At 40.3% G+C, this 70,112-nt stretch overlaps 6 protein-coding genes across 7 annotated transcripts in view; 4 read left to right on the forward strand and 2 right to left on the reverse strand.

The window, feature by feature from the left end:
* Positions 1-520: 520 nt before the first annotated feature.
* si:dkey-71d15.2 (SH3 domain-containing kinase-binding protein 1) lies at positions 521-5,589 on the forward strand. Its single transcript, XM_037748567.1, has 7 exons — positions 521-700; positions 1,143-1,165; positions 1,391-1,491; positions 2,491-2,601; positions 2,672-2,871; positions 3,032-3,095; positions 4,778-5,589. Exons 1-7 carry the CDS (start codon positions 639-641, stop codon positions 4,814-4,816), a joined length of 600 nt encoding a protein of 199 aa, XP_037604495.1. The 5' UTR covers positions 521-638; the 3' UTR covers positions 4,817-5,589.
* Positions 5,590-5,770: 181 nt separating this feature from the next.
* lipia (lipase, member Ia) lies at positions 5,771-14,448 on the reverse strand. Its single transcript, XM_037748562.1, has 11 exons — positions 14,293-14,448; positions 13,691-13,774; positions 11,976-12,346; positions 11,782-11,890; positions 9,213-9,314; positions 9,024-9,113; positions 8,767-8,934; positions 8,566-8,655; positions 6,892-7,000; positions 6,619-6,792; positions 5,771-6,481 (listed from the first exon to the last, which is right to left on the reverse strand). Exons 2-11 carry the CDS (start codon positions 13,746-13,748, stop codon positions 6,397-6,399), a joined length of 1,356 nt encoding a protein of 451 aa, XP_037604490.1. The 5' UTR covers positions 13,749-13,774; positions 14,293-14,448; the 3' UTR covers positions 5,771-6,396.
* Positions 8,053-21,984, forward strand: LOC119475665 (choline-phosphate cytidylyltransferase B-like). 2 transcript variants are annotated; one of them, XM_037748563.1, is made up of 10 exons: positions 8,053-8,193; positions 9,232-9,335; positions 17,732-17,941; positions 19,061-19,160; positions 19,390-19,506; positions 19,653-19,804; positions 19,912-19,990; positions 20,085-20,227; positions 20,349-20,537; positions 21,630-21,984. In XM_037748563.1, exons 3-10 carry the CDS (start codon positions 17,861-17,863, stop codon positions 21,864-21,866), a joined length of 1,098 nt encoding a protein of 365 aa, XP_037604491.1. In that variant the 5' UTR covers positions 8,053-8,193; positions 9,232-9,335; positions 17,732-17,860; the 3' UTR covers positions 21,867-21,984. The 2 variants fall into 2 exon arrangements, with proteins under 2 accessions (XP_037604491.1, XP_037604492.1); XM_037748564.1 differs by having other exon boundaries at positions 17,742-17,941.
* A 1,300-nt stretch (positions 21,985-23,284) lies between these two features.
* On the forward strand, positions 23,285-32,787 carry LOC119475666 (palmitoyltransferase ZDHHC20-A-like). Its single transcript, XM_037748566.1, has 13 exons — positions 23,285-23,445; positions 24,991-25,017; positions 25,118-25,212; positions 25,726-25,846; positions 26,510-26,579; positions 27,558-27,590; positions 27,743-27,863; positions 28,384-28,516; positions 28,604-28,730; positions 30,082-30,168; positions 30,254-30,333; positions 31,098-31,144; positions 31,232-32,787. Exons 1-12 carry the CDS (start codon positions 23,328-23,330, stop codon positions 31,139-31,141), a joined length of 1,056 nt encoding a protein of 351 aa, XP_037604494.1. The 5' UTR covers positions 23,285-23,327; the 3' UTR covers positions 31,142-31,144; positions 31,232-32,787.
* Positions 32,788-35,266: 2,479 nt separating this feature from the next.
* Positions 35,267-41,587, forward strand: LOC119475874 (organic solute transporter subunit alpha-like). Its single transcript, XM_037748955.1, has 8 exons — positions 35,267-35,676; positions 37,513-37,664; positions 37,823-37,896; positions 38,833-38,991; positions 39,139-39,250; positions 39,345-39,491; positions 40,700-40,805; positions 40,896-41,587. Exons 1-8 carry the CDS (start codon positions 35,601-35,603, stop codon positions 41,054-41,056), a joined length of 987 nt encoding a protein of 328 aa, XP_037604883.1. The 5' UTR covers positions 35,267-35,600; the 3' UTR covers positions 41,057-41,587.
* Positions 41,588-52,329: 10,742 nt separating this feature from the next.
* The window catches only part of phldb2a (pleckstrin homology-like domain, family B, member 2a), a 19,973-nt gene continuing 2,190 nt past the window's right edge, over positions 52,330-70,112 (reverse strand). The window contains 24 exon segments of the mRNA XM_037749786.1: positions 52,330-53,098; positions 53,308-53,393; positions 53,523-53,742; positions 53,847-53,993; positions 54,088-54,178; positions 55,370-55,559; positions 56,170-56,269; positions 57,909-58,040; positions 58,177-58,266; positions 58,348-58,458; positions 60,510-60,656; positions 61,658-61,795; positions 61,982-62,116; positions 66,825-67,028; positions 67,030-67,146; positions 67,148-67,159; positions 67,265-67,294; positions 67,296-67,336; positions 67,339-67,733; positions 67,735-67,760; positions 67,762-68,093; positions 68,096-68,143; positions 68,146-68,232; positions 69,735-69,861. Coding sequence (XP_037605714.1) covers positions 52,958-53,098; positions 53,308-53,393; positions 53,523-53,742; positions 53,847-53,993; positions 54,088-54,178; positions 55,370-55,559; positions 56,170-56,269; positions 57,909-58,040; positions 58,177-58,266; positions 58,348-58,458; positions 60,510-60,656; positions 61,658-61,795; positions 61,982-62,116; positions 66,825-67,028; positions 67,030-67,146; positions 67,148-67,159; positions 67,265-67,294; positions 67,296-67,336; positions 67,339-67,733; positions 67,735-67,760; positions 67,762-68,093; positions 68,096-68,143; positions 68,146-68,232; positions 69,735-69,789 — 3,075 coding nt within the window. The 5' untranslated portion in view covers positions 69,790-69,861 and the 3' untranslated portion in view covers positions 52,330-52,957.

Here is a 70,112-nt window from a genome sequence, read left to right on the forward strand (position 1 = left end):
ATCTGTGGACATGTTGCTACGGGGTTTGTATGCGCAAAATACCGGAGTAACTGGTATTGCTAACAATGGCTAACGTGGCTGGAGCAAACCCCATTAAGTTTTCCGACTTGTACTGGAACGCGGTCAACTCGGGTTGATGTCAATCCCAGCTCCAACTCCGACGGTAAATGAAATTTCAAACTTCACACCTCCAGTTTGTAACTCAGGCTTTCTGTCAACCTTGAGTCCAAGCTGAGTTTAACCCTGATGACATTTAAAAAAAAAAAATTTAAAAAATCCTTTGCAATCTCCCTCCAGAGCCCGGAATAAATTATACAACTGACTTCACAGGCTGAATCACACTCTCTGTGATGAGCAAACTGGACTTCATGTATAAAATCAGTGGAGTTTCCCTTTAAGTACTGTTTGGGAAGCACCAAGAAAATCACCCTTTCTGCTTTCTTTCTCTCTTTCTCCTTAACATCACTTCTTGTATAACTTCACTCCTGTTAAACACACACCCCTCCATGCCCTTCAGCCCTGTGACGCCCTTCGCTCTGCCCCGGTGATATTTGTGAGCAGAGTAGAGCTAAAGTTAGACCTGACAGTAGCCTACCACTCCTCATCACAACATACTCAGCAGACCACAGTGGGTTACAATGGACGGTGTCACCTTACCACAGATGCTGCTGTATCTCACCAGTGTGGCCGGCCAAACAAGGTGAGTGTGTGCCCCAGATCCTTGCCTGTAACTGACAATAATCTGGTAATTTGTTTACCATGTTTACTAATGATTGTACAGTATAATCTGTCACTGTGCTCCTTTCTGTCTCAGCATGTGTTGCACATTTGTTCCCTGCTGTGGCATGAGAGAGAAACAGCTGCCTCTAGTGTGCCACCCACATTTAGTTCCTCCCAACTTTCATGAAGGTTAATGTATAAGCTGAAGTTGCTGTTATGTCATGAAGAGCACATGTAATATTTAAACAAATATGACTTGTCTTTACAATTCATTTCAATTTCTTAAAGGTGTAGCACGTTGTGAGACCGCACTGTTGATTTCTGCTCCACTGACTGACTTGCCCCAATCTGTTGTTTGTAGATGTAGACTTAAAGACTCTTTCACTCTCTACACTTGTATTCCTCTCTCTCATGATGGGCAGCTATAGCTCAGCCCTCATTCCTGGTAAGCCTTGCAACTATTATTGTTACAACTATCTGTTGCAACATATTTTGAAACGCTGCCGTGCTTGAATGCTGCATGTTACAAAAGGCTGAATGTTAATGCAGGCTTTGTAATCACAAAGATGTAGGTTTATTACTGTGAAAATGGCCCACATTATGTATAGTGATGGGATTAAATTAGTTCTGCAGGGTATGTTTTAACATTTACTCTCCGTTTCCCTCAAAGACACTGAAGACTTTAATTCAGTTGTGTCGATGGCAGAGAAGTTGAATGAGCAGGTAGCTCATGCTGCAGATGAGAGGTTACAGTCAGACCTTCAGACTCTGGGAAGTATACACTTTTAATAATACCCTTACAAACAAGAAGTATATTTCAAATTTATTTTATGAAGTAAACTTAAGTATAGTTCAAGTATAATTTCAAGTATACTTTATGCAATAAGTATTCTAATATCAATGTTCTAATAGTATACTTGTAAGTGTACTACTTCAATACTTCTGAGGACTAAATTGGCTCACTTTTTAGTTTATAAAAGTATACTTTTAAGTATACTTTAAATGTAAGCGTTAACTTTGAGTACACAACTAGTTTACATCCAAGTTGTATTTTATACTGCAACTATAATATGAACTATACAAGTGAACTTATAGGTATACTGTTAGTTTACTAATTATATACTTGTAGCCAACTTTTTAGTTTATAAAAGTACACTTTAAAGTATACTCTCAGTAAACTACTAGTTAAATAGTTTGCACTGCAAGTATACTTGTAAGTTTTCTTTAAGTGAACTTATAGTACTTAGTCAAATATACTTTTCTGTATACTTTTCAGTATAAGCCAAGTATACTTGGACTTTTCTGTATATTTGCCAAGTGCACTTAGACTTTTCTGTATACTTGTTGGTATACGCTATGTATACTTGAGTATAATTTTGTTAAGTATATCTCTAATAAGTACATAAAAAGTAAACTGAAAGCTTACTCTTTTATTTTAAGTTTAAAAGAAGTATACCAATAGCACACTTGAATAAACTTATTTTTTTGTAAGGGGAGTTACCTAGAATTGTTACATTATCCAGTTAAACACTACTATTATGACTTGGCTAACTGTTTGAAAGAGTATGCTCTGGTGTGCTCGTGTCCCATTTGTCCTTGGGATAAATTTAACTTCTCTGAGCTGCCTCGTACAGCAGCGAAAGATATCTCCTTTAACTCCTTACTCAAAACAAGGTACTTGCTCTGTAATGTACTGTATATTGCATTGGGTGAAGTACCCTTTAAATGTCTTTTACTTATCAGATGTCTCAAACTAGACTTAACTTACAGGTAACACTCATGATGGAGAAGGAAACTAAAGGAAACCAGAGTGAAGAGCCGGATTCTTCAACACTTCCAGAAAACTCTCAGGAAACGAGCCAAAATGAGTCTGCCCCGTCTGTAAGTGTAAGAGGAAAAAGTTAAGGCTTTGTTGTGTTGTCAGCCAGTAATGTTGGGTTATTATCCACAGGCAGCAGCACCCAAAAGTGAGCCCACACAGTCCTTCACCTCCCTGTTACCAAAGGCTCTGTCTGCTGTACTACATCTGACGCCGCCCCCAGGCCTGACCTCCGACCCCCAGCCGAGCAGAGATCCACCGAACCTGGAACAACTGCAGACGGAGCTGAGAGACCTGAGGGACCAGTTTCATCTGATGAAGAGTCAGCACAAGTATGTTTTTTTTTTTTTTAATGTAATCTGTTTTCGTTGTTTTTTTTACCTGCCCAGCCTCAGCCTGGTGGGTGTGTGACATTTGCATCACTGCCTTTGTTATAGTTTTTTTTTGTTGCTTTTTATTGCTCCACTAATCTGACAACATCTTGTGTTCCAGCAAAGAAATTAAACTGCTGATGAATGAGCTCGATGAGGAGAAAAGGATTCGCTTGACCTTACAGGTGCGGTATCAGGGGCGATTCTAGGATCAGACCTTTAGGGGGGCTCAGCCCCTAATGAGAAGGTGATGTGTATAGTCAAGGGCGTAGGTTTTGTTTCAACAATGGGGGGGTAAGGGGCGGGGGGACACATATTACGTGGGGGGTCTAGGGATCCACCCTCAGGACATTTTGAGCAACAAACATTAATTCAAACTTAATTTCCTGCATTCTGGTGAATTTTTATGCACCAATTTCTGCATTAAGTTATGGTAGAAATGCCTTTATTTATGTAAAGGAAAACATAAAATTCAGGCACCAGGTGACAATTCAATTTATTGGATCCACAAGAGTCTCAGATTTACAGTGATAGTTTATGCGATTCCAAGACTGTTTAGGGACCCCAGCATGCAGAAATATTCAAATACACAATTTTTAGAGTAGGTGAAAATAACACATTTATACTTAATACAAAAACTGCATGTTTTTTTTCCCACAACTGCATGTGATAAGAATAAAGTAGGCATGTCTGTAAAGGGGAGACTCGTGGTTACCCATAGAACCCATTTTCATTCACATATCTTGAGGTCAGAGGTCAAGGGACCCTTTTGAAAATGTCCATGCTAGTTTTTCCTCTACAAAATTTAGCCTAACTTTAGAGCATTATGTAGCCTCCTTCCCAGCAAGCTAACATGACATGGTTGATACCAATATCTTCACTTTAAGACTGACCCGCTACAGCCTTTTAAAGACAGTAATGTCCTGGGGTCTCAGAGGGATTGATCATTATTTTTTAAGGGTGCTGAGATGAAATTTAGGTGTGCTTGAACACCCCTATAAAGAGTCTAAAATCACCACTGTGCGGCATGAAGAAACAACGGAATTCATACGATGTGACTGCAAGAAAAATAATATTATTTTGTTATTTTGTTCTTTTTAATTATAATAAATATATGTGTGTGTATATATATATATACAGTATATATATATATATATATATACTATATATATATACAGTATATACACACTGATCAGCCATAACATTAGGACAGCATGAGCAGCATGAGCACCCTGACCGGTCTGCGGCTACGCAACAAACTGCTCCTCACTGTGTGTTCTGACACCTGTCTATCGGAACCAGCATTAACTTTTTCAGCAATTGGAGCTCCAGTAGCTCTTCTATTGGATCGGACAACACAGGCCAGCCTTCACTCCCCACGTGCATCAATGAGCCTTGGGTCTGACCCTGTCACAGGTTCACCAGTTTTCCTTCCTTGGACCACTTTTGGTAGGTCCTGACCACTGCAGACCAGGAACATCCCACAAGAGCTGCAGTTTTGGAGATGCTCTGACCCAGTCGTCTAGCCATCACAATTTGGCCCTTGTCAAAGTCGCTCACATCCTTACGCTTGGCCATTTTTTCTGCTTCCAACACGAGGTTCAAAGTTCAAAATGTTCACTTGCTGTCTAATATATCCCACCCACTGCCAGGTGCCATTGTAACGAGATAACCAATGTTATTCACTTCACCTGTCAGTGGTCTTAATGTTATGGCTGATCAGTGTACATACATATATATATATATATATATATATATATATATATATATATGTTTAAAATAAACATTGCAGAATGACTTTAAGGTGACAATATTAGATTTTTTTCTTGCAACTGCACTTATGGTTTGATGTTTTGTTTTGTTTTAGATGGAGATTCAACGTATGAAGAAGCACATGTCTAAATGAGTGGAGTGGAGAACTTCACCATCATCAAAGACACATTTGAAAGGTCCTGTTGTACACTTCTCTGATAAATGATATTTTTCTAATTTTAAAAAAACATCCTTGCTCCTTTTTGATGAATAAGTATCATATTTTTTAGAAAAAACATTGATCTTGGGTGGTAATTTTCTTAACTTTTTTGTTGGACTGGCGAATGGGCCAGCCAAAAGAACTGAATGTTTTTACTGAGTCATTACTGAAAGTGCAGAGATGAGGCACAGTGGGAGAAGACGTGAGGTGAGAGGAGTATCTATTGACCGTTCTCTCTGGAAATGAGCAGTGCACCAGACCTTGTTTTACTTTCAATTTGTTTTATATATTTCTGTAAATGGACTCCTAATGAACATGGACTAATTTGTCTTGAGGTTTCCATGAAGAGAAAATGTATTTCCTGTTTCCCAAGACTGTTGGCCTGAATATGTAGTGGAGATCATAACTGTTGAACTGGTTTTCAATCATATTTCCTTTATCCATCCATGTAGAAAACATTTGACAGTTATCAGGCAGAGTGGAGGACATGAAATGAGAGCCAGCAGTTAATCAGCTCATCATTAGTTTAAAATAATGTGATGTGGAGGCACAAACATGAAGCTTCTGTCATATTTTAGGTGCATATAGTTTTCAAAAAATGTAAGTTTGCCTTTTGATCGTACCAAAAATTGACTGACCAAGCTGTCAGTGAATTCATTGGTTGTTGATGTGTAAGACTGTGAATTCATTAAAGATGTTGCCCATTATTGATGACTTTTATTAAAAATTAAGGATGCATCCATCTACACAAACAAATATATAGTTACTAGTAATGTCATATGTTAAAAAAAAATCCATGTTTGATTGAGGGAATATCTTGTAAAGGCTTGTTAACTTCCCCTGTGTTTGGTCACGCTGAATCCTGTACAATGTAAGATTGTAAGTGAGTCCAGCACTTTTTATGGAGAGAAAGTCAGGGGTCAATGATTTTGTTTAATGACAATAATTGTTAATACTTGTTACTTTTTAGTCTAAATGAGAAACATTTGATTCTACAAAATAATAATTTTGGTCTGGAATATGTTTGACTGATCATCATCAGTTCATTTGTCTCTCTCAGTCTTACTAAATTGCGACCCAAGCAAATAGTGACATTACTGGTGTGATTTACAGAAAAATAATGTCCACTCGTCTTTTAAAACCTGCCTCGATTTTGTTGTTGCTGTCACAAAGTCCATTACTGAGATAACTTCATCATAAGTCATTTTGAGATGAATTTTCAACTACACGAAGGAAAAGTCCAATTCACAACTGAAGGCAAATAAATTCCCATTTTGAGCCAATTGTTTCTTTAAAAAAACATATATTTTCTCTTAAAAACACATTTACATCATATAGTATATCATTTTCAGATCACAGATGACCACATCGCAGCCAGCTTAGTACTTATGTTGTTATTGCAGTCCTCATTGTTTCCTTGTACAATCCTGGAGGGACTGAAGAGTCGGCTGCATCGCTTCCAGTACGATGTTATGATATGTTTGAAATTTTTGACACAATGTCCAATTTTAGTCTCAGAAGTTGGATTCTTCACAGGGAATTGGCCTGAAGGTGACCTCTTTGTTCTCCTCCAGGAGGATGTCGTATCGACAGAAAGGCCTGTGAAGGACAAAGACAATATTACTGGAGTGAAAACAGATCAAATTATATATAATATATACAGTATATATAATATAGAAATAGATCAAATTTCTAAAGATAACACACATTTTTAAAAAACAGTACATGTTGCTTACCTCTCCTTGCGTTCCAGATGTGTGAGGCGGATTCGGAGAACCCGGAGCTTATATTTGGGCTTGAATACATTCCCAGTGGAGAATTTGAGAGACACCTTTCTCACTGACTTAAGGTCTTCGTCAAACTGGGCTAACAACCTGGTCTCTGTGTACTTCTTGAACATTGCTGCTTTACTGATATGAAAAAAAAAAACATTACTGAGAGAAAGCAGTAAGAGAAGGACAAAGAGAAGTCATGGTACAGAACGTATGATAAATAAAGTCAAGACTTACTGGTCGATGGTCGCCACTGCTTCTTTACCGTTACCGTGGAGTTTAATGGTGATGTATCCCCAGCGTACATCCGCGTTCCATATCATCACCTCCACCCTGTAGTTTGTCCCTGAGAGATTAAAATTCTTATTAAAAATAATAATATGTCCACCATTTTGAATTTAAATGACACTTCTTTTTAGGACTTTTTTGGCTGAAATCATCCTCATGAATCAAATACTGTCAGATGAAATTGGTATTAATTTGGGATTTCTGTCTTATTTTATACTCCTCATTCACGTGTAACTAAAGATGGTTGCAGTTTTTAATGCCATTAAAGTGGGACAAATCTAAACACTCTCCACAGTTAACCCAAATGATAGCAAGGTGGTAATAGTGTGAAGGAGAGATGGATGACTTTGAAAATTAAAGGATAGATTCACAATTTTTCAAGTCTGTCGTAAAACAACAGTCAGATTCCCATATGGACATTAGAACAGTCGGTTGGTATTATCCTTCATCCTCCTCCATGAAGAGATCCATCTCTAATGATCTTCCAAAGTTCATCTGAAGCTAATTTAAGGCTTTAGCAAGACAGAGAAAGACAAATCAATCTTCCAAAGTTACAGTGTCTATGATACTATCCCATTCAATGCACCTCAGCATGTAAATGCTGTCTGGGGAAACAAAAAGAGTGAATTTCGCACTAAGAAGACTGGAGCTTTGGAAGATACCCGCTTCATTTGATTAACTCAAACTGCTGAAGCCTCATATTAACTTCAGATAAACTTTGATGTTAGGAAGGGATCTCACACAGAGAGCATATTTATCTTAGATTGCCTTGTGATGCATTTTATTTTCTGTTCTCTATAAATCTGGGTCTGTTTTTAGAGAAGTCTTAAACATTTGCAACTTTAACCATTTCAGGGGCTAGATGCTCACTTTCATTTTTTTCATTTTTTTATCATTTCACAAAAGTATTATATGCATTTTAATTTTAATTTATTAAACATTCCTAATACATGTGGATATACCACATTAAAATTAAGTTATTAAGTTGTGTGTTTGAAATTCTAAAACACACTTTTTGCAAATAACTTATCTACATTAGACACATCATTCAAAACTAAAAGCCTGTGTGTTGTTTGCCAAACACTGCCACTGAAATACCACACTCAATCAATCATCTGCACCCAGAATGCACCTGTGAAAACACCTTTAACCAATTAGTATGCTCCTTTGAGTGCACAACAAAGGTCAATTTTGAAATGAGTTAGAGGACTGCATTTGTGATATACTGTCTTTTGTTTTCAATGCAATACAGTAAGTACCTTCATGTCATCTTCAGTTAAATTAATTGTGACTGATACTGTTATGAGTATTGAGATGTTTGTTTCCTCATTGCATTTGTGTTCATAGTCTATATTTACAGCTTGCTACTCATGAAAATGCCAAAGACTCAAAAGGGTTATTTATTTGGTGTTTGTGTGTACATTTGTGATGCAAAAATACAATTTTTAAAAGAGTTTTAGTTTTGAATGAAATGTTTACTATGTAAGATATTTTGTGTACATGTTTTTGTTTTTTGTGTGTTTTGAGTTTTGACAACGAGGGCACTAGTTTCAGAAATTGTGTTTAAGCAATTGCAAAAAACTATAAGATTATGATTGTTATTTTTAGTGTTGTGTTACTTACTGCAGAACGGAGAGGCTGTATTTGTGGTGAAGTAAGTTTTAGTTTGGCCGAGCCTCAGCAGGACATCTCTCCACTTTGTGACACCATAACCTGGATTTGAGTGAAACAGCTGCGTCAGCTCACATCCATTTTGAAACACCATCCTTTTTACTTAAAAATATTTAGTCCATACGAATCTATGATACTTCAAGATTTACTAACCAAAGTCAGGACATCCAGCAGCACCAAAGCGATCACAGTTCAAGCAGTTCCCATCCAGAAAGTCCTTGTAAGAGGAGCAGGGGAAGGCCCTACTGGCACACATCCCATCCAAAGAGTCGAGGTACAGCAACACTGATCTCTGGTGGTCACATTTAAAATAGGATCCGCCTGCACAAGTCAGAAATGTTACCATATAGCATTGTTCTTAAAATACAAATCATCATGTCTGATTATTCATCCACCATTAAAGACCTCACCAGATAAGATGGTCTTTGGGCAGCCGGGCTGGTCTGTTCCACCATTAGCATAGAAGTCAATGTGACCCAGAGGTTCCCTGAAGCCCAGAGCTGTGAATGACATGACAATAATAATAACTTATAAAACATATTCAAAACAATTACCAATGACTGAGTGAATATATAATACAGTATTTCAGTTTAACTGACCATCTATGTCTGTGTGCAGGACATCTACAAACCGGGCGTCTGTGGGGTCCAGCCGGTCCTCTGGAGGAGTGCCGGTGAACTGAGGCCCAGCTGCATCCAGAGCTGCAAACATCACATCAGCAGGTCTCAGTAAAGTTTATTCTCACACCCAACATTAGCTGATGGGAGCTAGAAACAGCATGCTTGGGCAGATTTTCACCTTATTAAAATGATTTTGGTATCACTTAGTTTAAGACTTTCTATGGCTTCTCCTTTTCTAAATGATCACAGCTGCTTTGGACCGTGTGTTGATTACTGTCGAACAAACGTTTAACCCATCTGACCCAACCTGTATTCTCTTTTCCAAACATCTTTTATTGTTTTTCTCACACAGAAGTATTTAGGTGCCATCATGTCTGGTTTATGTTTTACTGTATATGACTGACATCCAGACGTCTAGACCTGCTTTTCTTTTCTTTACTTGTTGGTATTTTTATACCTGATAATCCTTTGCAGCAGTGATGACCTGAATATCTGTGGTCTCACTGACACTGAGGATAATCTCTCCAAGGGGATTTCAGGTGGAATCATTAAAAACTCAACCTTCATATTCTCTGCAACATCTGATAGACTCTGTCAGCAAGGACTTTGACACTCTGTTACTTGTTATGTTAGCAATCTAGGAATTAAAGTTCATTTAGCATCTCAGCCAAGTGGCCATAACTGTAATGTTTATTACCTGACCCAGAAGATAAGTGCCTTAAGTGCACAAATAAATTGTGGTGGCAATATGTGCAGTATTTCTTCTACTGATGTAGGTGTCAACATATGACTCTGAGAATATGCAACATACAATTCTCTACAGATGTCCATACTGCATGTTTGCTACTTCCTGTAAACTTTAAATGGACAAAAACGTGAAGATATTGTCACTGAAGGAAACAGAGATTTTAGCATTAAACCTGCAGTAGGTAGTATATTTTTGGCATCATTGGGAAAAAATTCCATAATAACCTTTCAGCATATTGTAATTTAAGTGTTCTGAGAGAAAACTATAATTCTGCACCTCCTCATGGCTCTGTTTTCATTCTTTAAAGGGACTGTTTGTAAGAATCAGAAATTGCTTGTTAACAGCAACACCTGTGGCCTTTAAGTCAGCGTCCTGTTGCTCGGGCTTGCGCTTCTGCTCGCTCTAAATAGACATGAACGAGCATCGTCAGCTAAAGCCACAATAACACTATATTTCACATGCTTGGCAGTAATGTTAGCTGACCAGACGAAGGTCTCTCCATGAATCAATGCTGATTCTTGTGTTGGCTTTTCCTGCCTCAGCCTCCCGACCGTTACCGGAGGGAACAGGGGAGACACCGGAGTTTTGGTCGGAGACGATAACGTTTCTCGCTGCGGAGCCCCATCACTTCACAGGACACGGGAAACCTCTGTCGGTCTGGAGGAGCTGCAGCATTTATTTCTGCACAAGCATTCACTGTACATTCACTAGATATTCTCAGGGCTAAACTAACTCTTCTGCAGTGTGTAGTTGAGCGTGGAGCGAAAGAGCGAGAACGAGCGCGGTGTGTGAGTGAAGGCAGGCAGGCAGAGTACAGCAGAGACTCCGGCCCTGGAGACCAAAGCTACGGTCTCCCCAACGTCCTCCGACCGTGGACAACACTGTTTTGCAAGACGGGCTTCACTAGATAAAACTTTGTGGTTTTGGTGCTTCCGTGTAGTTTGTGTTGGAGTCTTGTCTGAACAGCATAGCCACACACGAGTGCGCATGGGACACCGACCCGGATTGATTTATACGTGGAAGAAGTTACAAACAGTCCCTTCGAACTGGAGCCTTGCCGTACCTGAGCAGCTGTCAATCACTCTCAAACTCTGATGAATAGTTCAAACTACGCAGCGTTGATGAAATATGAATCAATATTCTGTTACTGTAATGCCTATTTCTCTTCTCAAATGTTTTCAGAAACATCTTGTAGTGTACTGTTTAGCTGTAAAATTAGATAGTTTGCTCTGACTGGTGGGCGGTGCTTGGTATTTCCTCAACTGGTCTCAACATGGCTGCCGGGTCACAAACTTTCCCATTTTACAGCTAACATTACAGACATTACAGTAACAGAATATTGATTAATATTTGATCAGCGCTGCCTAGTTTGACCGTTTGATCGGAGTTTGCGAGTGATTGACAGCTGCTCACAGACAGTAGGCTCCAGATCAGGTCTGAATGGTTGTTTTCCTCCGGTCTGGGAAATCTTGCAGATGCCGTTAGGAGCACCGGAGGAAACAGAGGCACATAATGTTTTTCAGATTACCTGTCTCCTGCACTACTGTCAGGATATAGTGACATAAAAAAAATTAAAAAATAAATAACTTTTTTAATCATGCAGTATTTGCTCCAATTCTACTCACTGCTGCTTTAATGTTTTAAACTTCAAGTTTGAATGATTATTATTGTGCTGTTTGACAATGAACTATGGCACTTTCCACACCCAGAGCACACAACAACACTCTCCTACTGTATATCTGAGGGGTTTGAATTTTAGGCCTGAGAGAGAAATCTGAATTTGAATGTGCACGTTCTTACCTGTAATTCTTCCAATTGACCCATTCAGGTTAGCACCTACGAATCCTGATATATGAGCCCCAAGACTGACTCCGATCATGTGGATGGAGCTCAGAGAGTGACCGTATTCCTGAAAAGATCATTAGTCTGGTTACACACAACACAGTCTATGATATGTGGACACAGCAGAGATGGTCACAGAGAATGTCAGATACCTGCATCATCTCAAGGAAAGTAGTGAGGTTGTCGGCCGCCTTGCGTGTGTTCTCCACTGCCTTGAAATAGTTCACATTAGCAGCTCCGTGATTCCAGTCCACCACTATGACATTAACGTCCTCCCTGGCCAGCAGCTTCTTCGTGATAGAAAGCACCCACACCGGTGGAGACCCCGTAGGCCGGTAACCATGAATGACGAAGGTGGTCGGTCTGGATGAGTTGAACTGGGGAAGGGCGGACGGGTCGGTGTGGGACACAAGCGTGCCGCAGGTGACATTATCCCTAGTGTACAGGAGCAACCTAACTCTGAGGCTGGTTCCAATGATGGCGTGAGCGAGATCTAGATCTGTAAACTCTTCACATCTCTCAGCTGGGAGTGATGGCGAGAAAAAGAGAAGGAGTAGGGGAGAATGAGAAAAAATAAATGAGACATTGATCAGCCATTTTGATCTTAATAAGCATTTCTCAAGAAACCTTTATATATTTAGTGACTTATCATCCAAAGTTGCTGCCATCATCAGTGACATAGTCCCATAAATGACTCACAGCTTCGCCCACCAGATAAACACGTCATGAACGAGTTGGACTGGGGAAGCAAACAATTTAGCAACCACGTATGAGATTTATAAGTGGAACTGACATACTTGTAATACACTTTGTCAGGGTGTCACCTAAAATATATGCAAAAGGAAGACAATTCACATCAACTAGATGACTGACACATAGCCTATAGAGCCTTATTGGTGCAGTGATCGTTGATGAGGTGGGTGTACTACTAGGTAGATGGGTAGTAGTTTACTGAGGAAGAAGTGGGTATACTGTCCTATATATTCCAATGGCTTTTTGGCTGATAAGTGGGTATACTGTAAACTGCCAGAAAAAGAGGTGGGTATACACAGCATACCTGTGTATACCCGCCACTACACCACTAAGCCTTCGAATAGCAGAGGATGTGGTTATGACAAACCGTTACAACCAACCACGTCTGGAGATGTTGTGAAGATGTGGCTGTGCGCAAATTATGACAATAAAACAGTTTCGAACAACCGAAAAAATAGGGAAAAGTGAGACAGACTATGATGTGTGTTGCGTCGTTCAGTAGCATTAAAAAATCTGATAATTTACCTACCAAACTACATGTTTAATTGAGCAAAACAACCAATAATAATTAAGACATTCAGAAATCAACACTCGTCTCTGTTTCTGCTAAGAGTCTGCTGAGCAAATTAAGTGTGTTTACAACAGGAAAATGTGAACTATCTAGATAGATTTTTTTCTTGCCATCTACCTGACATTGTGCCAACATTTGATCACTGACATAATTTGTATTTCCTAATTCAAAACAGCACTCAAATGAACAAGTACTAAGTTCTACTGAGATGGAAGATTCTTTTTGTGTTTGAGAAATGAACATCAGCTGTTCTCAGTAACTGTTACACAACAGATGTGGCTTTCCATATACGTAAATCCCCGTTGCCTGGCTGCATGTATATCAGCTGAGAGCTCTGTATAGGTCCATACAATGCCATTGGTTTTTGTAAACCACAGTGAATTTGCACAAATGTGTTGGTTTTCCAAAGAAATTTCAGTTCCTCTAATGTTGCTTGAAAGCCCCTTTTCCCACGAGTTGAGCTGCTTTACACTTACTGAGAGAAGCGCCTGTGTGTGTGTGTACATACATTTACATGTCAGAGTGTTTTGCGTTGAGCTTTACCTTTGCATATTTGAACAGTTATCGGCAGGAGCAGTGTCAGGTATCGCCACAGGGACATGCTTTACACCAGCATGTGCAAACAATCTGTAGACAGTTATCAGAGTCAGACCATGACATAAAAACACACCAGTCAGACATCATTTGGCCCTTTAACAGCAAATCCCATGTTCAAAAACACAACAGGCACAGCAACACAAGGAGAACACTGTCCATACATTTCAGGTGTTTCTCTGACACTTTGTATTTTACCCCCCAGGCTGAAGTTTTATATTTTCAGCCATTTTTTTTGCTCTGTATGCAAATCCCACAGGACTGAAGCAAAGAAAAGAGGTCAGTTGCTTATCTTCTTACCTTCTAGTGGCATGAATGAGTGGGGAAAAATAACATGCAGGCTGAAAATAAGTTTTTCTAGCCCCACCCACTATGATTAATCTCAACCAATGACATTGTGATTGCAAGCAAAACAGAAATCTGGTCTGTCTTCGACCTGTGCTACAGTAGATAGACGCCTCATGTTTACTGAGTGTACTGAGTGTCTTCCTCAGATTTAACTTAACAAAGCTGACAAGAATGAGAACACGTGAGTCTTATCAGAGTCTTACCTTTGCCGTGTAGGATGATATTTCCTGGTCCGGTGTGTCAAAGGTCCAGAACATTACAGGCCATGCTCTGTTTGTTCCTCTACATATTTGGGCAGTTGTTCACTTCAGGAAGGAAGAGGAGGAACAGCAGAGCAATACTCCCGCCCTGCATGCTCTCACGACGATAACCACACCCCTTGTTGCCACAGGTCATTGTGTTCACAGGTGAAACATTCCTGTGAAGTCACTCTTGGTTCCTGTGAACTCAAACCGGTTTATGAGACCGTTTCTCGCATCTCCATTGAACTTGATTTGAATCTGTAAAAACAAGTCAGTCTCGGTTTAATGTGCCCTTTGTCATTCATGTGAAAGAAGAAATCACAGTGAAAGTGAAACATGTTGTGGGTATTTCCAAGAATTTGTCACTTTTGCAGAAATGAATACTTCACCCCAAAATTAAAATTTGGTCAGTGAAATTTCCACTGACATTTGGAAGAAGTTGCACAACAATTTCTACTCCATAATTTCTACTCAACATTTACACACATTACACTGAGCATTTCAAAGCTTTGGGAGATGTTGTAGTGGCATTTCCATCCCTGTTTCCCTTACCAAAATGAAGTTTATTCAAGTGTACTATTAGTATACTTCTTTTGAACTTGAAATAAGAGTGTAGTTTCAGTTTACTTTTTATGTACTTATCAGAGATATACGTAGCAAAGTATACTTAAGTATGTACTGACAAGTATACAGAAAAGTCTATGTATACTTGGCTTATACTGACAAGTATACAGAAAAGTCTATGTATACTTGGCTTATACTGACAAGTATACAGAAAAGTCTATGTATACTTGGCTTATACTGACAAGTATACAGAAAGGTCGAAGTATACTTGGCTTATACTGACAAGTATACAGAAAAGTCTATGTATACTTGGCTTATACTAACAAGTATACAAAAAAGTCTATGTATACTTGGCTTATACTGACAAGTATACAGAAAGGTCGAAGTATACTTGGCTTATACTGACAAGTATACAGAAAGGTCTAAGTATACTTGGCTTATACTGACAAGTATACAGAAAAGTCTAAGCATATTTGGCTTATAGGCCTACATGTACTTAATCTTTTGATCGAGATATACTTGAGAAAAATATAATTAAGTATTCTTGCCTCATAGGCCTACAGAAAGGTATACTTCTCTTGTATTCTGAAAAGTATAAAGAAAAGTGTAAGTATACTTGGCTTATACTGACAAGTCTACAGAAAAGTGTAAGTATACTTGGCTTATACTGACAGTTATACAGAAAAGTCTAATTGTGCCTTCAAATGGGGTCGTGTTTACGAGTTGGGACCATATGAACGCCCCCTTATGTCATATTCACGACCTCGGAAGTGGAAAGTTTCTGAAATTTCCGAGTTCACGACTTGTGACGTGTTTTTTCCTGTTGACAGAAATGGCGGAAGTTATGGAAGTTATTTTTTCGGTGCATAATAAGTTAATATATTGTAATTTTAGCTGTATATTGTTCTTCTTCGTAAATTTATAATATGTCTGAGGAAAATGTTGATATTCCCAACGGCCTCATCTTTTTCCCCTGTCATTATACCTTTGTATTTACTGCATTATGTTAACCACTTCCTAGCTTGCTAAATTGTTAGCCTCTGTAGCTTCTAGACGCCGACAGTAACGTTAATATTGCCGTTGCTTAGCAGCGGCATTCTCACGACTTAACCACTTGAATGCCAAGCATATCATCATGTCCCATGTTGTAAACATGACACAACAAATAGACTTATACTGTCTGAGTATATGTGCAAACAAATTAACAGGAAAAAGTGGGGGTTAATGGTGTCACATGGTCCTTGGTTTCAGTTGCTATGGATGTTGACGAAATTTTTATTTTAGGGTGAATCCTTCCTTTACTTTTCTCTCTTTGACTACCAACTGTCTCCAACTTGAGAGGTGTTTAATAATAATTACATAAAAGGTATCTTTTATGCTATTTGGCCTTATGCAGAGGACAACAGTCTTTGTACTGGAGCTTTATTTTTCACATAAAAATCATCAGCCGGTTCACTCATTTTGTTACTGTAATATTATTCAAAATTAGAGTGGTTAAAGTTTCACCATTTTGTTATGTTGGCCATAAATATATAATTGGGGGGAGGCATTGCAGTTTAGTTTTTTATATCTAGGGGAGGGTCTAAGAGAAATGCTGAAATGCTGCCTAGGAAGGAGGTTGTGTTTTCACCGTCGTTGGTTTGTTGGTTTGTTGGTTGGTTGGTTGGTTTGTTTGTTGGTTTGTTTGTTGGTTTGTTTGTTGGTTTGTCCGTTTGGACGATAACTCCAAAAGTCTGTGATGGATTTTAATTATTTAATTATTATTATTCATTTTTTGGAGGGATGGGGTGTAGCACAATGAACAATCCATTAGATTCTGGTGGCGATCCGGCTTCGGGAATTTGTTTAATAACTCCGCTCAGCCTGTGCATTAACACCACAGGCCACCACAGGGGAGCAGCGACGTACATGGAACCTTCCTTGGCAGAGGTCTGCGCTCTCCGAGTGCACTTCTAGTTTATATATAAAATGAAAGATTCAACCTCCCTCTCCCCCCAAATAATTCTCTAACATGTTCAGAATTACAGCGGGTGTGATGTTTGTTCAGCATGTTATCATGGTAACATTTGCTAATTAGCACTAAAATCAAAGTACAGCTGAGGCTGATGGGTAAGTCATTTGCAGGTATTTGCTCATAAACCATAAATTATTGGACTTTGATGATGGTGGTAGACAAAACGTCTCCAAAGTTATTATAATTCATCCTGAGGGGGACATGAATGTAATGAAACCACAAATGTCAGGTGATGCCAAAGGAAAAGTCAGTAAGCTTCATCTGGTGGGGATCATGAATGTTTATAAAATGTCAGATATTTCAGTCTGAACTCCAGTGGTGAACCAACTGACCAAAAAGATGTACCCAAACTGTATTCACAACAGAAATGACATAATATCCATCTGTGTGTATTCATGGGCAACTTGTGACAGCTTGGTGAAATGTTGGAACACATTGTCCCTCTGTGTTTGGTTCCAAAGGCTGCCAGCGTAAAAGCTCTGGGCACATACGCACCTCTGTAGTCGGTCTTTTCTATTTTCCCTCTGCACGAAATGTTATACTATGAGTAGCTTCTATTCTCAACGTGTCACAGCCTGGAAGGAAATGTTTCAAAACAGGAGCAACCTTCACATTCCCTTCTAGCTGGACTGTTTCATATAGTTTATGGAGTTATAGTGTAACATTGCATATACACCATCCTTTTGCTAGAAGCTTCCATGTTACCACATGAAGAAAGAGAAAGTCCTCACAAGCTCACTATTGATAATAAGTGCAATCCACATTTCTGAATCCCTGTACCAGAGTGGATGAACTTTGCTCACTTCATTTTCCCGTCATCAGGGTCAGGCAGGCCGATGGGATGTACACTTAACAACTGACACACAGGCTTAGAAATCCCCTGAGCTGAGAGGAGCGGCAGGTGGGTGCAGTGGCGTTGCTAGAAGACATTAAGGAAGCAGGACATCCGGGATGGCTGGAAGGAGACGAGGCCGAGGCAGCAACGCTCAGCAACAACAGGCCCCACAGAACCAGAGAGGAGGCCCTCGCAGGGTGAGTCCTGTTCTGTCAATATGAAATGTGGCCACTATGTTTATTCTTACATGTCAAATAATAATCATATAAGAACTTAAAGGAGATTTTGGTTGTCTTAAATGTTTTTTTTTGGACATTACTTAGTGAAGACACAGGAAATAATTACATAGGTACAAGTGCATACATGTATCAGTCCGACTTGTATCGTGTTTTATGTGAACATTACAGAAGTAAACTATCCCTCTGTCGTTATTGGACCTGTGCCTGGGAGTGGAGAGTTAACTGATTAGCTGGGTGGGACGATGTAGCCATGACTCATGTTTATCTCCTCAATAGTACAGCAATACAGGATTGTTATCAAGTGATATTACGTAAGCTCTTGCATGGTATAAAAAATGGTAGATTAAGTCATTATTTAACCTAAAGTAATATATTATTGTGAGTCACATAGTATAGAATTTAAGTTGCACATTAATATCTAACAAAGCCTATGTATCTCCGTTGTGGAACCCTGCATGTATGCTGACTTCATAATTGAAGGTGTAAAGTGGGAAATCATGGCTAACTATAAGAGAAAATATCTATAAGGGCTCAAATTATTAGCATTAGCAAGCTCTGATCATCTCAAAATTAAATTTATGCAGCTAAACCAAACAATCTTATAGTTTAACACAGGAAACACCAGGCATTTGAGCAGAATCAGAGTTCAAAGTATACCTTACAACACAGCAGATAAAGCTGCGTATACTGTACACGCAACACAAAGTCCATGATGACGTATTGGAGACCCTCGTTACTTCAGAGTGCTGAGATTATTCACATCTGGCTTGAAGATACAATCAAGCTTATCTCCTTCACTGTTTTGTTTTGGAATGCTCGACTCCCAGTAACACCCTTTTCCTCCCACACGCCAAATACATGCAGGTTACAGGTAAACTGGAAACTCTACAAAAGCCCTGAGGTGTAAATGCAAGTTTGAATATGCATGTGTGTGTATAATGGCAGCTTGTTTAGTTTGTACTTTTCCTGTCACTTATGAGACCTTGAACAGGAGAAGTGGTTAAGAAGAGGAAAAATACAACATTTTTTATCAAACTTAACATATTTTTTCCCTCTCTGCTCTCTCTCTGTATTCAGGCTTTGCGAGAGCCAGCTACTTTTGCCAAGTCTACAGGTTGTGAATCACAGATCCCACATGAAAAGTTGACCATTTTCCAAGCGAAGAGAGGCACGCCAGGTCTGTCTCACTTCTCTACAGTTTTTGCTTCCATCGCAAATTAATGTCATGCAACTGAGGGTGTCCTCTTGCTACTGGCAGCGAGGAATAAGGGAAGACTAGTGGGAGTAACTGCAGATGCTTTAGTATGTTGGTATCAGCTGGTATCAGCTATAAAATGTGATTTAAGTAAGATTTGTAATGTTGTATTGGTATTTAAAGACATGTTTTCATGTTTCTTATCTTGTAGCTCATCGTCCAGTGCGAGTCTACGCTGATGGGATCTTTGATCTTTTCCATTCGGGGCATGCTCGAGCTCTGATGCAGGCCAAAAATGTGTTCCCCAACACACACCTGATAGTAGGAGGTAAAGGATGGATCTTAATCATTGTGTAAATTAAATGGGCCTTTATTTGCTGAAAATGAATCCTAAGGCTCTTTGGGCTAAATCTTCCAGATTAACCCTTACTTACGGTTTATATTAAGTCTAAGTCTCTGCCTGTGTGTCCCTAGTCTGCAGCGATGAACTCACCCACAAGTTTAAGGGCTACACGGTGATGACAGAGGATGAGCGCTACGACGCCCTGAGGCACTGCCGTTACGTTGACGAGGTGGTGCGGGACGCTCCCTGGACCCTTTCCACAGAGTTCCTCAAGAAGCATAAGGTCAAAGGTCACGCAGTCACTGGACACACAGCTTCTCACAATAAAGTGACGACAACAAAGATATCTGGTGTTCAATCAGTCTGAATGCTGTAATGTTGCACTCACAGATTGACTTTGTGGCCCATGATGATATTCCTTACACCTCTGCTGGGTCAGAGGATGTTTATAAACACATCAAGGAAGCAGGTGAAGATATGAATATTCATATAATAGATTTTAGTCCTGTCATTTCTCCTTACACTTGAATTAATTGCAGTCATTTATGTTTTAATGTTTAAAGGGATGTTCGTGGCCACTGAGAGGACAGAAGGCATCTCCACATCTGATCTGATCACTCGTATCGTCCGAGACTACGACATTTATGCTCGACGCAACCTGCAAAGAGGCTACACAGCCCGGGAACTGAATGTTGGATTCATTAATGTTAGTGAAATTATATTTGGATTGGATTAAAAAACAGAATATTGACGTGTTTGAAACAAATAATACAGAAAAAAAACTCACAAATGTACGAATGGCCACTTGCTTTGTCTTTTGCTGACAGGAGAAGAAATACCGCCTCCAGGAACAGGTGGACAAGATGAAAGAGACGGTCCGTACGGTGGAGGAAAAGTCCAAACACTTTGTCTACAGAGTGGAAGAGAAGAGCCAGGACCTCATCCACAAGTGGGAGGAGAAGTCACGAGAATTCATCAGCAACTTCTTGGAGCTTTTTGGACCTGATGGAGCCTGGGCACGTTCACTTTTACATTAATTCACATCAACATTACATTTATACTATTTTGGTAGATAAATATATAGATAGTGATATAATTGTCTTAAAGGTCCAGCGTGTAGCATTTAGGGGGATATATTGGCAGACATGGAATAGAATATTAATAACTGTTTTCTTTAGTGTATAATCACCTGAAAAATAAGAACCGTTGTGTTTTCATTACCTTAGAATGAGCTGTTTATATACGGAGCGGGTCCTCTTCACCTTAACCATCTTGTGAGAGTTTCACAATTTGCGTGTTACCTTCTAGACACGACCTCTTCACGGAGCCTGCCGCCATGTTTCTACAGTGGCCTAGAACGGACAAACAAACACTGGCTTTAGATAGGGCCATTCACGTTTTCACGACAGCCACCGTTGTTCTCCTACATGCTTGGTACACGGGGAGAAGTTTCAGTTGATTGCAATCTGCAACCTCACAGCTAGATGCCGTCAAATCAAACACACTGCACCTTTAAGTCTTATCACCACCTTGTGATTACCAGGCAACCAGTGGTGACTCCAGCAAGTCATTGCCCATGGCCAACAAATAGTCCTCTACATAACTCCTGTAAAATCAAAATTATAATTTTATATAGGCAACATAGGCAATTACCTGGGGCACTATTGTGTGGGGCAACATGGGAAAGTGGTAAAAAAATAGCTAAGAACTTCCCTCACAAACCTTTTATCACTGTCATAAGTCAAATCTGAACCTTGGATCTTGCTTCATCATCATGACGTTTTCTTCAGTAATAAAAATGTGATAGTTGTCCCTACACCCATAGTGTCAGTGCAATCAGGAACAGCTAATAGCTAAAGAATTTGCATGTAGGGCACTAAACATAGCAGCAACACTGGCTAATACAGTGGAAATTAAGAATACAAATGAACCTATAATTCATGACTAAACACAATAAAATGTTGGGTCCCTTCAGTGGGCAATGATAAAAGGCACTTTGGGTAATGTGGGGAATAACTGAAGTATAAATAAATGTGAGTACAATAAATTACAAAACACAACATTAGAAAACTATCGTAAAACTGTCATCTGTCTCTGTCCTTGTTTAGCATGCGATTCAGGAGCGAAGCGGCCGTATGATCCAGGCCCTGTCACCTTACTCCTCACCCCGTGGTTCCCCCAGCAGCAGTCCCACCAGAAGACGCTCCGTTTCTCCGGACTCCTCCCCGACCTCTGCCTTGGCCTCCCCCTCCTCTCTCTCCCCTCCTTCCTCCCCATCCTCGCCAAAGAGGGCCTCACGCTCCTCTGTCAATGCTGCCTCCACATACAGAGAACATGAACAATGAGCTCATCATGATGTACTCATCTTTGTTGGTCTTCTTACTGGCTATTGGTCATTAATCTGGTACATAATATGTCTAAGGAGGCTATTAATTGAAATGAACAAATAAAGGAAGTACTTTATTACTGGTTTATTGTGCAATATATAATAATGTACATAATACATAATTCTTTCATTTGTTACGCTTCTATATGTCTAGTAGCTAAATACTCAAAGTGACTTTGGGTAATTGAGTAATGAGTTATATTCATTTCAGACTCATTTCAGAGTGATAATCAACCCAAATGTCTGTCATTTAAGGTCCTACATGGAAACACACTTCCTGTAAGGTTCATGAATAATTCTAAGATCATGTTATAGGTCTAAAGGAGACAGGCCTGTTGAACAATACTTTACAAATAATATATCCCCAACATTCCTCAGAACAAACAGCTAGATAAAGTCTGAATGATGATCCTTTTAAACGGTCAAAATGCTGCCTTAATGGTTCTTTAAAGTGGATATAAATGGATTTTTTTTTTATCAAATGACAATGTGAAAACACTGTGATGGGGTCACTTGTAGTGATGAACCAATAACAGAGAATTATCACCTGAATCCACAGCTCCCCTCAGCTTTACGGAGCTTTATAGCAAGTTTTAGCTCATTATTTAGCTGTCTAAAATAATTAAAATTACTCCGTAACTGCAAGAATTGTTTGCTATCTAGTTCACCATTTCAATATAAAGGTTAATGATATGTCAATGTTGTGTTCACAGACCAGTTATTGCAGGTTTAAGCTGCTATAATCAATATTGTGTTAAATATTAAAAATGGATCAAATGACTGCAATGTGAAAGGTGTCACTTGTAGTCATTTTTACCTCTTTGTTTTGTTTTTATGAGTTGTTGTTGTGGATTTCCTCTGCCCCCAAGTGGCCAAAATAATACATTAGTGCAACTTTAGACTGAACTCTTTAAAACTGACATTTGGTACTTTAAATCACTGAATTAAATTTTAAAAGTAGTTTACATTTTCTATTTACTATGGATTGAGTGGTTTAAACTCGTCATGTTGGATGTAAGTTCTTGATTCTAACATTAAAAGCCTGTAAAATAGGCTATTTTAGTTTAAAGGCTATAGCCTGTAATAGTTTACACAGCCAAACAAAGATAGTGAGATGCAAGATATTTCACTTGTGTGTGACAATTGATTGGTACCTTTAAAAGTACTCAAAACAGAGGGCGTCACTTTGGTCTTGTCATTGTGTTTTATCACCTCTGTAGTCAAGTCAAAGCAGACTGATGAGTACAATCGATAAACCGAAGGTTAAAACTATATTCAAAATACACACATCTGCGCCTGTTCCAGAGCGCCTCGGTGTCAGTGAAGGGTCTTTATCTTGTAGTGTCTTTGCTCTTTGGCTCGACCCTTTAAATACAAGGCTCTGACGTCACCACCTGCTAATGTGCTCCACGGATTAAAGATGGCGCCCTCTCATGCTCTGAGGTGCTGTCAACGGGCTCTGAACTGGGTACCTGTTCTGTTTATTAACCTGGTTGTCGGCTGGTCTTATTACGCTTATGTTGTGGAGCTCTGTGTCTGTAAGTACACGCACTTTTTGAAGTATTTAGCTGTCGCGGGGCGGATATTATCTGCTTGTGTTGACAGTTTGAGGTTTCAGGACAACTTTGATCAGCTGGTTGAAGTGAGATTTAAAGTCGCCCCAGGCTGCGTTTACACCTCAGGACAATATCACACTATATCCTTTAGTTTCAGATTGTTTAACCATGTACACATGCTCTGATTCATGACAGCATCACGTTAATATAACGGGCAACTTTTCCAGTTAGATTGGGGAAGGAAAGCCAGTCAGTGGGTAATCTTGTGCAGTCATCATTAATGAATAATTAATAACTTCCTCATGATAGTTGTAACAATAGATACACAACCAGTTAACCAGTGGACCGAAGGGGAAAGAGATAGTCAAACTTTCTCAGATGTTTTTTTATATATATGCAGTGTAAAAAAAAAAGCTCCTTTACATGATACATATTGTTTTCATGGTTTTAAACATTTAGTTAAATTAAAAATAGGTCAAAGTTTATTTCCTATTTTTGTTGTTTTCTATTTATATGTATATATGCCACATTAAATATGCATTTATTTTGTATATTTTTTTATATTTTAATTGACCACAAGTTGACATTTTACAAATGGCAATGATGGTAAATTATTTTTAAAAAATGTTTGTTTGAGTGATATTGGATACACCTTTGCTGTGAAATTATAATGTTAACCATAATGAGAGCTGTCTATAATTTTAACCACAACACATCAAACCCTAAACAATACAGATACTAGTAATAGGCCTACATAATAAAGTACCAACATATGCAGATTACGTATAAAGTTACAAAAGTAAACACACATATAGCTAAACGTAACATAGAAAAGATTTAATGTTTTTACTGGTAATACTGACAGATTTCATGGTTTGATACTAAACTTGGTGTTAGGTTATTCATTGTCTTTGGGAGGATGTAATGATGGCCTTCTGTTCAACAAACCACCTTCACCTAAACATTTGTAATAAAAACCCATGCTTGTTGTGGTCATTAATCTGTTTGAATTAAGTAGATGCAGCCAAAAACATAGAGATAAATTATTGTTTCGAAATGAGTTTGACAGCTGTAAACAGACTTATCATGCAGCAGAAGATATAATTTCCTACTTTTATATCACAATAAAATGTGATCTTCCAATCTTGAAACAAGCAGGTCTGAAAGCAGTTTATCTTACATGAGTATTGATGGTATTTTTCAGCAGATATTGATCAGTTGTGCGTGCCGTGACATGCACTGACCCCCGCACTCACAGTGGGTTTTCTATAGTTAGTTTCAGCCTGGAACTGATGATACCATTATCAGCATGTAGACGTACTGTAGTTATGTCTGTGGTCAGGACAGGGACATCCCTGATGCTTAAACAAAGCTCTCTGTTACGGGTGGATCACTGCTGGCCGTGCCAGGCTGCTGCCACATGGTGTGAGAAAGGGGTGGTGTGTGTGTGTGTGGTGGGGGATGTGTAGTCATGCATTCTTTCATTACTGCTCACTAATATATATATTTTTTCTTTGCCTTATGTAGATACAATCCCAAACAATGCAGAACGAAGTAAGTGATACCCACAATTCCTCTTATCATTTATACTAGCAAAGATTATGTCAGAGATGCCAATGTAACTGCAAATCAACCTTTTTCTCTCTCGCAACAGTCAGCTATTTGGTCATCTTTCACATTTTCTTCGCCATGTTTTTATGGTCCTACTGGAAAACTATCGGGTCCAGGCCAGCCAGCCCCTCAAAAGCGGTAAGCCAAGAAAAAAAGCTGGAAAAAAAGCTTCCATGAACACTTTCTATTTTCATGTTTACAAGTAGGACTTGGTAAATATACATGTTTATTACACGGCTTTGTTGAATACTTGATTCTGATTGATCAATCGTGGTGTTCTACAGTCTGTTAATTCTTTATAACAGACCGTTGCTATGTGTAACAGACCGTTGCTATGTATAACAGATCGTTGCTATGAGCGCAGTTTTGATGTCGGACTCTGGCGGACCATTTTTGTGTCAAATTATTGATTTCTCAAGTATGTAGCTGTGTAATAAGCAGTATAATGTACAGCTAGCAGGTCATTGTTGTGAAATAAACCCCTTCAGTGCGATGTTTCGCGTTGGTGTGCCGCCCCGCCCTGGCTGGGTTTATTTCAAAACAATGTCCGGCTTGCTGTACATTATCCCTAAATAGAAAACTGTCCAATACTAGTTTGCAGCATGTATTTGTTGAGCTGTCTCTGACTCCGGTCTCTTCTCCTCCTGTCAGTTCGGGCTGCCCAGAGCAGAGAAGGAACTGTACGAGAGAGAGGAGCGAGCTGAGACGCAACAAGAGATCCTGAAGAAAGTGGCGAGGAATTTACCCGTGTATACACGCACGGCAGGAGGAGGTGAGGCTTTCACCGCAGCGGCAGCAAAACTGACTGTGGTTTGCTTCCTGTTTTAACCCCCAGTAGTTGCTTTAAAGTAGATCACCAGGGAAACAATGTTAAGTAACTGTTTTACTGTTGACACCATTGCCTCAGATGAAATTGCATAAATATGTTGCTACATTTTGTCTTCCCCTTTTGGATAAAAGTGCAACACTGTTTACATGTTAATAAAAGGAAGTACTCTATGATATTTCCCTGCTAATACACATCAGACTCATCTCTCGTGTGTTTACGGTACTGCATGTATCAGGAGGGTTAATTGGACTCAGGTGCACCTCGTTATCTCCACACGCCGCACCTGGCTGTTCTACTCAACAACAATCATGATGTCACCTACTCGGCTTCACTGGGACATCTGAAAAAACACTTTATAAAAAGTAGTGCCCTTATATTTATATTCAACTTATAGAATTAATAAGACATTAATAAGACATGGCCACTTTGTGGTTGAAACATTTTAAAAAGTTGGACATTTCTAAACAAAGGAAAAGTGAATACAGAAAAATACACCTCAAGTTCTTCTTTTGTTTAAATATCGGCTACCTCACGTCTGTTCTTCATATGAGAGAAAGAGTGATACAGCAGTACTGTAATAGTTCTGCTTTCTTTTTCTCTAAATAGCCATCCGATACTGCGACCACTGCCAGGTAATCAAACCTGACCGCTGCCATCACTGCTCCACCTGCGAGATGTGAGTGTCTTCTAAATGTACAAACTGTTTAATTAAGGCTCATCATTTTCGTGTTTTTTACTGTTTTCCCTGAAGGAGCAGATTTGTTGAAACTGATTCTTGCTCCAATTTTATCTTCCCAAACATCAAAAAGTTATTTCTGGCTGCAAGAAAACATTAACTTTAACTTTAACTTCTGGTAACAGAAAGTGAAGAGAAAATGTCAATATGTTGCTGTTGAGCAATAAGGTTCAAACAGAATGTTTTTGCTGGTTTTAGACAGTGGACAACCTCCGGGTATGGAAAGTGAAGCCAATGCTGAAGTGCCTTAAACTTGCATTCTTTCTAACAGACAGCAGGGGGCGACTCCTCTGGTTGCATAAAGAAGTCTGATTGTATAAAAGTCTATGAGAAAATGAGCCTACTTCTCACTTGATTTATTACCACAATAAACATTGTAAACATGAGTTTATGGTCTCAATAGACCATAAAGCAGGGTATGCTCTAGGGCGTGGCTACCTTGTGATTGACAGGTTGCTACCACGGCGTTGTCCAGTCAGGTAGTTGTCCACGGTTTCGTCTTACAACTTTAACCCTTTCACAGTGTGTTTTCAGTTCATGAAAGTAACCTGTTTGGTCACCTAATAATATCTTATTCAGCGTTCGGTTGTACTTGTACTCCAACCTCTTGTATAACTTCTGGTTGCAAATAACCAAGATGGCGACGGCCAAAATGCCGAACTCAAGGCTTCAAAACAGCAGTACACAAACCAATGGGTGACGCCACTGTGACTATGTCCACTTCTTATATACAGGCTATGGTTTTAGACCAAATTTCACCTATTTTTTTATATACAACACTGTGTATTTTCTGACATCTGCATCTGCTCATGAATTGTAAGTGCTTCTGGGTAACTGGATCAGCAAAATGTCTAAAATGTTAACATCTATTAGATGGTACTAATAGGATGTATGTTTTCCTTATTCTCACTCTTCAAGGTGTGTGCTGAAAATGGACCATCACTGCCCCTGGTAGGCTTTTCTCATTTAACTAAGCATTTAAGCTGTTTTTTATTCCATTATGATGAAGTTTGCTTGCCGTGCTGTCTGTCAGCAAATTATCAGTTTTCTTTGAAAGATAATGTAGAGCGATAAGCATCACTTTCTGTCGTGTTTTCTTTCAGGGTGAATAACTGTGTTGGATTCTCGAACTACAAGTTCTTTGTGTTGTTCTTGGCTTACGCTTCACTCTACTGTGCAGTAATTTGTGCCACAGTCATCCAGTATTTCATCAAATTCTGGATCGTGAGTACAGAAACTTCCTCTTATTTTTTTGTTTGTTTGTTTTTTCAGCAAGCATTCACACACAAGAGCTTGCGTGTGAATGCAAACCATTAACTTTCTTTTAAAAATCAACTAACTTACATTTTCTGAATGACATTATTAATTATTGAATGAAATTAAAACATGTAGTGCAGTCAGGCTGTGGCATGTGATGATTGCATTGTGAGATATCGACCACTGCATCACTGTGGTGTACAAGTGTGTCATGTGATCACTTATCAGGAGATCCTCTTCAGCATTCTGCTTTGCATGAGACAATGGCTCCTGTCACGCAGTCCAACAGTGAAGGAGGATATTGTGTTATAGCAAAAAATACTAATACTAAGATACTGTCCTGTTTGAAGGTGAGATGTTGTACTGAGGCAACAAAACAACAATAAAATGTAATTTTCCACTTTACTGCAGTCAGTTGTTGAAAACAGGAAATATTCTTGCAGACTGACAAGACTAACACTTTTGTTCTTTTTCTTCCCCTCTGAAGAAACAGCTGCCCGACACGCATGCCAAATTCCACATCTTGTTTCTGTTTTTCGTGGCTGCCCTGTTCTTTATCAGCATCCTGTCACTTCTCAGCTACCATCTGTGGCTTGTGGGAAAGAACAGGACCACTATAGGTAGCTGTAAATAAATATGTAATTTAATTCAATTGATTCTGATCAAATCATTTTAAAAACTAACTATATTTTTACATACATTTTCAGAGGCTTTTAGGGCTCCTGTCTTCACAAATGGTCGAGACAAAAATGGGTTTTCTCTGGGCTTTAGCAGAAATGCAGCAGAGGTGTTTGGAGACCAAGGGAAGTACTGGATATTTCCTGTTTTCTCAAGGTGAGTCCACTCTGACCTGCAGCTGTCAATCACCTTAGCAATCACAGTGTCGCAAATAAATATGCAGCCCTACTGTATGTCTACACTGTGCTTAGGGCCGATTAGATCTGTATTAGCAGACTTTTAAATTCCGTTTCTGTTATTAGTGTTGAAGCTAGAAGCTAATTTAAAGAGGACCTATCATGCTCATTTTCAGGTTCATACTTGTATTTTGGGTTTCTACAAGTTCAAAAAACGCTTTACTTTTCTCATACCGGCTGTGCTGCAGCACCTCTTTTCACCCTCTGTCTGAAATGCTCTGAAGTAGGCTTGCTGCGGTAGTCGGTGTTACCGGTGTTATACGGTGTTCGGGTAAACACCGATTACATTACTTGCCCGCCGTCGTTTTGCTTTTTTTATGGAAATAAAACCCATTTAGTTCATTTTCACGTTGTGTTATCAATACATAGTCGGACGACGTACGCTACAAACTGAAAGTGAAAGTGTCTGCTCAGTACAGTGTCTCAGCTCAGAGTAGCAGGAGTCAGATTTCACACAGGATGAGGGAGAGTTGACAGACAAGACGATGGTGGAGGATTTGGTGTCGAAGCGAAAAGCAAAGAGCGCCTATTTGGCAATATTTCGGCTTTAAACCCAATGCTATAAGGGAACCGTAAGGTTAATGAGGTAATTGCCGTGAGGATGACGGAGCGGTCAAAGCCGGTGTGCGCGGTGCAGCGACGCTGGCTGGAAACCTGCGGCCCCACAGCGAAAGCTCGACCAGAGGACAGCCATCCAACGGTAAAGATCAAAGTAAGCGCTCTACGTATATTGCGCATCATCTTTTCTTGTAAAATGTCCGGTGTAATCAGTAACACCGGTGTTGTCAGAAGTTTATTAACCGGTGGTTAAATTTCCTTACCGTCACATCCCTACTCTGAAGCCTAGTCTGCTCTGATTGGTCATCTGGTCCACTGTTGTGATTGGTCAACTGAACCAGACTCTTCGGACTCCTCTCCAGCTCTGCTCTAACTAGCTTTGTTTGAGGGCGTGCCAAAAGTGTGTTTCTTGGTGACATCACCACGTTACGGAAGAAACGGCAGGACTTCGATCAAGGTGTTTCAGGCAGTTCAGGAGTTAAGGAGTTCAGTGGGGGAGAGTAACTCCCTTTGGCGTGGACTTTGGGCTTTGTAACTTTGCAGACCTTTTACATTCACAAAAAAATATATAACACCCTAGGGGAAGGGGGAAAAGCACAAAAGTATAATATGTCCTCTTTAATGGAGTAAAGACTTGTTCCAAAAGTACAATTCACCCTGAATCCATCCAACGCTAACATGTTTACTTATTCTCTTTTTCTCTGTTTTATCAGTCTGGGAGACGGACATTCCTATGTTACCAGATTGGTACACATAGATCCTGAACATGCAAACAGTATCCTCCAGCAAAATGGCAAAAGGCTAGTATAGTTTTTGTTTTTGTGAATCTGTTTCCTTTCAGTTTTCTTTGCTGGGTGTTCATCTCTAATGTGACTTTAATTACAGCCCTGCTGACGGTGAGGCCGACCCTCGTGTGCTTGGTAACAATATACAACACACAGCGGACGACGGCAAAGAGAAAACTGGTTTGTTTGTTGATGCCTTTACTGACATTTTCATTTGTTGCATTATGATTTATATGTTAAAGCTACTACAAGGAACTATTAACTGGTTATGAAACAGTCTCAATGTAATACTGATGCCTCTATATGACCTACATGAGCAAACAAGACAATCAACGAGAATATTGGCTATTTATATATATTATTTATTTATTCTTATTAAATGGCTTTGTTGAACACTCTATTCTGATTGGTCAATCACAGCATTCTACGATCTGTTATTTCTTTATAGCAGACCGTTGCTATGTATAACAGACCGTTGCTATGGGCGCAGTTCTGATGTCGGACTCTGGCGGACAGTTTTTGTGTCATATTATTGATTTCTTAAGTAAGTAGCAATGTAATATGCGGGATAAGGTCATTGTTGTGAAATAAACCCCTTCAGGGCGATGCAAGACTCCTCCGCTTTGCGTTTATTTCACAACAATGACCGGCTCCCTGTACATAATGCCTGTAATCGGGTTTGATTGCCCAGGAAATCACACATTGGGGCAGATTGTCAGACCCTGCTGCAGTAAAAGGAGAGATTTTCTAAAGAAGTCTGACAGCTGCAGATCTTTACGACACATGGTTCTGGAAACACTACTGCTTTTGTCCACAGTGGCTGTCAAAATCAACACAAAATGAAAGATCCTTTTAGTAACTTTTTTTAATTAGTTTCCTGCTCAAAAATCAACCCCTTTAACAGTTCCTAAAACATCTCTTTTGTCCTCATTTTTTCCTTTCAGACGGAGGCCAGATAGTCTCGGTGACAATGGAGAGTGAGCCATAGCAGGTATGTGTGTAACATGACGTGAATACTGTAGAGTCTTGCTGGTTTGTCCTCCTGTGTTTATTTGTACTTTGTTGGCTGTTGCTGCAGGTCGCAGGTACATCAGTAAAAAATGATGCCTTAAACCAGGAGCATCAGCACCGCAACAGGAGCCGTCCTCCACCCTCATTTTGAGTTTGACAGTGCAGCCTCTCAAGCAACATGTTTTCTATATACATTAAATGGACCGCCCTTCATCCGGTGTGCTTTAAACCAGCACCACAACAATACTGTTGTCATGTCAACAGGAACTGCACCGCAGCCTCGTAGACTGCACCAGTCTGAAGCAGAGGTGAGACAGGGTTAATCTTTGTTTTGAGCCAAAAACTTTCAAATGTTTTATTATTGCATCTGAAAAACTCTGGGACTGCTTTTTCCATCTTGAGCCAATGCAGGTCTGTGTTTATATACATGCATTAATACATTCCTACTAGAGAATCATCATTTGTCAGTATTAATCCAGCATTAATAACTAAGAGAGAGCAGTGGGAGCCACTAAAGCAAGATGTGTATACATTATACGAAATGGTGAGACACTTCAACACTGTCAACAGTGTGTCTCCTCAGTTTTAAACTCCAAGCACAGTGCAATTATTAAGACCAGTCGTCTGTTGTCAAATGGTCTAACTTAGTTTACTGTTTACATGATTGAAAATATTGTTTACACTTTTAAGATGTCTCTTTTTCACTTTCAAATGTTATACTTTGGTCAAACATACAGTTGGTAAGTAATATGTATACATTTAAAATGTGAGGACCAAATCCAGTTTAACTCCAGTTAAAATTGTTTCATCTCATCTCAAAATAATTATTTAAGACACATATCCAATAGTTCAGAGTAATCATTTCAATGGCATTGCCATTTTTCATTGCAATATAAATATATATGTAATTTATTTGTTTTCAAGCTTTTATAAATTAATTGTCTTCAGTGTTGATTTTAATGTAATTGATTACTTGTTTTATTTATATTTATTTATATTTTTAAATTGGTCCTCTTCCACAGAATGTTTTCACTTTCATGATCAATCGTTTGCTACAGTATGTATTTGTTTTTAAATGAATCAGTCTTGAGTGTTAATGCCAATGATTAAATCTGTCTTCTTTATAGTTTTTCCAGTTTAACAATAAGATTTATTTGAAAGTTGGAAAGTAAGAGCACAAAATTAAACAACAATAAAACTATTAAAATATATTGTCAAGGACGTTTGATCCACTGTGTCCTTGAGCATGAACCAGGATAGATAAGACTTTATACACCAGTAATGACTAGTGTCATCATAAATGCTCATCTCTGTGCTGCTGGCAGCTGTTTCATTGTATTACATTCATTTTAGTGGGAACGATGCACAGCACAATGTGGGGGTTTGCCTGAGTGACCAGTAGACAATAATAATTCTGTGTAGATGTTACTGACTGAGTGCATGTACTCACAGTAGTTTAATAACTAACTTCATTGACTGAACTCAAATGAATGCTCCCCCAAGCAGCTAGAGCTGCTTATGTCGTTAAGCCTGTAAAGAACTGCTGTTTTATTGAGACAAAACTATTCACGTAGGGTGATCTTCATTGTTCTGTAACAATAAATGTAATGTAAGGAACTATAACGTGTGAGTCTTCATTTTAACACTAGTGCGCTGTGATCTAGGAAGGGTTAAATGAAGTAGCTAAGTTTCACTGTGTGCTGTACTATGTACAATGTATGGCAATAAAATTGGATTTACATTTGACATTTTTTCACATTTACAAAATTAGAAGCATTTGTGATCAAAATGCTAAGCATATTACAACTTTATTTGTACTCTGAACATAAAAAATGTCAGAGTTGCTCACAGAATAATATCTTTGTGTGTGAAATTTCTGGTGCTGTCCACACCAGTGGCGTGGCTCTATAGATAACAATCTCGACCTGTCGGTCCACAACTTTGATCTAGACTGAAATATCTCAACAGCTATAGGCCCTTTTCACAGCGGCCATTTTTACATGTAATTGCAGGGTAAACACAGGGGTAATTGATCAAATGAATTATGGTCCCGGTATAGTTAGTGTCACAGCCATTCTAGTGAGCCAGCATGCACAATACCAGGACCCTGGCCCACCTAAATGGAACAGGGCCATAATTAATGTTATTATTTATACCTGTGTTTACCCTGCAATGACATGTCAAAAGGGCCTGTTGGATGGATTTCCATGATGTTCATGGTCCCCAGACTCTTACTGATTTTGGTGATCTCTGACTTTTCCTCTAGCGCCACCAGTGGGCTGATATTTTTGGCTTTTAGTGAAATGTCTTAATAAAGATGTACACAATTTCCATTCAATTTGGAACAGACATTCATCTTACCTTCAGTATGAATTGCAGTTTTGGTGATCACTTAAATTTTCATCCAGTGTCATTATCAATTAAAAATTTAAATTTGTCCAATACTTCTGTTAATGACTAAATACCTGCAAAGCTAATGACATTCTCTCATCTCAGCCGTAGTTTGTCTTTAGTGCAAATTATCAAATGTTAGCATGCTAACATGCCTAACATTATACCTTCTAAACATCAGCATGTTAGCTTGTTGACGTGAGCATTTAGCTCAAAGCACTGCTATGCCGTCTCACAGAGCTGCTAACATGGCTGCAGACTCTCTAATCCTGTTAACTCTGTAGGTCACTGGTGTTCCATCCTTTGTGGCCACTGTGACATTCGTCATGGTTAATAAATCATCTGTGGATATTACATCCCCAAACAATTGTAGAAGCTGTTGGAACAATAGGTCTACTCAGTTCTCAATAAAGACATTATGACGGAGATAGTTGCAACACAAGACCCTTCACTTTGTCAAGATCATTAAAATTGTGCTGACATGTTCAGACAAGTACTTTGTACTTCTTGACTTTTTTTCTGGCACGGGAACGTGATGAGCAGGGAAGGCAATCTAGTCGGCAAAAGGTGAATGACCTCAGTGCCGTTCACCTCTCCATACAAGGCAACCAACGTTATAAGTCTCAACACTCTTTGGAAAAAGTAAATCTTTTGAACCTGTTACAGCTTCCTTATAAAAGATTATCAATCTCGAACTTTCTATTTTCAATTTTTATTTTTTTATAGTTAGTGTCCCACTTTGATATACTTAAACTGTTGATTGATTACTTTTTCATGTACTGTGCAAAAGATTAAAAACATGAATTTTCCTTCACCACAGAAGTGTCCCTTACCAAAAATAAGTTTATTCAAGTGTGCTATTAGTATACTTCTTTTAAACTTAAAATACGAGAGTAAACTTTCAGTTTACTTTTTATGTACTTATCAGAGATATACTTAACAAAAGTATGCATAAGTATACTTGGCTTATACTGACAAGTATACAGAAAGATCTACGTATACTTGGCTTGAAGGCCTACTTGTACTTAATCTTTTGATCGAAATATACTTAAGAAAAGTACAATTAACTATTCTTGCCTTATAGGCCTACAGAAATGCATACTTGACTTGTAGTTACCTCCACCAAGGCCGAAGGCCTAGGAAGCAACGTACATGAAACCTGCCTTGGCGGAGGTCTGCGCTCTCCGAGTGCACTTCTAGTTAGTAGCTTATTTTTTGATAGAGTGGCATATTAAAGTTAGGACAATGTCTGCAACAATAAAAGCCATTTCTTTGCTTCTCCAACTAATTTACTGACATTTAGGGATTATTTGTGTGTAAAAGCTGAATTTTTCAAAAACATTTAATGAAAATTGTATTTTTCCCCATTGAAATAAACCAGTTCAATTTAAATCTGACTATAATACCCTTATTGTGATATATAGTGACGCTCACAACACACTATTTATAGTAATAATTCGACATAATCCAGTAGTCACATCCTGGAGATTTGGGGAGAGAACTGGAGGACATAATATGACAAATTAATGAAATGTAATTTGACTTCAGTACTGAAGGCACTGAAACTTAATTAAAAAATACATATATTCCTCATTACTTGAGCTTGAAATATCTTTTTATATCATTTTATATTTCCCGGGAAGGAAACAACACACCTTGTCAAAGTTCATCTCTCCTGGCACACTCAGTCGGTCGTCTCCTCTTTTCAAATAAAACTTTGACCTTAGAGTTACTTGAGTAATTAATGTGACTTAGGTCTGTGAATGAATGAGTGACGGTTACTCACGGAGGAGTTCCCATAAACTTGTAAGGTGTCATCCCACCTTCCTTCACTCCTTAAAAGTCACCCAAAAGGTAAAGTACATTTGCTGTTGAACCTGCTACCAGAATCCACCAGCAAACACTGCAATGTAAAGGGAGACTGATTATTTATAAAAGTAGACCTTGTTATTTTACATCTCACCAGGTTTTACTTAAGTCATTTCTACAAATTTCTAAACCTCAGTCATTTAGTGAATTTCTCAGGAGGAATATATCTGCATGCCATGGAGGAAACCCTCAACAGCACTGTTCATCCGGCTTGTTTACAAGAGCCCCCGCTGGCGATAGACGTGATAAAGCGTAAGTGACCCACATTACCACATCCTGCTTGCTGATAATGTTTCCTTATCAACCAATCTGAGCTAATGTGTTATTTGAACAGTAAACCATGTAAACATGTTCAAGTAGAAACCCAAAATACAACTATGCCCTTGAGAAAAAGTAGTATACTTCAAGTTTACTTTATGAAGTAATATATGAAGTTTATTTTCCCTTGTATACTTTATGTAGTAAGTATACTAATATCAATGTACTAGTAGTATACTTTTCAGTGTACTACTTCAATACTTCTTGGGACTAAATTGGCCCAATTTTTTGGGTTGATAAAGGTATACTTCTAAGTGTACTTTAAGTGTAAGAATAGTAATCTTTGAGTGCCCAACTAGTTTACATCTAAGTTGTATTTTGTACTACAACTATACTATGAAGTGAACTATAATACAAGTGAACTTATAGGTATACTGTTTACTAGTTACAGTATATACTTGTAGCCCACTTTTTAGTTGATGAAAGTATACTTTAAAGCAGGGGTTCTCAACCTTTTGTAACTTGAGGCCAACGTCTGATTGTTAAAATAATTTCGAGGACCACTTTTGCAAATAAATGACAAACTGGGCTATAAATATGTGTAATGCCACTGTCAGGTGTAATGACCCACATACATATTCAGCTTACCCTCACCCAACACTGCTACTTTTGCTATTTGACTTGATGTTTTGTGACGAGATTAAAAAAATTTAAATAAAATTAGTTTTTCTCGCATGCCTCCATGGTGAACGGAGAATGCAAAAACGTAGATTAAAGTAAATTCATATCAAAGCATACGTTAACAAACTCTCACACACTTATATAGGCTACTTTACAACAGTATAAGCAAAATATATTTTGACTTTTCTGTATACTTGTCGGTATAAACCAAGTATACTTACACTTTTCTAGACTAAAAAGTAAACTGAAAGTATACTCTCTGATTTTAAGTTTAAAAGAAGTATACTAATAGCACACTTGAATAAGCTTCTTTTTGGTAAGGGTGAACCTTGAAATGAGCATAATATGTCCCCTTTAAAAAGTACTTCTGGTTCAAACATGGTGTTAGTGAAGAAGTGCGTAACATATTCCACTGGATAAATCAAAATTAAAGCTGTGCTAGATGTCTGATGACATTAGCTCAGACTCATTAGCTAATGACTTGAATGTACCACATGATATTAATTTCTTCTTCTTTTATTTGCTAAACATATAACAACTTCCCACACATTTTATTTGAACCTGAAGGAACTGGCCTTCTACCTCCGAGAGGTCAAGGCCCAGTTACGTGCTGGTTAATCTTGTGTGACAAAGAGATTTTCCAAACAGACGGGTTAAAGCATAATAATACAATTTATTCCGAACAATTAATGTTGCATAAGTAAAAATAAAAGAGTTTACAGATATCTGGATCCAATCAACATGTCCCTGACAACATACAGTGCATGGGTCAGTTTGTGAAGTCTGAACCCCGAGCTATCCCTGATCCAGCCTATTCATGGTTTACACAATATTAATATTCATGAGCTTATGGCACGTGATGTTTCTGCTGCATGTCTTCTTCTTCTGTTATCTCCTTCTGACTCCTTCCTCCCTTTGGCCTTGAAAAAGAAGAACAGCACCTCCCTCTCCTCTCTTTCCCCACAATTCACTCTATTCATAACAAATCCGACAGTCAGGTTATTGTAGATCATAGTAAGCACTTTTGTACATAATAAATCCAACAACCCAAGCAAACTCTGTTTTGTGCTGTTTGTGTATGATTATTTCCATCATATGTATTGTACTATGTAATAATCCCCTCTTTCTTCCCCTCTCTGTTGAAATCAGAGCTGGATATGTTTGAATGGTGCCTGTACTCCATGCTCACCTTCATGACCTGCGTCTCCCTGCTGCTCTATCTGGAGCAGTGCGTCTATATATATATAAATCTTCCCTACCCCAAGAAGACGACCCTCATGTGGATAAGTGGTGCAGCACCGGTAAGCATTCGGGCCTGATTTGATGTTATAACAATAGGAAAATAATCATTATCAATCACTTCATTTGTGAAATACGTTTCAAGAACTCGGACACAAGGCTTTTGGAAATACAACATGAAATCTAAATGTGTGCACATGATTGTATTGCTCTGTTTCAGGTCATTGCCACCATGTCTTGTTTTGGGATGTGGATCCCGAGGTCAGTCATGTTCACAGACATGACGTCGAACTGGTACGTTTTCTCTAAACTAAAAGTACAAAGTACAAAGGGAAAAGTACTTAATTTTCTCATACAGAGTATTCCTTTCATTGATACTTCTAAAAAAGTGAAATATGATATTGAATCTATATTTATGGATGTTCTCTCTTATCTGCACTTGCTTCCTTTCCTTACTTTAAACATCAGCGTTTGTCTGTTATCTAATAGCTGTGACCGGTAGCTACATCTCCATTTGCAGTAAACTCACCACGACTGTTATCTTGTTTGACATGTCAGCTTCCAGGTTATAACGGAAATCCATATCTTCCTTGATTATGTTTTCCTCCATATAGCTTTATTCAACTCAACAGCCTTACTGCCTTTGAAACAGTCAGGCTGTCATTGTAAATAAGCTTGAACTAGGTGTAGCTTTACACCTTTAATATTCAATCTGACAGTCCTATTTTCTTCACACGACCGCTCATGCATGGGCCCTACTCACTGTTAGGCATTCCCCATGACAACTTGTAAGCCTCGCATGTATTAACTGAAGAACGCGGTAGTTGAACCATTCGTTTAATCATTATACACACCATGCCACATCTCCAACCAGCATGTGCTCAACTTCAATAAAATGCAGAAAATCTTTATAGGCTTTTTGCCGTGTGCAGCGATACATTTTATGTGCTTTCTGATTTATGGGGTTAATGTACAGTTCATACAGTACAGCATGTTTAACAGCTGGGTCAAAATCCATTAAACAAGTGCTGTTTTTGATTTATCCTCACATATCAAGAGTAGGTGTGTTTTTATGTAAGAAATAAATAAATGAAAAATTAACTTTGGCTGCCTTGCTGAAAAAGCTTAAATATTGCATCACATACTGTGAAACTAAAGCTCTCCAGAGTGATTTTTCAGAATTATGACATACCTGCTCTCTATAAACAGGCCTTCTCCTTCTCTGTGTAGTTATTTTGCAGTGGTGGTGTATAAGGTCTTGGTTCTGATGATCGAGGAGTTGGGGGGCAGCAGTGCTTTTCTGAAGCGGTTTTCCAGTAAAACCTTTCTGATCAACACAGGACCGTGCTGCTGCTGCTGCCTCTGTTTACCCCGCGTGCCCATGTCACGGTATTTATACCTGTGTGCTTTACTGCATATAAATTGAGATTTTTATTGTGCTTTTATTCATATTCATTGTATACTCTTTCTATATTGACTGCACATTGTCTTATGATTGTGTACATTTCTAATCTTCCTTTGGATGGGGTCATTCAGGCGATTGTTATTCTTCCTGAAGTTGGGTGCTCTGCAGTATGCAATCCTGAAGACGGTGCTCTCTGTCCTTGCCATAGTATTGTGGACAAACGGCAACTTCGATCTCTCTGATGTAAGTGTTTGAAATGCTTCTCTACGTATCTGATTGTGCTGGAAATTAAATGAACCTGACATGCAATGTAAATATTTCTTTGCTTCTTTTCCAGCTAGAGATCACTGGTACGGCCATTTGGATTAATCCATTCATTGGCGTTCTCACTATCATCTCCCTTTGGCCTGTTGCCATCATCTTCATGAACACTAACAGCTTGCTACGCAGCCTCAATATTGTACCCAAGTACGCCATCTACCAGGTGTGTCAATACAACCAACACCATATGAATTCTACAGTGTGAGTTGCAATCTCAAAAAGACAATTAAGTTTATCTTCTTAAGTTTATCTTTAACTTTTAGTACACTTTTCTCAAGTTTCTTACAATGGCAGATAAAGGAGTGAATCAGAGCCCGATGGAAAGAGCATCATGGTTTATGGGAAATGTAATCTCAGTTTAGAAACTACAGCACTACAAATACTCACTGGTGTGACAGAGTTTTAACACCAACCCCCTTGGCTGTAGATGCATTTGTTTGGTGACAAAAATACGTACCCAATTCGACTGTTGCCATTAAATGTGCGTTATCGCTCGCTATAAGCATCATAGATGTGGGTCAGTAGGGGCCTACTACATCAACTATGTTGTAAAAGTGAAAGTGAAGCTTAAAAGCAGTGGGATATCTCCGGGTCTGAGAAGTGAAGCCAATGTGGAAGTGCCTTAAACTTGCATTCTTATATTCTATACCTCGTGATTGACAGGCCGCTACCACGGCGTTGTCCGGTCTGGGAGTTTTCCGTGTTTTCGTCTTACAACTTTAACCCTTTCACAGTGTGCTTTCAGTTCATGCCAAAATGCCGAACTCGAGGCTTCAAAACGGCAGTCCACAAACCAATGGTTGACGTCGCAGTGACTACGTCCACTTCTTATATACAGTCTATGCTTAAAACCAACAAGTAAAACTGCATGAAATGTTATGTTTTTAACATAAACAAAACAGCTTCTTTAAGTTCAGGCAACAAAACCACTTGGTTAAGTTGTGTTTTGGCTAAAATAATGACATTTCAAAACTGAAACTGAAACTTAACGCTTGTGAACATAAAGACACCCCCCCATCTGGAGTTTCATGCTGTCTATACAACAGCGCCTCACTTTGGCTTTTGCTCCTGTCATAATTACTACAGTCAGTAGAGGTCAGTGTCGTCTTCTTTTATTCCTTCTTTCGGTGATCGACCATATGATTAGATGATAAAACCAACTCGTGGGTGTAGTAGGCCCCTACTGACCCACATCTATGAGCCTTATAACCACTGAAAACACCCCATTTAATGACCTGATAACAGTCTAATCAGCGGAAATACTAAACTCCTGCTGAAAAATATTGATATTTAGAGATACTACGCAGTGCACCTTTAACTGCATGCACACTGTATGTACAGTAACTAATCAAGTACTGGTTTTCTCCTCAGCTAATACTTGTACTAAGTCAGCTGCAGACATCAATCATTAACATCCTGGCCTTGGATGGGACTATCGCCTGCGCCCCTCCCTTCTCTTCTCAAGCTCGTGGCTCCAGTAAGAAACATCTCTGAATGTCTGATGCTCATGTGTGAGCTGAAATAATCCATCTGAAACCCTGATTTGTTTTCTCTCTCTGTCCTGCAGTGCTAAGTCAGCAGATGATGATCATGGAGATGTTCATCCTCACTCTGGTTAATCAGCGTTTCTACCGTCGTACATATGACACACTTCCCTCTGAGGCACATGACAATGACCAGAACGCTAAAGTCGCCCTGCAGGCTGCTCTCGTGGAGCATGATGTCTAAAAAAAGGAGGAAGTCAACACTGCTCTTTAATGATGTATCAGATCATCAAAGTTATGAGATCATCAAAAAGCCAAACTTGAGTCAGATAAACAGTTTTCATTTGATAAAACATTATACCTCATTCTGTAAGGGAAGAGTACAGTACAACACTACTCCGGTGACTTTCAACCCTTTTTGTCCCTTTATACTCTTCACACAGCACTCACTGATATTTGTCAATATCTGTTTCCTGTAGGTTGGTTAAGGGTTGGTTCACCCAAATTACTTCTTTCTGCCCCAGAAATATTCCCCCTTAAGGTTGTCCACAATGAGGTGTGTGGGTTATCCAGGGTAAACAGGACATTGATTCTGGAACGAGATGTCGGCTGTTGAATTGTTTACATGTTTTCAATGTTTTGAGCACCAATTTGAGATTTAGATGAACTGACCCTTTAAAGCTGCAGCGCGTAGAAATGGAGCAAATAAATATTTTTATAAAACGGTCATTATATCCATACAGTAGTGCCTGAGACAGGTAATCTGAAAAAAATCATGTGCCTCTCTGTCCTCCGGTGTCCTCCGGTGTCCTCCGATGCCTATTTCTCACCTCAAAAGTTTTCAGAAACATCTTGTAGTGTCCATTTAGCTGTAAAATGAGAACGTTTGTGACCTGGCAGCCATGTTGAGATCAGTTAAGAAAATACCAAGCACCGCCCACCAGATGGAGCACAGCCAATAGGAACGTTTTCTCTCTGAAATGACCTGTGATTGGCTGACGTCTCCCATCACAGGCTATATTTTTTAAAGCCTGAAAACAGAGCCATGAGAAGGTGCAGAACTCTAGTTTTCTCTCAGAACACTTGAATTACAAAATGCTGAAAGGTTATTATGGAATGTTTGCCCAATGATGCCAAAAATATACTGCCTACTGCAGGTTAAAAGCTAAGGTTGGTAATCTTCAAAAACATTTTTGTTATATTTGTTGAAATTCTCATTACATCCTGACAGCAGTCAATAAATCAAATGCTCTGACAAAAAAGAAAAATAAAATACATGTGGCTGTCACAGGACTGTTATAAGCCCGTCCAAACCAAATTAAATGATTGGATGGCCTACCTGCCTTCCTGTCTACCTGTGCGCACTCTGCTCGTGCACTCATTGCGCGTCACCGGAGTCTTCACAAGCTGCTAGCTATGTGAGTAAGTAACAATATAACCATGTTCAATGTTCATAATCTTTATGTGTTTACATATGCACTGTAAATATGAAGCTACAAAGGCATAAAGACTGGAAAAAGGGGGAAACAAACCTGTCTCTGTCCAAAAAAATCCTCCTACTGCCACCTCTAAAGCTCACTAATTATTAACACATTATATCTTGTATATTTACATATACATGCTTGTCATACTGGAAGAGAACAGAGTGGATGAAATGTTGAAAATTGTAAAAGTGGTCCTTTGAACTGGGATTGTGCAAGCTTATGAATATTTGTGTGAATAACAACATTTTTACATTTGCCTAGAGAGCAGTAAATAAAAACACCTATTTATTTGTTTTAATGTTGTGTTAATGTTGTAATGGTGACTTTGGCCAAGGTTTGGGGATGTTAAAGTTAAAGTGAGGCCTAGGCATCTGATGTATTTTTTGTACTAATGTGGGCAGTAAATACTGACATAGTACTCAGTTGGTTATGTATGTTTGTACTCATAACAGTGCCCAGGTTGCATGTATTGTACTGAGGATCTAAACACCAAAACATAAATGCATTTGATAAAAATGATCTATTTTCTCTATTGTTCACTGAGTAGCATGTACAGGGAAGTATTTGTAACACTGCACATTTTTTTATTTGGTTTCAATTTTAGTGTGAATCTCATGACAATGCATCTCTGCTGTGATCATGTAGCCTATGCTACCTGTGAAAACCGACTAATACTTGTAGAAACATCTTATTAATGAAACTTAATCCTTATTCTTTGTCCTCTACCATCTATCCTTAAACCTCCTACTGTGTCTCAGCCTGGAAACACAGCCAGATTTGTTCAAAGATTGCTGACCCACTTACTCAGACTTGTTTGGGACAGGGAATACATGTGGATGAGACAGCAGCTTTATTTTCAGACTGTGTGCATTTTACAGCCGTCTACAGAGCAAACTGTGCCACATGTTGTTTCTTAAGCGACCACAAGAGGCCGTGCTGGTTCCACCTCAAAACCAGTCACACTCCTTCATATGATCCATTTGTATTGATCATTTGTTTTCAGTTCAACCAGATCAAAAACTTTACATTTTAAAACAATATATACAACAAATTTGACTTTTACAGTTAGTTATTTTAAAAGGAACTATCAAAGTCATTGTGCCAAGCAAAGAGAATATTGATTAAACTGACTTAAAACATTAAACTAACAAGATGCAAATGACTTATAGGACTTTATTAGATCCACACTAACTTCTCAACTGATCTGCATTCGGTTTATTTATTCCTACAGACTAGATGTCACATCAATCCCCTGAAAAAGATGTGAAAATAAATAATGGCTTGAGCACTGTGTCGATTAGAGGAATGTATATATCACCTTTTACTGAATGCTATAATCCAAAACAATGGTCAAATAAACATTTAGACATAACAATATGGACAAAACTAGACAATAAGAGATATCATATTAACACTGCCATACTAAATATAGTTCCCTGAAAGATTTAATTCCCCTGAATCTATTCATTCATTTACAATTATGTAATTGTTCTCAATGGCTTGATTGTCTTCAGCACTGCTGTTGACTGTGTTAAGGTTGTTAAAAAGTCACGTCCACCCACAAGATTGAACACTTTTAATGTGATTTTATAATAGAAACAACAACGCTACAGGGGAATAATTATATTTGTTAGATTTTTTAATATGTTCTATAATATGTGTTAAAAATATGTTTTTTGAAGTAATATGCAGGATAGTGGATAAATTGAAAGAGGAAAATATTGTACACATTATTTACAATATTATTTATCTCCCAAACGTGAATGTGATAAACTATAACTATTTATAGAAATGTGATTTCCTAATATTTTTTTTAAATTTTTTTAGCAGACTAGGGTGAGTCACTGTAGGTTGCTGCAAATCTGTTCCATTAAAAGATTATTATGCTGCATATAGAGGTGCGCTGCTTTAATCTGGATGAGATATTTATATAAAGCCAGATCATTCGGAATTCCAAATTTGGCCCTATTAATGGAGTATTTGTCTTTGCTGTTATGTAAACAGAGTCATCAGACAGCGAGGAAAAGAGAGAGAGAGAGGAAGGGAGAGCTGTGTTTCAGGGTGGGTTGATGATGACAGCCCCTGGCCCTGCATTGCTGACGAAAGCTGCTTAGCTCCTCAGTTGCTATGGCAACCGGGGAGAGCAGCCAGACAAAAACGAGGCAAAGGGGAGGGGCTTTCAAGGGAGAAATAGAGGAGAAAGGGCTGGATGGGAGAGACAGACAGAGGGAGGGATACAGACAACCGATAAAGAAACGCACCGAGAGCAACAGAGGTAAAGCAGACGGAGCTAGAGAGGAGGTCCGGATATAAATGCTCACTCCACTGGCTGGGGAATAATAACTGCAGCGAGTGACTGGAGGATACAGAGAAAGGGGGAAACAGAGAGAAGATGGATGTACAAACGGAGAACACAGACCCCCCGCCTTCTGAGTCCCAGTCGAGTGGAAAAAGCAGAAAAGGATTCAGGCTGTTTGGCAAACGCAAGCCAGGTAACATCTTTTCTATACGAAGCAAAGGGGATGGGAACAACAAGTCACCTGTTATCAGGAGCAATACCTCAGATGGATTATCGGACACCGCACCAGATTCCGAGCAGGAGCCTGACACGGAAAAGGGACAGGAGGTGAGTCAAGGAGAGAGGGAGCAGGCAGAGGAGGAGCCGCTCGGCGAAGATGGCGTTATGGCTGCTTCCTCTGCTGCTCGCGCCTCCATTTCTTCAGTCAGCTCAGCCAAGTCCCTCAGCTTCCTGTCGCTGCTGCGGGGCGGCCGGAGAGGGGCGGGGGACCGCAGAGTCCACACCATGTCCCAGCCGGCGAGTCGGCAACGTCGCGGGCTGAAGGCTCTCTTTGGCAGCGTTAAGTTCCGATCAAAAGACAAAGAGGAGGAAGCCCCTCCGAGCCCACTTCTCATGTCGTCCCGCGCCAACAGCGTGGAAATCATCAAAGAGGACCTCACCCTCACCCCCAAATCCCAGCCTCGCTCTCTGGACAGCCCCGAAACTGAGAGCTGGGAGCCTGACAAGAGCTTAACGACACAGGACAGTGCAGCCACGTCCCCATCAGAGACCGTAACCCCCAAGGTGACGGCGGGCGATGTGAGTCGAACTAACGAGCATGTGCCGCCTTTCCCCATCTCTGAGACACCCTTGGTACCCGGTGATAACAGCCTGAGCTGCTTGCTGGCAGACATCTCCTCGCTCCTGACCTTTGACTCAATCACAGGAGGTGGAGACGTCATGGCCGACGTAGAGGCGGAGTGGGGAAAAGCCAGCAGTCCCGTCAACGTCCCGGTGACGGATTTCACGCCATCATCCATGTCTCTCTTCTCCAAGTCCACCATCTCATCTACAGCAAAACCCTCTCCTGTAGCCGTCCCGACAACAGCCTCGACCCAATCCTTCACTCTTCTGACAAAGACACCTCTAACCTCTTCTCCCAAGCCGAGCTCCATCATCACAACGTTGACCAAAACTTCCACTTTGACTACTCACTCAGTCAAATTGAGCTCGGACTCTACGCCAGCGTCTGAGCCTTCTGCTATCATTACAATTAAATCGACTCCTACGCACATCGCAACAAAACCCTCGACTCCTGTAACGTTAACAAGCTTTTCGGCCCACAAAATGTCTTCGGTGACAATTAAATCCACACTGAGCTCCACCTCCACCACTACTACCACAGCTCCACCATACACCCCGGCCGCTGTCATCAAGGCTCCCTCAATTAGTCCAACTCTTACCTGTAGGCCTATGGCTAGCAAATTGGCTTCAGAGATTGCAGCACCTCCTCAAATTATTGCGTCAGTAAGTAAACCCATCCCTGTAGTTACCCCAACTCCTGCGCCAGCTAAACCTCCACCAGTAACCCATAGCCCTCCCACCCCTGTTGCTTTTACCCAACCGCCACCTGCTAAATTGGATTTAACTTCCACTTCCTACAAACCTCTCTTAAGTTCAGCTGCAGGAGAATCTAAAGCCCCAGTGATTGTATCACCGGCCTGCGCTGTTACAACCAAACCCTCCTCTCCCGTACCGGTTATCCCGTCCAAGATTACACCGGTTCCCACATCAACTACGACCTCAGGCTCGGTATTTGTGGCCCTTTCCAAACCTACACTCACCTCTGGCCCAATGGACTTAACTAAGACCCCTCCCTCCCTTGTAAATGTTCCAGATATTTATCCTTCCTCTACCCCGACTGCCACAGCTAAAACCCAACCCAGTCCTGCATCTGTCCCAGCTCCATCTTCAACTTCTTTAGATAAGATTCCTCCCATGACTAAACCCACTCCTGCACCGGTCTCTTTAGATAAGATGCCCCCTGTTCCCACACCAAACCCAACCCCTACCACTCATGCTCCACCTTCTACAGCACCAACACCTCCTGCTCCTGCTCAAATGCAAGTTTCTCAATCTAAAGCCCCTCCTGCTCCAGCTCAGATCCCAATTTCTGTATCTAAACCCCCTCCTGTCCCTGCTCTGATCCCAATTTCTGTAACTAAACCCCCTCCTGTCCCTGCTCAGATCCCAATTTCTGTATCTAAACCCCTTCCTGTCCCTGCTCAGATCCCAATTTCTGTAACTAAACCCCCTCCTGTCCCTGCACAGATCCCAATTTATGTATCTAAACCCCCTCCTGTCCCTGCTCAGATCCCAATTTCTGTAACTAAACCCCCTCCTGTCCCTGCACAGATCCCAATTTCTGTGTCTAAAGAGCCGCCTGCTCTTGCTCAAATTCAAGTTTCCCAATCTAAAGCCTCTCCTGTCCCTGCTGAGATCCCAGTTTCTGTATCTACTGACCTTCCTGCCCCCGTTCGTATCCCAGTTTCTGCACCAACCCCTGCCCCTTGCCCTGTCACCTCTCCTCCTTCTACTCCTACAACTTGGCCAAGTGAGGCCCCAGCCTCTGCTAAGATGAGAGGAAGTGGACAGGCATCAGTCGATGGGCAGCTGATTAGTCCCAGTAGCACAGGTACCCAGGGGGCCCAGACCGTGCCGTCAAAAACAGAAGAACTGCATAATGAGTCACGAACGAGCCTCCAGGGCACCCCAAGAGAAAGTAGGATACCACTAGTAAAGGCATCAGGACTTAGCAAGATACCTGTAGTCGGAGGGGGCAGAGCAGGCAAGCTACCTGTCCGGGACAGTCAACACGTCGATGATGAAGTGAGCAGGGACCCCCCTACTCCTGTGCTGGAAGAAGAGAGGCCCCATTTCAACTCACATGATGCAGGGAGTAAAGATAAAATCTGCGATGTCGAGGTTAATGTGCCCACCTCAAAACACACCCAGGAGGAAAGTCAGCAGCTTCCCCAGCCGAAGGTCCTCACCAGTTTACCGCGTGACTCGAAGATCCCTGTGAAGCACGGCGCCCAGTCTCACACTGCCTCCCAGATCCCTCTAGCTAAAGAACCGTCTCGCACCAAGATCCCAGTGTCCAAGGTTCCTGTCCGCAGGACCGGTAACAAACCTGCAGCTGCCCAGATAAGAAAATAAAACAATGGACTTCAATCAATCAACGATACAGATTACGGCTTGGACTGCTGAACTTTTTTCCCCCAATATAACAACACAACAACCCTTCTTTTCATATTTCTAGACTGTAACTCTTGGCTTCACTTATACACCATAAGCAACAATAACAGAGTCAAGGAGGCAACTCAAGCACAAAACATCTCCACAAGGAGCCGAAGCAACAAGCCTGGCTCTTTGGTGCTGAGGCAACTGGACATGCACTCAGGAAAGGTTTGGGGTCACACCCGAACACACAGCAGCATAACTAAGGATAAGCAAGATAAAAGCTCTTCTGGGAACACAGTCATACACACACACACACAACACGGGCAAGTGCCTTTATAAGGGTGCTTTTTTTGTCCGACTGACTCTCAGAATCAATCTTTTCTACAGTACTTTTAACTTTTGTTACTCCCACTTTTTGTAGGAACCGTTTTTTGTCTTTCTTTCCAGCAAGTCTCTTTGATAATAATAACCAGTCCCTTTATTTTTATTTATGTCAGGAGAAGAACAGCGGGAGCTCTATAAATTAATGCAAAAACCAAATTTACATTCCACACCTATCTCTGGATGTATATGTAGCAGAAAAAAACGTGCCATTCATTTTTGCACAACATGTTGAACTGTACAGCGCCTGTTTGTCCGCCTGCTCATATGTAACGTGATCAGATCTCGCTGTGAACTATGGGAGAGACTGGTTTTGAGGGGGGAATGGAAATCACTCCTTCCAGTGGACAGCCATTATGAATTGCATCGTGGACGTTTTGAATGAGACAGAGAGGATGCTGAGTTGAGATCTCTCGTACACTGGCACATCCTTATCCTTATCCCACTTATACTCAGATGAGAACAGTATCTCTGTGTATAGTCTCATCTATGTTGTCCTGTTTCCTATTTAATCAATAAAACAATATGAGTATTTGCAAGATGAGATCTGTTTAAGTTGTGAATTATATTCTGCATGTTTTTAATACTGTGGCAGTTTGTAGACAGATAAGACATTTTTATTTATACATCATCTCTTGAGATAATTTTATGTGGAAGGAAATTACATAAGCTCAAAGTAGTAAACAGATATGACTAACATTTTATCTTTTCACTAATGGCTCACTGAGTGTCCTCAGAGGAGCATCATTCTGACATCATCCACACTCAAAGCTCACTGACCTGAAAAACGAGCACATGAATGTCAGCAGAGCCCGGCCAATCGGCTGCAAGGGAAAACGCTTAACATGCATACCTTACTATCAGGAAAAGGGGTTAGGGAATGTGTGTCATTGCTATTCTTAGTGTGAAATGCACTAGAAGGACGTGCTGCATAATGCCTGAGCAGATCATTTGATTTGGACCTTTAGTATCAGTTTGATATCAATGTAGAACAAAACAAAATGCAGATATTTAGGCTGTAGTGAATGAAAAAAAAAAGACTATAATGTTGCACAGAGGCAGAAAATGTAGGGAAAACATGTTGAAAAGCAACTCTAACAGCTAAGGATGAGACACTGATTGGAGTCATGGGGTAATACTAAGAGGAGTCTGGTGTTAGGAATAAGGCGTAAAGGACAAAGGGTGAATTTCTGACAAAAAAAAGCAGTGCGGAGGTGACACAAAAAGACCTCTGTGTGCTTCACTAAGCCAGAGGCTACAAGCTGAGAAGAGAGGACCATCATTTGACCGAGAAAAACACGAGGATTTCACCACATCAGGTGCTGATAAAACCGTTTCCATGTGAAAAGAACAGTTTCCCCCCGAGGCTCTGACATAAAACACAGGTTTGCCTCTAGGTAACACCTGCGATTTGGAATGAAAACGTTTTAAAAAATTGGCTTAGACAGCATGTAGATTTATAATCATGCATGTTAGAGCAGAGATCAGGCTGGTTATGAGGGCTCACATTGTGACACAGCATGCTAAATTATATTATGCTCTCTGTTATAGGAAACTGGTATGAATATGTATCATGTAAGAGGAATCTGAAACAGTCTGCCTTTTGTCAACATCCATTCACATGATTTTCCCACAATGTGGCCTTCATACTTATAAGTGATAGTGACAACAGCCTTGAGTGAAGCACAACCAGGGAACATGTTGGAATCAACTTTTGTGCAATATTGCATAAGCTGCTCTGTTTATAGGTTGTTTGTGTGTCTTTAAGGCCAAGCCCCTCGCCCCAAATATGTTTACAGCACCCATAATGCACTGAGGCTACCCTGGCTTTCTATGGTCTGCGTGTGTTTGTGTCTGTTTCTGCCTCTGGAGAGACGATGTGCCTCTTTAGAACCTAATTTAGCATGCTTCATTCTGTGTTTCCATGCCAACCCCACTAGGTCAACCAATGAAAGGCAGAGAGTGTCGAGAGGAGGAGTTTAAAACCATAAGTGCCTTAATGAGCACACTCACATGCTAATGAGAGCAGCTATTACTTCATATAGCATTTTAAATGGAATTATAACAATTTAGAGCATCATAATAAAGCTTCACTGTCATTATGAGACATATTTTACATAGATTATCAAATTGCTTCCAAACTCTGTTTTGCATTGACCTGAGCTGAACCAGCCGTGTAGAAAAAAATGGCTGCATTAAAACCGAAGTCACCCATCCTACGAACATGAAGACTAAAAGAGTGGTATTTAAATGTAGATAATATTACATTCCCAGAAAATATTGAATTTTTGAGACATTTCAGACATTTTCCAGAATTTGCACAAAATGCCACAGTAATGGTTGTATTGGCTCTTATCATCAAGATAAATAAAAGGTCATCTCCTTTAGGATCTAGTAAAGCTTCACTACAGGGACATTGTGCAGCCCTGTACAATAATTTCATTGATTCCCATGATGATACATTACATAACAGTGCAAAAATAAAGCTATGGTACTCCATATCCATGGGAAAACACATTATCTTGCCATGTTGGGATTTCTAAAACTTCTTTTCAGTGCAAAGCAAGAGGCAATTTATCCCCCACTCTTTAACATGATTATGAACATTTTAAAAACATTAGTTTAACAGGCAAAGTAACCATAACATTTCACAAATATGATTCATAATCAAAATTATTTATTCTTATTCATATTGAAACAGGACAAATGTCAATTATAAAAAAGACTGTAGCATATAGGCGGCTAAAATGTACATTTTTCATACATAAAATATTAAATGTATTAAAAATATATATATATAAATGCCGTAATTTGTTTGGTTTCAAGGCTCGTGTCTCATACAGCGGACGACAGTTTGCGGATGAGATGTTAACATGACAGAGACACCTCCGTTCACTGAGAAGGCAACAACTCATCTGCAACCCTGTTGGCTCTGCAGCCTCATCTGCACTCTGCAGTCTGTAAACCAACAGCTGGTCACTTGCTGTTAAAGTAATACTTTCTGTATTATCAAATACTAGAATAAAAATAGAGTCAAACTGTTGCAAACAGTCAAAGAATATACAGATCAAACATATGAGCTGTATAAAACATTCAAATAATTAGAAATAATTTTGTGTTCAAGATCCTGAACATGCTGATTTCTATTTTGCTTCCAAAAAGCAAATATTATATTGATATGCATGTGCTTATAAATGCACATATTAGGTATATGAGCGTTAAAAAACATTGATCACTGATGGGCATGGACCTACCAACCAGAGGCATTACGTCATTTCAGTGCAATAACTCTGCACTGAGGACCTCTGCTGGTGAAAAAAGATTATGAACTGCTTTAGAGTAAAATGCGGGTGACGCAGTACATATAGCATCACTGCTGCTCAACATGGCCTCATCATATCAGGCCTGCAGCCTCTACTGTAGACAGAGGGAGCTAGCTGCACAGTGGTAGGCATGAAACACTGTACCATTGTGATTTAGGTAGACTATCTACTTTTATGAGTAGAATATTTGCCAACAATTACTAATAATTCATAACAATAAAACCTTAAAAGTGCCTGTAATCATCTCTCTTTCGTGACTGAAGAATAAGTGGAGAAAAGCCCAAACTAAGACTCGTTGGAATGAAAGAGATGCAATGAGACGTTTATGTGGTTTGAAGGAATACTGATGGTGGACATTCAGCCCTGCTAGACAAGACCAACTTATGCTTGTAGTCTGGCAGCAGCAATAAAATGCTTGAGTTAAATATGTAAAATGATTGTCACGCTAATTACAATATAGAAATAACAAATCTGAGTTGAAATAAAAAATGTGCATTCTTGCAAGTACAGATGGGATGATCCAACCATAAGTAGAGAGGAGGAGGAGGAGGGGGAGGAGGAGACGACGAAGAAAAAGAAGAAAGAGAAGAAAGAGAAGAAAGAGAAGAAGAAGTCGAAGAAGCAACAGAAGAAGAAGCCAAAGAAGCAAAAGAAAAAGATGTAAAAGTCACAGAAGAAGATGAAGAAACAGAAGATGAATAAGTAACAGAGGAAGAAGATGAAGAAGTAACAGAAGAAGATGAAAAAGTAACAGAAGAAGATGAAAAAGTAATAGAAGAAGAAGACGATAAAGAAACAGAAGAAGAAGACGAAAAAGTAACAGTAGAAGATGAAAAAGTAACAGAAGAAGATGAAAAAGTAATAGAAGAAGAAGACGAAGTAATAGAAGAAGATGACAATAAAGTAACAGAAGAAGAAGAAGAGGATCTACATGGCGGATACGTACATTAAAAGCGTTGATTATGGAAAGCTGTATGGCAGATATGCATCTGTTATAGACAAGCAGCATCAGTATGTACCGCAGTTTACAAGTGTAACAGTTGTTGTGTTTCTGATCATTTAGAAGCTTTCCTGATCAAGTTTTAACTCAGAAAAAGCCAAACATAGAGAGTAAGAGACAAGCAGAGATTTTAAGAAAAGATAAAGTTAGAAAATGTAACTGCTAAATTGGTGCGAAATTTAGTGAGACTCACGCTACATGAACAACAGCAAAAATAACTAAATAGCTTAATTATGAAACCTGTATATCAATTCTTTTGGTCTGCTACACATGATTACATTATAAAATGTGCTTCTGAGCAAGTGTAAACAGAAGTTTTTGTTGACCTGATGAACATCAATCTCTACTCAACGGAAGTGCTACGTTGATACGTGCAGAGTGCCACAATGTTTACCAATGAAATGTCGCGGTGTGGACCCTGATCTGTTGGGACCAGTTACACCATGAAATGCATGTGTCCTTCGGCACCCGTAACCATGACGTCCATCCAGATACGCATGGCCTCAGGCGATGGAGCCACCATGTAGTACACCCGATCGTGGGTCTTCACGCTGAACGTCAGCGAGGGGTTTGGGCTCTTTGGGTGCGGAAGTGAATGTGATGTTGAGGAAATGAGAATAGAGGGGAGAGGGGTGAGGTGACGCATGTGTGGGAGGGAGAAAGACAAATTGAGGGAGAAAAGCAGACGATAAACAGATGTCAACATTATTCAAAGAAAGAAAATGAGGTATGTGTAAGACGATACCACATGGCAAAAATCACAGACACGCACATGAACTGACTTACTTTGTGTGCATTCTTTAAATGGTCGTAGTACACCTCCTCTATGGCTTGGAAGTAAATGACTCCTTTCATCTTGGTCTCATGTTTGTCTGAATATAAACAGAGCCGACAGCACTGTGATCAAAGCATCGAAAGTATTCTGGTGTAGCTAAAAAAGCGACATCACTGTTGCAGTAACTTCGTCTCACATCTTAAAACTGAAAGCAAGAGCTACTCACCTGCATAGTAGGTGAGCGTCCTGCGATTCTGATCGAAGACAAACCAGCGTTTCTTCCAGGTCTTGATCTTGCCGCCCATTTTGACCAGGAAGCCTCGACAGGTTTTATCGGTGATGGCCAGATGGAAGCAGGCGTCTGGGTTGTGTCCAGCTGCTTCAATATGGCCATGGAGGTCAAAGTCATCTTTCCTTACAGGGAGGTAGCGAGTCAACAGCCGGGACTATGGAAAAAAGCAATTAAAGAACTTTATTGTCCAAGAAGTATTTAGCTCATGGTGAAAAAAACATCAGATTTCAACCTCTTCTCGTCAGTTGTTCTGGTTACCTGTGATCTTTGTTTCTCCCTGAGCTTCACCTCTCTCTCCACAAGTTTCTGTCTCCTGCTCGTCTCCTCCTGCAGCCGTTTCTCCAGATCCTCCCGTCGTCTTCGCTCCTCCTCCAGAGCATGCCGGCGCATCTCCATCTCACGCTCCTGCCCATGCCACATAGTGGAAAATACATCCATCATCAAACACACACATCCATATACTGTAGACAGGAAGTTTTGGTTAGGTTTGGCACGTTACCCGATGCTCGAGGAGCCTGTGCTTCTCAGCCTGGGCCTCTCGCAGTAAACGCTCCATTTCCTCAATCTTCGCCATATTGGATGTGCTGGCGCTGATGGGAAACACAAGTTGTCAAACACAACAATAACCCGATTTCTCCCAACCTATTTTCTTGAAGCCCCACTACATGTATCTAAGAAAAGCTGAGCCCCTACCCTCCCCCAGATTTTATGACATCATCACCGTAAAAAAAAAATACAAAATCCTCGAATAAAATCCTCTCTAATTTGACTAAAGCGATTAGTTCTTTCTTTTTTTTTTAAATGAATCAACTTTCTTTAATGAATATAACTCGTCAGTGCGTGCCTCTCTTTTGTGTGGCAAGCGGAACAACAAACAGTTTTTTGACCACATTAAAAATTTTGTTTTTGGAAGGCTAAACGCCAACAAATATGGATTGAAGCAGAATATTTTGTGAGATAAAAACATGTTGTGAATTTTTACTTTATAACGCTCCTGAGTTATTGGAAATGTTTGGACCACACGAGTCGGAAACAATCATAGGCAGCCACTACTGGAATCTAATTCTACTCATAATATTAGTGTAGGCCAATCTTTATCTGACACTGGGCACAAATACCGGGTTTAAACAGAATGTGGCCTACTGAGTAGCAAAAAAAATAAATATTAAATTGTTTTTTATACACAATTTTGTATAAATTAATCCAGTAAGTGTATTATTATGATTTTAGTTATACATGTGCAAATCTAATTTTGACAACCTCAGAGCAGAGAAATTCTGGCAAACCCCCTGTGATCTTTGGCTGTATATCATAAGCTAAAACAACAATACAAATCTAGGTGATAAAATACACTGTAACAAACAGACAAAAATAAAACATGAGGCCATGAAAAATGAATACAAAATTAAGATGAATAAGGATTTTTAGTTTTCAGGTTTTTGTTTAAATTTGCATGACTTTGTGCAAACTTGTAAGCCCCCACCGTTACAAAGGCTGTGACTGAATTTGCTAATGTGTATGGAACTGTTTAGCGTATTGAAAAGTGTAAGGAGAGCTAGATACCATGTGGATATGTTTGTCTCTCATCTGACACAAACCGAGAGCATCACAGCCTTTCAAAAAACCAAAAGCATTTCCTCTCTGTGTTTGCTCCTCAGAATATCTTCTGCAACCTTTATGCTCCAAACTTCTTTTCTAAAAATACAACTTCTGACTCAGACATATTTGTTCTTTTCAAAGTAGCCTTTCATCTGTACGTCACCATGCTTTCTCTCTCTAACCTGGAGATGTTGTCTGGGGAGCAGGCAGAGAAGCTGGTCTCCAGGCTGTCGGAGCTGTCCACGCTGACGGTATCCGAGGCCTGGCTGTTGTCCGGGTAGGTGAAGGAGTCCAGAAACACGCTAGGCTCAGAGATCATCCTGCTGCAATAATCACTCCTCCTCTGTCTGTCTTCATTCATGTGTGCATGGCCTGCTGACGAAGAGAATATTACAGTAAGGAAGCGGAAATACCCTCTAAGTATTCATTAACTCTCTGGCCAAGTGGGATAGCATCTTGTGATCATATTAATATTATAAAAAATCTGTCTGCAGAACTGTCTGAGAAGGATAAAGACTGTTAATTTGAGTCAACACGAAAGACAGAAAATAGACATTTTAGACACCGTCTACCATATTAGGCTGAATAGTTGCTGTGTAGCTTAAAACACTCAATCTTCAAGAAAAAAAGCATCATGATTACATACAAAATAACTGTATGGCTATTGTGCTACAGTATTAAACATCATGCTTTTCTTGAGTGATAAATGCTGACAAGATTTAATCTTAAAAACAAGTTTCTCAAAACCTCATTACACATATCTAATGAATTATACATAGTTCAATGAACCCATGAAGATACTTTGCATGTGTTGCATGTTTTGAGCAAGCTTTGGTATCACATTTGGACTAAATGTGTCTCCCTTTGTGCTGCATCCGTTCGGCATTTCCTGCCCTACATGTACAACGCCTGAGGTTTAAAGCCGGTCACATAGTACAGATTTGATGCAGACAAGATGCGACAGTCTGGTACACTGACTCACTCTTGGGCAGGCGTCGGGTGCTCAGGTCCCGAGGGGAGAAGTTGAAGCCTTGTGGGATGACGCTGCCACAGCTGGAGCTCTGGGACAGAGGCAAGTGGGCCTGAGGAGGAAACGGCGGCACGCATACTGTTCAGGATCGGGCTCTGCAACCTTCACACAACTACAAACTTCTCTCAAAGTGCTTCATGAGCTGGATGGGTGTTGCAAGTCAGACTGAAACTGTGAATTCCTGTTTGGGTGGATCATCCTCTGGGGACAAAAAGTCTTTCTGGATACAAATAATGAGGGCAGTGAAATCCCCTCTTCTGCAGTCCAGAATCAGAATGAGCACATAGGCTCTGTTCAGACCTGGTATTAACACGCGTGTTGAGTGATCTGATCACAAGTGGACAGCTCTCAGTACAGGTGTGAACGAACTCAGGACGCATTGAGATCCGATCGCTCAGACCACATTCAGAGGTGGTCTGGGCCACATTCTTTTAGCATTGTGTACGCAAATGGTGTCCTGGGCCACATTAAGGACCTCCTACTCAACTGACTGGCATCATCTTATCTATAGGCTATACACCGATCAGCCATAACATTAAGACCACTGAGAGGTGAAGTGAATTACATTGATTATCTTGTTACAATGGCACCTGGCAGTGGTGGGATATATTAGACAGCAAGTGAACATTTTGAACTTTGAACTTTTTGTTGGAAGCAGAAAAAATGGGCAAGCGTAAGGATGTGAGCGACTTTGACAAGGGCCAAATTGTGATGGCTAAACGACTGGGTCAGAGCATCTCCAAAACTGCAGCTCTTGTGGGATGTTCCTGGTCTGCAGCAGTCAGGACCTACCAAAAACGATCCAAGGAAGGAAAACCGGTGAACTGGCGACAGGGTCAGACCAAAGGCTCATTGATGCACGTGGGGAGCGAAGGCTGGCCCGTGTTGTCTGATTCAATAGAAGAGCTACTGTAGCTCAAATTGCTGAAAAAGTTAATGCTGGTTTCGATAGAAAGGTGACAGAACACACAGTGCATCGCAGTTTGTTGCGTATGGGGCTGCGTAGCCGCAGACCGGTCAGGGTGCCCATGCTGTCCTAATGTTATGGCTGATCGGTGTATATCTACAGACTATCAGACTGGGCACGCAAAGTCCATTATTATCATACTGTTGGAGGTTGGTCTGTGTTTTTGTTCCAGTGTTTTGCAAGGAGCTGACCCCGGCTCTCTGAAAACTCTGTACCCCCGCTGTTGCCTGCAAAGGCAGCGGTGCCAGAGGTACGGAGGTCCTCGGGGACCACCAGTACAATCATCTTTATTTTGTTGTTAATAAAATTTACCCGAATTCATGAATATGTAGGATATTACTACTGACATTCATGTAATATTACGTCACAGCGTCTGCTGTATTAGCCATGTGTTTACTACGTGTTTACAGAGCGGGGAAGTGAGATCCAATCACAAGTGGTCACTCAAGACGCATGTGGAGACGCATCCTAATGCCAGGTGTGAACAGACGCACTTAAAGCTGTCCACTTGTGATCCAATCACTCAGGACGCATGTTAATGCCAGGTCTGAACAGGGCCACACATACATTATTTTGAAACTGGGGTTATTCTTGCTGTATGACCTCTACTGTAGTATTACAGTATGCTTTAAATAAGAGAAATACTAATAGTTCTTTCGGATTTGAAACACCCAGTTTTGATCCTACCACCCTTTAAAGTCTGCTAAGATAAAAAGGTAAAGACCTTGGGGGGAAGCGTGCGTCCCAGGGATCTGCCGTAAGAGGTGAGGAGCTGCTGGCTCCTCTTATGAGGTAGGCTGTCGCTTGGGTGGAAAGAGTTTTCTTTGCCGCTTCTTCTCCTTTCCTTCAGAGAGTGCTGCACAGTAATCACAAAGGATAAGAAAGGATAAAAATAACAGGACTTCTCATCAGAGACATTGAAACTTTGGTCATTCACTGTGTGACAGAGACAAGGGAGCCATCTGTTGGTGGAAATATGAACTCACACCTACCTCTTTGATAGCTCCAGGGTTGTTAGTGAAGCTGTGCCCCTCAGACAACTCTGCATACTTTCCTTCCAAAGAGGCCAGTTTCTCTCTCTCCTGCAGACACCAGGATAAGATCTTTAAGTAAATTAAATCAGATATTTACCATATCACGCAGCATGCAAAGAATGTTCTTACCTTCTGAAGCATGACGAGCAAATTGTTTTTCTCCCTCTGGAAATTCTCTCTTTCTTGCTGAGCCTGTAAAGTAATCTGTGAGGACTGTTTCTTCAGCGTCAGGAGTCTTTCCTGACAAAAAAAAGAGCAACGGCACAATATCACGACACAATATCCTGCAACTTTCTATGAAGCAAAGGAATGTTGTAACATTAGCAGATGCAGCAGATGTGTTTTATTATGAAGCCGCAGCAGAAAAAACAAAAGCAAATTTTAATTTCGGGGATAGGAAATACGTTATGTTGTCACCCTTTTTCTGCCCTCAATTGAAAAAAAAAATGAATTCTTTCTTTATTACTAGTCTTTATAAACAGTATTTCATGCTTACCATTGCTGGTATTGCGGTTTCTTGTAATTATTTCATGCTTTGTGCTTGCAAATCTCACAATTTTGCAGCTTTATTTTCATGCACAACCTGTAGTCAGATTAATGACAACAAACCACAATTTAGTAATTGAAAAAAGGCCCAAATTTAAAATGATCACCAAAAAACTTTTTAAAGTGTTTGAAAGTGCTTCAACAGATCTTTTAATTATATGTGATTTGGCAGATTAAAGCTGAAGTTGGAGAGATTGGAGCAAATATGATTAAAAAAAGTTATTTTTATAAAACGGTCGCTATATCGTGACAGTAGTACATTTAAGCTGAAAAAAAATCATGTGCCTCTGTGTCCTCCGGTGCTCCTAACGGCATCTGCAAGATTTCACAGACCGGAGGAAAACAAGCGTCCATCTGCCTTCTATGAGAGCCGGCTGTCAATCACTCGCGAACTCCGACCAAACGGTCAAACTAGGCAGCGCTGATCAAATATGAATCAATGTTATGTTACGTTAATGCCTATTTCAAATGTTTTCAGAATCATCTTGTAGTGTACGGTTTAGCTGTAAAATGAGAAAGTTTGTGACGTCGCCACCATTGTGAAATCTGGTGAAGGAACGCCAAATTCTGGTCACATGACCGGAGCACAGCCAATAGGAACGCTCTCTCAATGAAATGACCTGTGATTGATCAAAGTCTCCCGTCATGGGCTAGATTCTTTAAAGCCTGAAAACAGAGCCATGATGAGGTGCAGAAGTCTAGTTATCTCTCAGAACACTTGAATTACAATATGCTGAAAGGTTATTATGGAATTTTTGCCCAATGATGACAAAATATACTGCCTATACTGCCACTTTAAGACCATAGACTGTATATAAGTGGACGTAGTAACCGTGACGTCACCCATTGGTTTGTGGACTGCTGTTTTGAAGCCTCGAGTTCAGCATTTTAGCCGTTGCCATCTTGGTCATTGCAACCAGAAGTGACACAAGAGGGTGTAGCTGAGTATAACCAAACACTGAATAAGACATTTTTCGGCAACCAAATAGGTTTGAAAAGGTGAAACTGTGAAAGGGTTAAAGTTGTAAGACGAAAACACGGACAACTCCCAGACCAGACAACACTGTGGTAGCGACCTGTCAATCACAAGGTAGCCACGCCCTAAAGCATCCCCTGCTTTATGGTCTATTTGACTCTAAATGGGACCATAATTGACTAAATGAACATCATGCTTTATTGAAGAAGACTTGAAACTAGAGATTGAGACAATCTACTCATGTTCACAATGTTCACTGAAGTAATAAATCAAGTGAGAAGTAGGCTCATTTTCTCATAGACTTCGATACAATCAGACTTCTTTTTGCAACCAGAGGAGTCGCCCCCTGCTGGCTATTAGAAAGAAAGGCACTTCAGCATTGGCTTCACTTTTCAGACCCTGAAGTTGCCCCCTGATTAAGATCAGATTAAGCACAGAATAAATGCATTTATCTGATAATATAAGAAACTTAAGGAAGGTTCAAACTCTGTATTTGTTTTTTTTAAAGCCTGACAAGAAGTCTACCTCTTAACTGAGATTATAGGGATATTTCTGTGAAACTACTGAAACTTCAGAGCAAGGGCCTGAACCTCTGAGACCATCGAGATGCAGTGTTTTGTTATGGACATGCACTGAAAAGTCCATACTGATACTAAAGATCTACTTTTTCTAAACCATAAACCATAAAGGTGATGCGGTGCCAGCACTGCCTTAAACATGCAATACATGCTACATGCACACTCACAACGCCTCACTCGCCGTACTGTACCTTGCGTGTGACTGCGACACGCTGACACTCTGCAATCTCTCGCAGCAGCTCCTGGCTCTGACTCTCTTTTTCCTCGTCCTGATTAATTTCTCTCTCCAGCTTCTGAAACTCCAAATCCTCCAAACTTTTTGTCTGCTCCCTGGCCTCCTGGGAAACAGCACAGACACACAATACCCCAATTATAAGGAAAAGTATATAAATAGATGAGAATACGCTGTTTAAGAATTGGATCTACTTTAGACACAAGGAATGAACTATAACTTTAGATAGACAGTGCATGCCTATATTTAAATCCAAGAGTGGAAACAGTTTTGGTGTTTTATCACAGTATTTAATGCTAATTAACATTTAAGCATGTAAGTTATTTTGGGCAGTGTGATAAGTGTTAAATCTCGTGTCCTTCCAAGTGATGTCAGGTTTCAGGGGATTATAGTTTTCCACCAAATTGGAGTCAGATGCGCTAACAACTTTTTACACATGGTAACTATCTGGGCCCCTTTCCAAATGTGGGTCTCAGCGTTACCATGCAGGGCAAAAATAGAAGTTGTGAATGTGAGACAGAAGGTAAAGGAGGGTATCCAGGATTATAAAGAACAAGGTCAAGAGGGATAATACTGTTGGTGCAAAAAGAAACAAATTGGGATGAAAGAAAAAACAGACAGCACAGGTGAAAAATTAGGTATTTGGTTTTTCTGTGAGTCTTGGCACTCAGTGCTAACATGAGCTAATTCTGGAGAATACAGAATAAACTGCTACGTATTGTCCAGTTGAGTTAGTTTAGGGTGTTCTGCCCAGTGGATTACCAGAAGAATACTGTGTGAACGTGCTTGTTATTACTTTGTTTGGAGATGCCTTTACGTTCTCTGTTGCACATTTGGACAGTTTTAGGTGAGGGTCTTTAAGACAGCCTTTCAAGCTGTTTTGCAGATCCCATTTGTGATGACCCCAACCCCCAACCCCCTTGATCTGATGTTGTACGCATTTCCTCTTGGAAATATAATTTGTTTGTTTGGTTAAATGTAACTGAAACCTGTGTTCAGAGGAAGCTATGGTTGAACTGAACTTATCCCCGAGGGTTTGTTTATGCTGTGGTGTCTAAGAACCCGTGCCCACATACTATGCCTACCATGGCTCGATCATTTATATACCTGTGATTTCTCAGTGTGGCTTGTCTTCTCAATACCATGAATCTTTTTCTTAAGTTGCTCCAGAAGCTCCTTTTCCCTCTGCAGCTGGGCCATCTCCGACTCATGCTCCCCTTCAAGCAGAGCACACTCCACCTCCATCTGTGGGAAAAGAACATTATTGTCAACTTAAAGTGAAACAAACTTAATGAAATAGATAATCAGGCAGAATAAGGCAAGCAAAATGCATGATTTCCGCAGCTCACTTAATCAGCTTTACTGTGAACAAACACTATCCAGCTGTTCAGGTGTTCAGGTGTCAGTTTATATGCTGCACATGCCGTCTACCTCTCTGACAGACTCCTCCATCTGGTTGTCCAGGTCTTTGATCTTCTGCTCCAGCTCCTCGATATTGTTCAGCACTTGAATCCTCTCTTCCTCTATATGCGTTACTTCCTGTTTCAGCTGCATGCTCTCCAAGGCCTGTAGTAACATCAGGAATGCATATAAATGCTTGACTGTACAGGACACTTCATATGTTGTGAATACACACAAATAAATACTTGATTAGTTGCACGCACATTTAAGAAATGCACACAAAAATCCCCAGCATAAAGTTTATTGGTAATAGCTTCTCATATTTGATGACTGAAACTCATTTTTCCATGCATTTACATGTTGTTAAGCTAATTTGCCAGTCTGTAGAATCAGTTATATTCACTTAAACGACAGCAGCTGCTGTTTTAACTCATCCAAAGCTGGATCGCTGACAACAGGGCAGGATTCTTTTCTACTTGGTGTAATGGAAATCTCTATCAGTGCACTCTGTTGCCAGTCTCACCCAAAGTACTCCCACTTATTTCATCCTCTACCACCATCCTATGAACATTCATTCATACTGCGTTTCAGAGATCCTGTATTATCCTGTATCCTTTCTTTTAGGAGACAGGAGGATTTGTTTTTGTGGTCACAGCCTCATGTGGCCAACAGCGGTAGGATTTATAGTTTCCCAGGCAGGCGGGTTGTGAGCGCTTTTTCTTCCTGCACACACTGCTCTGAGGAATGCAGTTGGTGGAAGAGAGGGAGTCTGTAAACCTCTGGTCACAATTGACACATCACAGAAATGATGGTTTCAACTTGGAGATCTAATTTCTATAAGTGTATTTGAAAGTGACTTTCACATAAAAACACTGGTTGACTACCTGTGTTGATGTGTTCACTACATTCTGACCTTCACAAGGTCTTCCATCCATTTAGCCTCAGTATATAAGTTCAAAACATCTGGAAAAAACCCATGTCTTCATCATACATATACACTAGCATTCTTCCACACTCGCACACAGTCGTGCATGCGCGCAGACACACATGCGCACGCTAATTCTCCGTGGGATAGAGTCATTTCCTGTTCCCCTGAGTTTGAATGGCTGAGTGCTGAAACAAACTAGGACTTCTTCATTAAAACCAGACACGCCATTAGGTTGTTAGAGTGGGAAAAAAAAGCTGCTCTTTACAGAGACAGCGGCACTGAGACTGGGGCAGTGGAGGATGGAGTCTGTCTGGGAACTAAAATCACAGTATTTGATATATTCTATCTATTTATATGTGTAAATCAAACATGTTCATTCATTTCTCAGTATGTGCGTCGAGCTTCCCACTGACACATTCAAAAAAGTTGATGAAACTGCTTGTGTTGTGAAGAGCAGCTGTGTGTTCCAATATCTATGGAAGCCCATTTCTGCCACTGTGATGAAAAAAATATCCTGTAAGTCATTATGAGATACTATCTCAAAATAATGAGTTAGTATCTCAATATTTGACTTACCATCTCATTATTTTGACTTAGTATCTCAATATTTTGACTAACCATCTCATTATTTTGACTTAGTATCTCAAAATAATGAAATACTAAGTCAAAATAATGAGATGGTAAGACAAAGAAATTAGATAGCAACTCAAATATTGAGATAGCAAATTAAAAAATTGAAATAGCAAGTCAAAATATTGAAATACTAAGTCAAAATATTGAGATAATAACTCATTAAAATTACTTATGGAAGCTTTTTTTTTCAGCACAGTGGCGGAAAATGGGCTTCCATAAATACCCATACTACCGTACTATTTAATATGCCAGAAAAATATTTAGTATGTCCCAATACATAGTATGTCAAATGCAAAATACCAGGATGTCCTACATCCAGTCCCATTTTGCAGTATGTAAGCCGGCATGCTTTTCTGGCTATTCTGACCCACAATCCTCTGCGCAGCGGAAAATACGTCACTAGTGACGTATCTATAAAATAAAGAGAGAGAGCACAGACAGATGACAGCTTATTGACAGAAGCCGCAATGACAGACAGCGCATTCAAGTGTAGATAGGGCTACTAACATTCGATATTTTTGCGACTCATGTATAACATAATTAATACATTAATATAGGCTGCGTTCCACATTGCATACTTTTTCTTTTTACTTCAAATTTCATGCTACAGAGTGTGACAGATATGAGCAAGAGCGTCAAGGCTCAATGTTATGACGAAGTAGTATGTCCCAATTGTATGCATACTGCATGCAACAGTACATAGTTTGTAAGGGCAGCTGCAGTACGTATTGAAGTAAAAATAAAAAAGTATGCAATTTGGACGCAACCCAGGCCTGGAGGTGGAGCAGTCTGAGGAGAAGCAGGAAGGTGGGAGGAGCCCGGCTCGATCAGAACCTATATATATGGGATTGAGTTCAGGTGTGAGACCTACAGCCGAACCCTGGGCTCTCTACTGGCAACAACTGTTTGTCTGAGTGAAAATGTGAGTTTTCTTGCTCTTAGTACATTCATGTTTGCAGTACTTTGATGCTTGAGTGATTGATGTAGTAAGTTGGAATGATGTACATTGTGTTATTTTTTGTCAGTTATAGGGCATATGGCATCTATATGTAGATATTTGCACCCTATGTATTAAATTTTTTGTATGGTGATAATACATGGTACATATTTTCTGTTAAGATAAAACCTGCATCGATTGTACCAGCCTCACCTGCCCAACCACATGTCCATATCTACTAAGGCTGACCCGGTGATCAACCATCAATCCAATCAGTATTCGAATGCTTCATTTGTTTTTTTTGTTTTTTTTATATAGAATATTGTATAAATCCTGTGAAATAAGGAATAATCCCACAACATTATTCATTCATATTCAACACTTATTATTATTATTAGTTTTTCTCAGACGGATATCGTTGTTTGTTGTGTGTAGAGGTGCATGTGTGTACAGTAGTGCGGCAGCGGCACTGTCCTGAAGGTTAGAATATTTCTCACCGAAGCTTCGAAGCCAAAAAAAATGGTATTCAGGACACCCCTAATATCTACAAGAAAACACAAGAGAAGGGGACTCTTCAATTTGGCATTGTGCCTGATCGCACATCCATAGTGTTGATCACCTGGTTCCTGGTAATCAGTAAACCCCTCATACAGTCCTGACCGGAGAATATTCTACAGGAGGTCTTAAGCAACTGTGATTTCTCTGTTTATGTGTCTGAACAACCCACATAAACAGGAAATGTACAAACCGCCGACTGCACACACTTACTGTACAAAACATCTGACTGAAAGCCCGATGATTTTGAGGAATCTGCGTGTTGAATAACACTGTGGAAGGCACACACTAAATCCAACCACCATGGATATGCTGTCAGCATATGGCTCAGAGCCTGCTTCATTGCGCACGTTTGCACTTTTCATCTAGACAAATCCAGTTTGAACCAAATAAAATTTGTCATTGTGTGACGTTATGATGATTTTAGACCACATTAACCCATTCTAAATGTCTTGAACATAATTGTATACACATTTCCCACATAGTTCACATACGGACACATTTGGTACGTATGCAAATTTTGTAATCTGCACTAGATTTTGAAGTGGGTGTTGTGTGGAAATGTGGAAAGGGAAATGGAAAGCATTTACCCTGCTATTACAAAAGGTAAACAAACAAGGATCAACAAGCTATCAGCAGTCTGATAAACTGCATTCCATAGGAGGGGTGTGTCCCGTTAGTCTTCACTACAGCTTCGTCCTGTCTTCATTCACTCTAACACTCGTTCTGTAGCATGAAGTAACTGAGAGAAGGCAAAGAACGACAGGAGGACAAGATGTTGAAGTACTTTGGGCAGATGTTCCCTTCTTTATCAAAACATTCAGTCCAGAGGCCTGGACTACGAAGCAGGATTGGAGTTAGCGAGGTAACTTCAGGGTAACCCAGGGTTTTTCTGTCCTACAAAGGTGGATCACTTCTTACCGGGGTAAATCGCCATGGTAACTTATGCTGAACAGCTAACCTGTTCCAGATAAGAGATCAGCTCGTAAGTCAGTAGACTAGTCCATGTCTGTGATTGGTCATATGCTGCAAACACCGCCCCGTTTATGTGAACGTGCTCTTAACCAGACTGAGAAACCCTGGGTTGATTTACCGAATTGATAACCACCTTCGTATAGGACCGCTTAGCGGGATCTGGGTTGTTAGGGTTAGTTAAGCAAGATAACGAGAAGATACCCTGGGTATGTTGAACTCGCTTCGTAGAACAGGCCTCAAGTGATGCAGCCTAATCAGAAACTTTACTTCTTGTAGGTTTAACAGGCTTTTTTAACAGCAGACATTTTGACTTGCAATGCGTAATCATACTACCATACTTTTTAGTATGGAAGAAAAAGATTTAGTATGTCCCAGTACATAGTATGTCAAATGCATTATGTCATAAATACCAAGGCCTATTAAAAGAGGCTGAGACACGGTCTTGAGCTATGGAGTATGACACATGCGCAGTGTAACTGGAGCTCCGGTCGTGCGTTGCTATTGGCTTATTTGGGTAAGTGCAGACTGCGCATGTGTTATACCCCAATAATGTGACGCGATGATGACACGTGACATCTCCTCTTTTCAACCTCCTTGAAAAATACCTGAAAAATGTCCTACTACATCCGGTCCGCATTTCGCAGTATGCAAGCCATCATGCTTTTTTGACTATTCTGACCCACAATCCTCTGCGTTGTGGATATATGATCAAGAGGGTCAAAGTTCAAGATGCAATGTTATGATGTCCCAAGTGTATGCAATGCACACTGAATGTAACAGTACATACTTTGTGAGGGCAGCTGCAGTATGTACTAAAAGTAAAAAGAAAAAGTATGCAGCCTTACCTTGGCTCTGTGGTGGGTGGAGGGCGAGGGGGCACTGCTGTTGAGGCTGATAGCAGGTGAGTGGGACCTGGCCTCTCTGTAGCCGCTCTGCTGACGCTGGCTGGCCTGCTGCTCCTCAGCGAGCTGGAAGTCTCTGGCTTTGGCTCCTAAGCAGCCCTCTGGAGCGTTGCTGCTGGGAGAGTCGGAGAACACCGACTCATCGTCCTGACACCTGCAGCTTCTCCAACTCCTTATTGATCTTCTGCAGGTCAGAGACCGATGAGCCCGCCGGCTCTCTCTCCACATGGCCAAACTCGGTGCACAGGTTTAAGATGGTCTCTAGAACGCTGGCACTCCTGTAAACAAGTGATCCATACTTTTACTGTTAACATTTATGCTTTCAAACAGGTGTTAAGAAGTTGTTAAAGTATAAAAGTGGATGAATCAGAACAGAAACTCACCAATCTCTGAACTTTCTGCTCCCTGAGTCGTTTCATCTCTCTGGTGCAGGTGATAGTCTCTCAGCTCCTCTTGCCATTCAAAGAGCTGATGCTGCCCACCCTTTGTCCTGGACTCAGCCCACCCTTCCCAAAGGACAACCTCCTCTCTCCGAAGCCCAGATCTAAGCCTGTCCCGTCCAACTCTACTCCCAGAGAGCTCAGAGAGGCCAGGCTGGCCCTCCTGGGGGTGCTGGGCATGCTGGCTGGTACCGTTACATCTGGTGGCTGCTCCAGGGAAGAGAGACTACGCCGCTGCCCCGCTGAGCCTCCTCTGTGGGAACCCACTGAGTGTCGTAATGGCAGCGACAGTGCAGGGGGGTCTGCGTTGTGAAGCCGTGGCAGAGAACGACTGTGCATCCCCAGGCTGTTGAGGGAGCCAGTGGAGTACTTCCTCTGCCTAGAGTCTCCTCCAGCTTTGGCCCTGGGAGTAGAGCCTGCGGCCCATGCGAGGGCTAGACCGGCACGCTGGCTGCTCCACTTTTGACCCTGGGAGAACGAGGTAGGGGCTTCCCATAGGAGGAGAGCAGGGAGCTTCCATCTGCCACGTTAGAGAGGAGCAGACTGTCTTGTGACTGGTGGCGAGAGTGGGAGTGACGGAGCAAACCATTAGGGCTCAGCTGGCGTTCACCTTGGCGAGGTGATGGAGGCACGGCTGCTGCTGGTCATGTAGGAAAAAGGTTTCTGGAGGCAGACGGAGGTCGTTCTGTATTGCTGAGGATGGACAGCTGGCCTGGTGGCTGGGATCCAACTGGTGTGGGCACGCTGAGGTACTTGCGGCTGCACTCGGCTGCCTCAAGCTGGCCTCCAGAGCACTCTTTCTGCGCTGCAGTGTCTCCATCAGTCCTGTAGCTCTGCCTTAGAGCGAGAGCCCCTCAGCAACGTCCCACCCACTGAGCCACCACCGCCGCCGCGCTCCATCTTCACACAGTCTGTAGAGAAGAGTTGACAGAGCGTGAAATCATGCCCCTTTTTGGACTATGTAATAGAGTCAGGTTTAATGTAACCTATTTAATAAGCACCAGCTCAGCTATCACTCATGTGCTGAGTAAGGAGGGGGGGAAACCAGTGAAGAATGTACGCTCATACAGTTCTGAGCCCAATACAAACATTGGCTCAATCGGTGGTTAAGCTTCTTCTAAAAATGGAAGTATGCTGGTGGACCAAGACAAGCCAGAATGCATCATAGTCTCGACTGCAGGAGAAAACACTTCCACACCAGCCCAAATATCTGAGCAAGCAGTGTGAGGACGGTGGCCTGAGTCATGGGTGGCTGGACGCTGAATCATTACAGAGTTGTGATATAATTATTGTCCATCTCTTGTACTCCTTTGTCACAAAAATTCCTTCACAAATTTGGGTTTTAGAAATGAAGTCTGATTGGCTGGGTCAAAAATAAAACTTGGATTATTAATTTAAGAGCTAGACTGTCAAATTTGTGACAATGATTTAACTTTAAAGGAACAGTGTGTAACATTTTGGGAGATCTATTAGCAGAAATGGAATATAATATTCATAACTATGTTTTCAGTAGTGTACATCACCTGAAACAAAAAATTGTGTTTTCGTTAGCTTAGAATAAGGCCTCCATGTTGGTCCGCCATGTTGCTCCACCATGTTTCTACAGAACGGACAAACCAAAAACTGTTTCTAGAGAGAAACTTTCACGTTTTTACGTTCCCTGAAGGCTACCGTAGTTCTCCAACACGTTTGTGAAACTGCGGTAACTTGAGCCACAGAGTGCAAAACCGGGGTACTGCCAGTCGCCGTTTTCCATTGCTCCTAAAGTAGTGTTATTATGTTAAGGATGGCCTCTGAGTGAGGCGAACAGCGTTTCCACAGTTTCGGCGGCTCACGTAACCGCAGTATTGGAAAGGGAGGAGTGAGCGGAAGGGTACTCAGTTGGTTGCAATCTGCAACCACACTAGACTGTACCTTTAACTTCTTGTCAGAGATCATGAAGGAATAATGCTAGTCATGTCCTCTCTTTAAAAAAAATAGCTGCAGCTAAAATTCTCAGCATTTTGTTGGGGGTTTTCAGCCAATCATTATTGAAAATATAGGCTCAAAGCCTGTTCAAAGAGGCAAGTTTGTCTAAAACCCAGAAGCCTTTAAAGTCTTGAACATTGATGCAAAAAGAGCTCTTCCAGGTTAAGAAATAAACCTCAATAAATCTGCTTCATGGAGCACTAAACTATAATTCTTACACGATGTTAGCCAGCTAAAACGATCTTGTTTATTGTCATTTCCCTTACTCTGTTCTTTAAACATGTGTGGGGGATAGCTATAATTAAAAGCTTATGTGACAGATGTGAAATGTATAATTTCTAACTGCAGATTAATGTGAGATTCGCTGCTGAATGACCCAGTTAAAGTGATCGATACCAAGAAAATATGACAAGAAAGCAAAAGCTTATCTTGAATGTTGTCTTACCTGAGCTGTAGCCCAGTGTGGCGACAGCACTCCTCTGAGGAAGCATGCTGTTCATCACACTGACCTCCTTTCTCTCTGACTCAGTCTGAGGATACAGGACTCAGCTGGGCCCTGCACGCTTTGTTCTCTGAGAAGAAGAAAAGGGAGGAATCAATATGAAACTCATAGAACATAAAAAGACTTTAAAAAAAATAAAAAAAAATTGTATTCTTAATATTGACAAAAATAGTTATATGTTGTATAAAAATGATTCACCCATTAGAATACAAATAAATACTGTATGTAACAATTGAATCAGTTGAACTTTCCTTCCTAACAGCAGTATTTCTGCAACATCATACCACAGCATTTTTCAATATAGAAACAAAAGATTTAAAG

The sequence above is a fragment of the Sebastes umbrosus genome, chromosome 17, assembly GCF_015220745.1.
Source record: "Sebastes umbrosus isolate fSebUmb1 chromosome 17, fSebUmb1.pri, whole genome shotgun sequence".
NCBI lineage: Eukaryota > Metazoa > Chordata > Actinopteri > Perciformes > Sebastidae > Sebastes > Sebastes umbrosus.

What these genes read in the sequence shown, in the direction of transcription:
- lipia (XM_037748562.1), bottom strand. Translation starts at nt 13,748, where the DNA reads ATGTCCCTGTGGCGATACCTGACACTGCTCCTGCCGATAACTGTTCAA. An exon ending in CTTTCCTTGAGATGATGCAG is followed by an intron (nt 11,891 to 11,975) that starts GTATCTGACATT and finishes TGATCTTTTCAG; the next exon opens with GAATACGGTCACTCTCTGAG. An exon ending in CCCAAAGACCATCTTATCTG is followed by an intron (nt 8,935 to 9,023) that starts GTGAGGTCTTTA and finishes TGACTTGTGCAG; the next exon opens with GCGGATCCTATTTTAAATGT.
- si:dkey-71d15.2 (XM_037748567.1), top strand. Translation starts at nt 639, where the DNA reads ATGGACGGTGTCACCTTACCACAGATGCTGCTGTATCTCACCAGTGTG. An exon ending in AAAATGAGTCTGCCCCGTCT is followed by an intron (nt 2,602 to 2,671) that starts GTAAGTGTAAGA and finishes TATTATCCACAG; the next exon opens with GCAGCAGCACCCAAAAGTGA. An exon ending in CTGATGAAGAGTCAGCACAA is followed by an intron (nt 2,872 to 3,031) that starts GTATGTTTTTTT and finishes CTTGTGTTCCAG; the next exon opens with CAAAGAAATTAAACTGCTGA.
- LOC119475665 (XM_037748563.1), top strand. Translation starts at nt 17,861, where the DNA reads ATGGCTGGAAGGAGACGAGGCCGAGGCAGCAACGCTCAGCAACAACAG. An exon ending in AGAGAGGAGGCCCTCGCAGG is followed by an intron (nt 17,942 to 19,060) that starts GTGAGTCCTGTT and finishes CTCTGTATTCAG; the next exon opens with GCTTTGCGAGAGCCAGCTAC. An exon ending in AGCGAAGAGAGGCACGCCAG is followed by an intron (nt 19,161 to 19,389) that starts GTCTGTCTCACT and finishes CTTATCTTGTAG; the next exon opens with CTCATCGTCCAGTGCGAGTC.
- LOC119475666 (XM_037748566.1), top strand. Translation starts at nt 23,328, where the DNA reads ATGGCGCCCTCTCATGCTCTGAGGTGCTGTCAACGGGCTCTGAACTGG. An exon ending in CACTGCTCCACCTGCGAGAT is followed by an intron (nt 26,580 to 27,557) that starts GTGAGTGTCTTC and finishes TCACTCTTCAAG; the next exon opens with GTGTGTGCTGAAAATGGACC. An exon ending in ATGGACCATCACTGCCCCTG is followed by an intron (nt 27,591 to 27,742) that starts GTAGGCTTTTCT and finishes GTTTTCTTTCAG; the next exon opens with GGTGAATAACTGTGTTGGAT.
- LOC119475874 (XM_037748955.1), top strand. Translation starts at nt 35,601, where the DNA reads ATGGAGGAAACCCTCAACAGCACTGTTCATCCGGCTTGTTTACAAGAG. An exon ending in GGCGATAGACGTGATAAAGC is followed by an intron (nt 35,677 to 37,512) that starts GTAAGTGACCCA and finishes TGTTGAAATCAG; the next exon opens with AGCTGGATATGTTTGAATGG. An exon ending in GCAACTTCGATCTCTCTGAT is followed by an intron (nt 39,251 to 39,344) that starts GTAAGTGTTTGA and finishes CTTCTTTTCCAG; the next exon opens with CTAGAGATCACTGGTACGGC.